General features: G+C 35.8%; 1 protein-coding gene across 1 annotated transcript; it reads right to left on the reverse strand.

Moving 5' to 3' along the window:
* Positions 1-4,437: 4,437 nt before the first annotated feature.
* On the reverse strand, positions 4,438-47,681 carry LOC131151768 (1-aminocyclopropane-1-carboxylate oxidase homolog 1-like). The gene is made up of 3 exons (XM_058103170.1): positions 46,965-47,681; positions 5,214-5,535; positions 4,438-4,887 (listed from the first exon to the last, which is right to left on the reverse strand). The coding sequence occupies exons 1-3, from the start codon at positions 47,501-47,503 to the stop codon at positions 4,633-4,635; spliced, it is 1,116 nt and encodes a 371-aa protein (XP_057959153.1). The 5' UTR covers positions 47,504-47,681; the 3' UTR covers positions 4,438-4,632.
* Between the last annotated feature and the right edge of the window lie 24,408 nt (positions 47,682-72,089).

The following is a 72,089-nucleotide window of genomic DNA, read 5'->3' on the forward strand; positions in this document are numbered from 1 at the left end:
CTGTCATGTCTCAATGACTATGAAATATGACTTACAGAATGACTCATAAAATGAGTCTTTAAGTAGCACCAAGATGTGTTATCATGAATTATTGATTATTATTGATAATTCACGCATGTAAATAGCATGCATTGATCCAAACTCAAATTAGGCCACTACTAATTTTGTTAATGGTTCCTCCATTTGTTGATGACAATTTTGAGGCAATTTTATCATTTTTTTTCCCCCTAAACTAATGCCACTCAAAAAATCAATTTACTCCTTATTTCACATGTTTTATGACTAAATCTGTAACGACCTGAAAAATAATGATATTTAAATATTAAAGAGAGAGGGAAATGGAAACAAAAAGATTTTCCATAGGGCCTCGTCGACAAACACAGGGAGTTCGTCGACGAGTGCATAAAGGTACCTCATCGACGAAGCTATGCCTCGTCGACAAGAAGATACCGAGAAGGGTATTTGGGACAGACTGAAATTCATCGATGAGGGAGGAAGTTCGTAGATGAAATTATTGAAGGACTCGTTGACGAGGTGACGTGACTCGTCGACGAATCTCGCAGTATAAATAGTGCTTAAACTTACTTTTACGCAGAATTTTAGCGCCACTCTCTTCTCTCTCTCTCTCTCTCTCTCTCTCTCTCTCTCCTATGGCCTCTCTCTCTTCTCTCTTCAATTTCGGCCTTGTCAATCGCCGAATCGACAATCTGAGACCACCATGACGTTCCTGGCGAAGTTCTCTTCAAGTCTGCGGGAGCGGATTGTTGGTGGAATGAAGTCGGAATTCATCCCAAATCTAGGATAAGGTCTTTTATTTGGAATTTGAGTTTCCAGCAGTTGTAAGAAATGTAATAGACGTAGAAATAGTAATGTTTTGTTCTGAGATTTATGATTTTCAGGGTGTTGAGTGAAGAACCCTGCGGGTGTAGGACTCATTACAGTAGGAGGGTTTTAGCATAAATTAGGTAAGAGAAATATGCTATGCTAGGAGATTTATTTATGTTATCAGAATTTATATATATATATATATATATATATATATATGCATGTATACTAAATATTATACAGAACATGAATTTTCAAAGTATGTGTGGCCTGAGTACATGATATTGATATAGAGTTTTATGTAGTTTTTCAATATTTCGAGTTATGCAGCTATAGATAGATATTTGCAGATTTTATAAAAACAAAATATGTATACATATACAGTTTATTTCAGATGATTACATAGACAGTTATATATATATATATATATATATATATATCAGTATACAAATATTTATTTAGAACAGTATATACAATGTAGAAAGAAAGTTATGTTTTCCTAAATGCCATAACACTTAGATTATACAGAAAGGATGTACAAACAGATTATATATAAAGAAAGTACAGACAGATTACACAATTATAGCATTAAAATGCTACAGATATTACAGTACTTACAGTCCAGCAATATAGTGTTATGGTTATTTTGGAAATATAATGAAAACAGTATAAATAGTATAGTATGTATATATATAGTATCAGATCCCTGTGGAAAGATTACAGAAAGATACTATACAGATATAGAATACAAAGCACGGTACCATTGCTATATACAGATAGAGTGCAACCACATATCTCAGATAGTGTGTGGGTACCATCTAACTGTGCTCGAAGAGGATGTAGCTCCCCAATACGTCGGGTAAAGGGGGCCGGTTAGACTAGGTAGCAGCCAGTCCCGCGCTTAGAAGTGGATGCAGTTTGGCTGGGCTGAGGTAGTGTAGAGTATGATGACTTACCTGGAGGGCCGACCAGGTTAAGTCCCGCCTACGGGCCGCACAACCCAGTAATGAGGGGTCAAATCATGACATACAGAGTTCCAAGGAAAGAACACAGTTATGTATATGTATACAGTTTTACAACTTTTATTGTATATAGTAGGATGCAGCACTATGAATGATAGAAAGTTTAGATGATACAAATGTTTTAAGATATTATACATGTGTTGTACAGAATTGCCGGGTTATGCAGTTTTTAAATACTATTATTATAATTTTATGACTCGGTCACCACACACTAGTAATAGCATATTTTCATTTATTGAGCATCGACTCGCCCCATTACTTTAACATTTTTCAGGTGAGCCAACTAAGCGAGCAGATCAGGCTCGCGAATAGAGATCACTTGGTCACCCTAGTTATAGGGTAAATTTTGTGTAGGGTTTTGTATTTTTGGGTAGTTAACACTGGAGAGAGAGATATATTATGTAGCAATGGTTGAAAATACTAAACTCTGGTATTGTATATACATGTATATGTGGTTATGTGATTTATGTTTTCCGCAGCATAGGGGTGCCCATTATATTCAAATATTAGAGTAATTTGTCCAAAAAAAAAAAAAAAGGAGAAATTTTGATGATGTTACAAAATCTAACAAAATTTTCTCTATGGTTCTTCAATATATATATGGAATGGAGAGTGGTTAATTACTAAGTTTGCGAATTAGATGTTGATATTAAATTGGTTTTTTATTTTTTATTTTTTGAAGGACTTGTTGGTTTTCCAAAAGATAGTTAACTTTGGATTAGATAATAATAATAATAATAATAATAATTTAACTATCAATTACTAGAGAATATATGATATAGCTAGGAATGAAGAACCGGGCTTGAGATTTTTTTTATTTAGCTATCTATTTTATTTCTTTGAAATTACTTGGGATTTATTTTGTAATTTTTATTTCTTTAGGGATTAAGAGCCATTTCTCTTCATTTGTTTCTTATTTAGATTTAGATTTAGGGTTTAAGCCTATATAATTAATAGATTTTATATCTGCGCTGTGTAGTCAGATGGTGTAAACCTAAGATAGGTTGGGTTAAGTTGAATGTGGATGGAAGCTGTAGAGGTAACCCATGTGATTGTGGTGGTGGAGGTGTGATAAAAGATGAAAAAAGATTATTTATAGCAGCTTTTTCCTCATTACTGGGTTATGGAACCAATAATATGACTAAATTGAAAACGATTATTATAGGGATTAATCTATGCAAAAATCTTGGGTTTGATCAAGTGGAAATTACCTATGACTCTGCTTTGTTGGTTCAGTAGATTAATTTTGGGAAGTGTTCGACTTGGAACATATGGAAATTGTGGGAAGAGTTTGTGTTAGCATTAAGAGACATACATTATAAAGTGGAACATGTGTACAGAGAGGCGAATCAAAGTGCAGATTTCTTTACCAAATAGGGTGAATCTTGTATATCTCGATCATATAGTTGCCAAGATGATCTTCCATAGCAAGTCAGGGGAATGATTCGATTGAAATTGTTGGGATTTCCTTCCTTGCGCTCGTGATGCTTTGTGCTGGTGTTTGTGAAGGCTGTAGTGGATGATTTATTTCCCGAGACCTTCCAAAGTTTTGTTAGTCTTCCACTTATAGTTGTCTAATTCTTATTTATTTGTTTGGTTGTTGGTTATTGGTTTATTGGTTTTTATTAAAGCAATAAACCCTTTCCATATAGAAAAATATACACTTTCCTATTTTTCAATTCTCTCATGTATATATATACACTGTAATATTCAAGAATTAGAAGTGATTATTATTTTTCTCTAATTTTAACATGGTATCAGAGAAAATGTGGTTTTTAACCTAGATTTTAACCTAGATTTTTCTTACCTTGCCATCGTTGCCGCACACACCCAACAGGACCACACTCCTACCGTCCCAACTTATCTTAGTCACGACTCATCAGCGTCTTCTCCGACGTGCGTCTTTCACGGCTCGTCTCTTCGACTGTTAGTTCATGCTCTCCAGCTGTCTCTACCGCCACTGTTGGCCTCACGGGAAACTCTCTCTCTCAACCTGGCATTCGCCGAGACCCTCCTTCTCAACTAAGCACTCTCTGTTCATAGTATGATCTCTCTCTCAGCCTATGCTCTTATATTGTGACAACCAAGCGGCTCTTCATATTGCCCAGAATCTAGTTTTCCATGAATGTATAAAACATATAGAAATCGATTGTCACATTGTTCATGAGAAGTTACGAGTTGACCTCTTTTTCACTAAGCACATTCCTACCCACAGTCAGCTTACCAATATCTTCACCAAAGCTTTGGGTCGTGATCATTTCCAAAATTTATCACGCAAGTTGGGCATTACGGATTTTCATGCTCCAACTTGAGGGGGAGTATTAAAGCAATATACCCTTTCCATATAGAAAAACATACACTTTCCCATTTTTCTCTAATTTTAACAGTTTTGAATAAATTGGTTAAGTCAGTTGGAACCACGGTATTCCTCCACCATAAGTGAGGGGTTTTCTAATAAAAATAGGAGGTGCCGGCCTCTTTTACCGAAAAAAAAAAATCTGCGCTATCAAAGTGACTGCATTAGTTCTCTTCATTTTTGCACAAACATTTCTTTTTTATTCATATTTTTACTTTCTTATGCCACAAGTAATAGAACAAGCATTCAACACTTCTCACAAACAGTAAATATATAACAAATAGTTTTCAAGCACTACTTCAGCAAAGGTGGTATATACTATCCCCAGTCATGGAGCCCGTTGGCTTACTCAGTACGGTTTGAGACTAGCAGTCTAGAACATGCAACAGATATTGCAAACCATATAATTATTCTCAAAACATGTCAAGTTTAGAGCCTGAAATGCACCAAGGCAGGGGTCCCATCAAGCCCTTTTGCACTGAAGTGGGCGCTGTACTCTCTCACTGTTGTTTCCCTGTACTTAGGAGTGTTCTCTTCTGACAACAATTCCTTGATGGGCCCATAAAGTCTTGACGAAGATGGATGAAAACCAGTGCTAAAAGCGCCAGCGACTGATACTCTTGGGCCTTTGCGGTTTGCCAATACTCTATGCTCCACACTTTTGAACCTGTCGTTGGATATGAGCTGAAAATTTTGCCCAAACAGAAAACACAATAGTCAACAACCTTAACTGTTAAAACATTTTTTTATCTTTGCCCCCTTCACTGTGGTCACATTCTTTCTTCCAAATAAAAACGGCATCCCAACATTACCATTACAAACTTCAGTTTTAAAAGTCAAGTTCAGAGTTCAGACCTTAAGTGAGGTGAAAACGTGTATGGGACAGATGAGACCAATACGCCTCTAATGGACTCAAAACAATTTGAGGTCCTTTTTTTTCCTCATAAAAGTGTCTCCTTTTATTTTATACAAAAAAGAAGAAGAAGTTATATTGTGATGCAAAGACTTGCCTGTAGAAGATCTCCAATGTTAATGACCAAGGCTCCAGGCATAGGTGGAACATCAACCCATTGATCCTTATGTAGAACTTGTAGGCCTCCTATCTGGTCTTGCAGAAGCACCGTGATGAAGTTACCGTCTGCGTGCTTGCTTGTGCCCAGTGTTAGTTCCGGTTGAGGACAAGGCGGGTAATAATGACTCAAGAAGGCAAGTCCCTCAGCACACCCCATGTCTTTCAGGTGGTTTGGACTTAGCCCAAGAGCCTCTGACAGTAAGCCGAACAATGAAAATCCCAACTTCATTGTTTGCTTGGAGTACTCCATGAGAATGTCCCTACAAGATAATCACAGAACTCTTCACTTGCCTATGTTGTACACAAGTCTTGGATTTAATTTTGTGAGAATTTAAACAAATTGTAATATAAAATTCAGCTAAATAATTTTTTTTTTTCCAAATTCATACAAATTTAAATTTAAATTTAAAAAGTTGTACCCAAAACACAACAATTGAATTTATATATATATATTTGAAACGATGATGTCCTAAATTCTTTGGACACTTGACTAATCCAACAAGATAACAGTTTGCCCATCTATCCTTCTTCACTTAAATACCAAAGTATTATCTTTAATTTGTGCACTTATTGTTTCACCTTTGAAATAAAATCATTCTACATTGTGGAAAAATTACATGTAGATCTCACATGCCTAGTTTTGCTCTCTAGCTTATTACATTTGGTCAATTGAATAAAATAAAAAGATATAAGAAGTTAAAGCCATGAAGAAATTGGATTTACTTCTTATTGGGTTAGACTTCACTTAGAAATTGGAAAATATGATGAAAAAAATAAAACTTTTCAAACTTGGTACTTATAAAAAAATGTGAAAGAAAATAAAATATATAACAAATCAATAAATTAAAATTTTTTATTTTACAAATGAGTAATATTTAATTTATAAATTTTTAGTCAAATTATAATAAATTAATGTTTTTATATTTGAGGTAGAGAGAAAATATAGTGGAAAATATATTTTTTTTTTCTTTTTTTTTTTCCAAATAAAATTGTTAATCAAAATAGATGTGAAGGGAAAAGACCAAATGGAAAAAAAAAAAAAAAAAAAGGTAATCTTCACTCAAACTATGATTATATTAACTCTCTATTTGGGAGCATAGAATCTAAATCATTAATTTAGATTTGTGCATATTTGAATAAAATTAAATACAAATTTGTATTGAATTTCAAACCACCAAATCTATACAATGTAAATTTAAATCCCAAAATTTATACTCCCAAACATTACCTTAGATTACAAGATGTATTATTAGGAATAGAAATGTATTTTTATAAAGACTTAATAGCCTACAAAAGAATATGAACTAGCACAATATAACAAATAACATATAATGGTAAAAGAAAAGAATCTATTATCTTATTCAATGTTGGATAGAACAACACAAACTTTTACATGAGTAACTTTTTCTTAAATTATTGTATTTCTTAATCACTGTTATTAAATTTTCATTAAATTTTTTTCTAAGAATTGACAACACATAAGTTAAAGGCAACTTAATTTCTTTGGACTTATTTTTCTTACACTTAATAGGTCTTTTAGGAAGAGTGAATATTTTTCTTACTAAGTTTTTCCTATACTAGGTACAAGAGAGCTAACAAATTAAAGAAGAGGTGCTCACTAGTATCTGTCCTACACTAATACATTATGCACAGTGCCAACATAAAGAGGGAATAGTTTGTAAGGTTCGTTTGGATCAAATATTTTTCTTAAAAAAAAAAAAAGAAAGCAAAATAAGAGGAAAACTTATTACTTTTATATTTTTTTTCTATTCTATCCAAAATAAAAATATTATTTTAATATGACTAAAGATTAAGAAAAACTAAATATTAATGATGACTACAATCAAAATTTTATTTATAAATTTTTATATTTTGTTGAAGTTCGTGACTCATATTAAGTGATACACAAGTACAAAGAAAGCAGACTAAGGAAAAATAGGAAGTTGGTCTGAAGAAATATTGTCTGCGGTTTGATGGTTACATCGACGGTTTCAAGCCGAAGCCAAATTAGGAAGAAAATTGTCGCCGGTTTTGCATAATTTGTCAATGACTTTGCATAGTCCATTAACAATTACATCGATGATTTCAGGTAGATGCTAATTAGGAAGAAAACCGTCGATGGTTTGATGAAACCATCGACATTTTTGTGATGAAACCATCAATGGTTTTGTGCAATGCTATTTTTGAAATTTGAACTAGGAATATCAATAGGTTGGGGATATGGAGCCAAATCATTTAGAGATTGATACAGGGATATTTGGGGATTTTTTAATCCCTTTATACGTGTAGGGTTAGCATAAATACAATGTTGTAACCCTATTTTTTGATAGATGGTGAATTTCAGTCACCACTTGCTCTTGTGGGAATAGGCATTCTGGAGAACCACGTTAAATTCTTGTGTCTTTGTTGGTTTCATTAATCTTTGTGTGTTTATGTATAGTTTATCATGATTGCTGCACTGCACGATCATTTCCACGCAGTTCATTGCACAACAATTGGTATCAAAGCTATTGGTTACAATGACTGGGTTTTCTTCTGCAAAGTTTGACATTGTCAAGTTTGATGGATCAGGAATTTCAGACTATGGTAGAGGAGGGTCAAGGATTTGTTAGTGCATCAATGAATGGTGAAGGCATTATACGGAATGCATGGACTACATCAATTGGAAGGAACTGGAAAGTCAATATATTTCCAATTGACGAACAAACTTTATTTTAAGCAGAACTTGTATGGGCTTAAGATGTTAAAGGGTTTAGATCTGAACCAGCACATCAACGTGTTTAATTAGATTATTAATGATTTGAAGCGAGTTGATGTGAAGTTTGAAGACAAATACAAGGCTTTGATGTTGTTGAATTCCCTACCTGCATCTCCTATGCATGAAAATTTGGTTTCGATTCTGATATGAGGAAAGGAAACTCTCGAATTGGAGGAGATCATAAGTGCTCTTTTAGGTTTTCATAAGAGGAAGAAAGCCATCGATAAGAATCTACATGGTGAAGGCCTTGTGGTGAAGGGTAACCAGGAACATGGGAGAAACAAGTTCTGGAGCGGATCAATTAGCAATAAATCTCGGTCCAATTCTAGGAAGAGGAAGGATATATGGTATTTTAAGTGCGGTTAAAAGGGGTACATAAAACTAGGTTATCTAGAGAAAAAGAAAAGGAATGGAGAAAAATAAAGAGGGTTCATCAAAATCTGCGAATGTAGTAGAATAAGGAGACTTGGAGTGTAGTGACAAGGATATGCTTTCTATTTCATTTGGTTCATATATATCATTTCACAGATTCTTGGATTTTGGATTCAGTGTGCTCCTATCACATGACACCCAATAAAGATTGGTTTGACACCTACAGGTTAGTAAATTCTAATTTTATTCTAATGGGTAACGATGCATCATGCAAAATTGTTGGAATAGGGAATATCAGAATTAAAATGTTTTATGGTGTTGTTAGAACTTTATGTGATGTTAGGTATGCACCAGATTTAAGGAAGAATCTGATTTCATTAGACAATTTAGATTGTAATGAGTTTAATTACACATTTGCAAGTGGAGTAATGAAGGTAAGTAAAGGTGTCTTAACCTTGATGAAGGGACAGAAATTAACAGAAAATATCTATACACTGGTAGGTAGCGCAGTTTTAGGTGGAGCTACAGCTGCAGAATCTGAGTCAAATAGTACTATTTTTTGGCATATGTAGTTAGGGCATATGGGTGCGCATGGGATGATGGAGCTTCATAAAAGAAATATTTTGAAGGGTGTCAAAACATGTAAAATGAATTTCTGCAGGTATTGTGTTCTTGGGAAACAAAATAGGGTGTAATTCAAGACAGACACACACAAGATGGAGGGAATTCTTGTCTATATTTATTCAGATGTTTGGGAGCAAGTAAGGGTAGCATCACTGGGAGGACATATGTATTTCGTGAGTTTTATTGATGATTACTCACGAAAGGTCTCAGTGTACTTCATATGGCACAAGTCATAGACATTTTCCAAGTTCAAGTTGTGGAAAGATGAAGTGGAAAACTAGACCGGGAGAAAGATCAAATGCCTCAGGTCTGATAATGGTTAGGTACACAGATTCAAGTTCACAAAGTTGTGTGAGCAGCATCGCATTAGAAGACACTCCGTAGTACGAAAGATACCACAATAGAATGGTGTGGCAGAAAGGATGAACAAAATAATAACTAAAAGAGTTCGGTGTCTCAGGTTAAATGCAAGACTTGCAAAGAACTTATGGGCAGAGGTAATGAATATGATATGTTTCTTGATTAACAGATTGTTGACTTGATAGGTCACACCCAATTTTGATCATGACAAATACTCTTGGTACGGATGGTTGTACTAAGGCTTGCATGCAGGTTCACCTTGTACGCGTCCTTGAACTGAAAGACATATCATGATGGCGTGCGGTGTTCGTGTCGATGAATGAAGAAGTTTTGTATTGTATTTGTAATTATTTTTCATTTTCTTCATTATGGGATGTGATATTATTATGGACTGTACACTCCTATGACTTGTAATAATTTGCATCATGTATGATAGGTAGGTATGCTCAAACAGACCCTAGTTGGACCTTAGGTACCTACACTTAGTGCATATAGTCCTTAACATCACTTTATTATATCTAGGGAATTAAATAAGGAAAAATTGGACCTTAAATTGAAAATATTGAGAGAGCTCAGGCGACCAAACATGTGGCGTTTAAAATGCCTTGGGTGACCGAACCTTGGAAAAAGTCAAATTGTTGACTTCTTGTTTGGTAGACCGAACCAATTTGAATGTTTCCTCCTTGGTCACCCGAACCTATGTCAGAACACTTTTCACCAACCTAGGTGCCTGAACCTTCGCGTTCAAAAAGACCTTGAGTGAACAAACTTGCTTGTTTGGTTAATCGAACTCAACTTTGGGCACTCGAACCGCGGATAGAAAGTTTCTGCCTTTTGTTCAGCCAACCGACCCTGACTTCGGGCACCCAGACCTTTAAAAATTGATTTTCTGACTGAGTCTATTCGAGCACCCGAACCTCTGACTGGGCACTCGAAACTCGCGGATTAAATTAATTTTTACTGAAAATTAACAGGGGTAAACTGGGTTAATTTTTCTAAACTTATTTTAAACTTTTCTAGTCATCCCTATTGAGTCCCTAACGCTCAAAAATTACCCATTGCCTATGTATACATGTTCATTTGCAATAATTAGAAAAGGGATTAGCAATTCAATTAAGGCCAAAATTCTCTCAAATTCAAAAATCTCTTTTTAGCATATACTACTCCCAAACACTCTAGAACTTCATTTTCGTTGATCTATTGAGGGAGAATATGAAATTCAAACTGCTAAGTCCTTTGTGCTGCTTGATAATATTAGTATTTGACTTGTGTACTCTTTGTGTTGTCTGGTTGAAATGTGCTATATATTGTTGGTTAAAACTCAAAACAGGTCACTTAGGTACAAAGTTATCTTGGGAATGGTCTATTTTCAAATGACATGTCACCAAATTTTTTTTTTTTAAATCCTCCCAATATACTTTTTGTATCTAAATGAAGTCCTTTGCCTTCATGCTACATTAGTTAGCCCTTTTTGCTGTTGCCAAAAGGGGGAGAAGAGGGAAAACTGGGCACATTGGCAAAACTGGGTACATTGTACACTGCTAAATTCAAATTTAATTACCCATTGATAAATCATTTAAATTGAGTTTTAATTGTCTTTATGCATAAAGTGAGGGGGAGCTTTTCTTGGCTGTACCCACTTTTGCATAAAGTATTTGTTATCATCAAAAGGGCGCGACTTTTGACCTGATAAGTCACACCCAATTTTGATCATGACAAATATTCTTGGTATTGATGGTTGTATTAAGGCTTGCATGTAGGTTCACCTTACACACATCCTCAAACTGAAAGACATATCATGATGGCGTGTAGTGTTTGTGCCGATGAATGAAGAAGTTTTGTATTTTATTTGTAATTCCTTTTCACTTTATTCATTCTGAGATGTAATATTATTATGGATTGTACATTCATATGGCTTGTAATAATTTGCATAATGCATGATAGGTCGGTATGCTCAAACAGACCCTAGTTGGATCTTAAATTAAAAATCTTGAGAGAGCTCGGGTGACCGAACCTGTGGCGTTTAAAGTGCCTCAGGCGACCGAACCTCGGACAAAGTCAAATTATTGACTTCTTGTTCAGCAGACCGAACCAATTTAAACATATCCTCCTTGGTCACCCAAAACATGTCAAAACACTTTTCACCAACCCGAGTGCCCGAACCTTCGCGTTCAAACAGACCTCGTGCGACCAAACTTCTTGGTTTGGTTAACTGAAATCAGCTTCGGGCACCCAAACCACGGATATAAAGTTTCTATCTTTTTTTCAGCCAATCGACCCTAACTTCGGGCACCTGAACCTTTAAAAATTAATTTTTTGACTGAGTCTATTCGGGCACCTAAACCTTTGACTGGGCACCCGAAACTTGCGGGTTAAATTAATTTTTACTGAAAATTAAAAGGGGTAAACTAGGTTAATTTCTCTAAACTTGTTTTAAACTTTTCTCATTATCCCCATCGAGTCCCTAGCTGTCAAAAATTACCCCTTGCCTATATATACATGTTCATTGCAATAATTAGAAAAAGGATTGGCAATTTGATTAAAGCCAAAATTCTCTAAAATTCAAAAATTTCTTTTAGCCTATACTACTCCCAAACACTCTAGAACTTCATTTTCCTTGATCTATTAAGTGTTGTGAGTATTTCTAAAGTGATTGTACTTAATCTTCCTAGCTAGTACTCTCATTAGCTATATTGTTTGATTGATTCTATTTGAGAGTATAACATTAAATTATTCCACAAATTTCATTTGATAAATCTTGTGTAGGAAGACTTAGAAGGTTGTGGTTCTTGCATTGTCATTGCAAGACACATAAGCCTATATTTTTGTGTGTAAAAATCATTTTCAAAGCTTACATTCAAACACTCCTTGTGCTTAGTATATTGAGAACACTTGCTGAGTTTGTTTGAATCAACGTGCTAACATATTTGAAACCTTGATCGAATATTGAGATATTCAACTATTGTGTTTCAAATCTTACTTAGGTTTGCACTCTTGATCATTGATTGATTATCTATACTTGACTGAGTGTTTAGCACACATTAGAGCATTGAGCATATTTATATGTCATACATGCTTGCATTATTGCTTGAGCTATATTAGTGTAAATATCTGCTTGTGAAGAAGCGTATTTTCGTGTACAAAAATTTAATATCATTTGTTGTATTCTAGGTGTGGGCCTGAAGAGGAAGACTAGCCATGTGGAATAGTCCTAGATTGGTTTACACCCGATTAGGAAAGTTAGGTGTGCCACCTTGGTAAGGCATGTTGTATTAGGTGTCACTCCACCAGTTTAAGTGAGCCATAGTGGAATCCTTGTATTGGTGTAGCCAAGGCGGGAATGTAGGTAATTTGGTCAAACCTCGATAACATATTGTGTGTATTGTTTACTTTTTTGCACTTTATTGCACGTGTATGTCTATTTACTGATTGCATAGACTAACCCTAGGTTGTGTACTACTGTTATAAAACCAGTTTACCTAGGCGACAATTTTTTAAATACCCAATTCATCCCCGTTTTGGGGTTGCACCAAAGCTAACAATTGGTATAAGAGCCTCGTAACTTAAACTTAAACGTCATTTAGTAAAAGATCATGATGACTCGTGTTAGTGCATCCCCTTTATGTGAGGGAAGATTGATCACACATCCACTAGTATTCTGTGGTGATAACTATGATGTATGGAAATTTAGAATGACTGTGTTTGTGAAAGCTTTAAATTTGAAATTTTGGAATGTCATTGATCAGGGTGATAGTGTGCCTGTTAAATCCATTGGTTGTACTAGTGTTCCTAAATCTAAGTATGATTTGAATGATCACGATAGGAACTTAGTGCAGGTAAATTTTGATGCCATGAATACCTTACTACATGCTTTGGATTCTAATATTTTATGTTACGTTATGACGTGTAGCAATGTTAAGGAGATCTGGGATGAACTTGAGAGGATATATGGAGTACCCATGTAAAACAAGGTGATCTCTCCGTGTGACTCAAGCTCTATTGATCTTGAAGGAGGTAACCAGTGCTTTGTTGCTTTAACTGATAATGAGGTTATCTCTATTCCTTCTGTTTTAGAAGATAAATCTGTAAATGATTCATGTGTTGATTTGAATGACGTGTCTGGTTGTGATTCATATGATAGTACTGATGATGAAAGCATGCAAACTTATGAAGAATTGCAGATTGAATATGTTAGGACTCATAAGTTACTTGTTAAATGTAATAAGAAATATTCTATTTTGGAAAACAAGTATGAAGCATGCATGAAAGAATGTGAATCTAAAGTTCTTGTTGAAAAAGAAAATGACCTGAAAATTAAAAGACTGGTAAGCAAGAATGAATCAATAGAAAAAAAATTGATTGTCTTGAAATCTAAAATTTCTAATGATAATAATAAAGACCATTTGATTGCAGAACTTGAACAAAAAGCAAACAATATGACTAAGGAATTCATTAAACTTCAAGATGTTTGCAAGGGTCTTAAAAATTTGAAAATAAAAGAGTTAGAAAAGAAACTTGTGAACCAGTCTAATATCATTTACACTTTCATTAGAGGTAAGGACAACTTTGATAAGTTGTTAGGATCATAGAAAATGGCCTTAGATAGGGAAGGTATAGGTTATAACGGAATTAGAAATAGGAAGAAGAAAAACCTATACATGGGGTACTTTGTTAGGGAGTCCAAAGATTATGCCAATACCTCTTCCGATCCATACACCCATACGTATTGTGCACTATGTAAAAAGAGGGGTCATACCAAATTTGACTGTGTGTTTAAAAGAAAGGGTGTTAAAATAAACCAAGTTTGAAGAGTGAAATTCGATCCCATCTCTTATTGTTCCTTAGGTGTTCCCTTGCATCCATAAAGTAGGTTAGGAGGACTCCATAAAACCCTAGATTTTATATTTAAATCATAGGGGTCTTTCCATGTGGGAATTGGTCAAAGGAAAAATGTAAACCAAGTTTGGGCTACTGAACCCATTTGTGCTTTGGCACTTGAGCGACCGAACTTGTAAGTCTGACCAAGGCGTTAACCATCACTCAGGCTACTGAACTTTATAGTTCAAATTCTTCCAAGTTGTCGAACTAGGTTCGGGTAACCAAATTTATTTTCGGGTAACCAAATGGGCATTTCGGGCTACCAAACTCTGCAGTTTATTTTGAGTTCAGGTTGTCGAGCCTCCATTTTGTAAAAAGGCGCTTAAACTTCAGCCAACCGAACCATTGTTCGATCAACCGAGCAGACTCCATGGGCTCTTCAATTATTGTAGTTTGGGTGACCGAACCCATGCTTAGGCGCTCGAACCGCGCTGCTATATAAGAAAATCTATGCTAACTGTCCATTTTTTTCATCCACTCTTGAGAGTTCTCTTACACTTCCTCACTTCCAGCCACTCCATTTTTCATTTCTAGCCTAGTGCCTTTTTGGAAAACTTCCTCTCACCATGTCGAGAGACCATAGACGCATTGTGGTAGGCATTCCACTTGAGCAATGGCATCGTACACCCAAGAGACGGATCAAGTATGATAAAGTTTTCCACCTCAAGGATCCCATCCTCGGTAAGATCCTAGACATTGAATTTATTCAAACTCACTTCAACAATGTGTTGGACATGTTTAGGTACTAGGGTTGGTACGAGTTCATTGCTTTCCAGCCTAAGGGTATGTATCCTCTGCTCGTCCGGCTGTTCTATGCCAACCTTGGGCAGGAAGGCCAAGGTTATTATTCTCAGGTACTTGAAACTGACATCTCCTTGTATGATGCATACCTAGCTGAGGCGTTTTGACATCCAACGTGGCGACTTTGTTTGTCCTGATTCGTGACTTTATGGTGAGCACTTTTGTGAACCTTGTTATGTTGCATCTTGTAACTGACTTAGCACACACACCTAGCTACAAATTTTTGACTTTGGAGGAAAAGGTGGTACACCACCTGATTTCGTACAATATACTACCATAGTCGGGATCCAAGGATCACATTTATTATTTGGATTGATTCGTGATATGGTGCCTATTCATGAGAAAGAAGTTAGATCTCCCTAGATTAATCCTCTGATGGATGTTTGTTAAAACTGCGGGAAAGAGGATCATACTGCCCTACGGTGGTATTCTGTCTAGACTGTTTGTTAGGGAAAGGGTTACCAAGACTACATTTGCAAATATCAAGAAAGTTATGCCCTCTAACATCCTTAACTCTACTGCCTTGAAATGGGGTACGAGCTCGCCGGCAACATGTCGTTGTCCACTGTTCCCGAGAGAGGTCTAGGAGCTCAAGAGATCCCACAGAAGTTGCCCAATTTGCTATCTAATGCTGAGATCATGGAGACCATCACCGATCTCACAGCATCATTTTAGGAGTTCAAGACCTCCATGACAGAGCAGGTGTCCTCCTCCCAGGCTAGACTTGATGCTCTCTATGGCAATTTCTCCGAGTTCCAGTCCGATGTACAGGAGAACTTTCATATCCTCGGTGAGTGCTTGAGAGAGACGAATGATGAGGATATTGGGGAGGATCAGATGGAGATGAGTGGTGATGAGGACAACGATCACAATGATGGGGAGACTTAGAGATGAGTCGTAAGGATTAGCCGCTGCACACTCTATCCGTACTTTATCCATTTTATAAGTTATCTACATACACATATATTTATACATATAGATTTGGGGTTGTAATAACTTTAAAATGCTTTTTATTTTTACTCTTTCAGTTGTGCACATTCACCACACACATACACAGATTGATATTAATACTTTGTTATGGTGATTGCCATTTTGATCATGCTTATATATACACCTCTAATGATGATTGGCTTGCATGCTTTATATACTTACTTGATTATTCTACTGAAATGCATGCTTGTGATGAAAGCCTCCTACATGGCAGATGCAGTGATTGAGAATTGCCTTCTGGTAGAATTAGGTTCTCGCATGCTCAAAACACTTGATATATTGCTTGTTTGAGAATCCTTTTGTGCAAGTTAATTTGAGAAATGTCCTATTTACAGACGATATGCTGCCGAATTTTTTTGTAGACATTTTCCCAAAAATGTTGAAATATTTTCCAAAATTCAATATATATGTGCATGAAAATTTGGTTTTGGATTGTAAATTATCTGTACTTAGCTCATTTAAAACTTAAATCTTCTAGAGCTGCTTGTGGATATATATTTGAATGCTTTGAAGTAGGCAAGTTTTTATGGGGTAAGTTATATTTTCAAACAAAATACTACCAAAATTTTTCAAAATCATCGCACATATTCTATAATTTTTCTAAGTGCTAAATATCTTAAACTTGAGTTGTGCTTCAAAATAATACTTGCATTATGCTCAAGATAATTTTAAAGAAAATGCATATTCTTAGGGGGAGCTACTTCACTTTAACTATTGCCATAATAGGATAATAAGTGGTATCATTTTTCTTATAACTAATGGTTTCTAACAATTTGTGTCAGATTTTTCTACCGTGTAGTTATAACAATATCAGCCCCACATATCTTCTCTTATTTTATAACTTGTGGGAATGCATAGTTTTGCAAGCAAGTGAAAATAAAAAATGATTATGATAGATTAAATTTTTATAATATTTTTGAAAGGATGAGTGAAAGACAAATGAAAAATTAATTTTCATCCTTGCATAATCATCAATTGAGGGAGAATAGGAAATTCAATCTGCTAAGTCCTTTATGCTGCATGATAATATTAGTCTTTGACTTGTGCACTCTTTGAGTTGATTGGTTGAAATGTGCTATATATTGTTGGATGAAACTCAAAATAGGTCACTTAGGTACAAAGTTATTTTGGGAATGGTCTATTTTCAAACTGCATGTCGCCAATTTTTTGAAAAAAAAAAAAAAATCCTCCCAATATACTTTTTATATCTAAATGAAGTCCTTTTCTTTCATGCTACATTAGTTAGCCCTTTTTGCTATTGCCAAAAGGGGAAGAAGAGGGAAAACTGGGCACATTAGCAAAACTGGGTACATTGTACATTGCTAAATTCAAATTTAATTACCCATTGATAAATCATTTAAATTGAGTTTTAATTGTCTTTATGCATAAAGTCGGGGGGAGCCTTTCTTAATTGGTTGTACCCACTTTTGCATAAAGTATTTGTCATTATCAAAAAGGGGGAGCTGTTGACCTGATAGGTCACACCCAGTTTTGATCATGAAAAATACTCTTGGTATTGAGGGTTGTACTAAGGCTTGCATGTAGGTTCACCTTGCGCATGTCCTCGAATTGAAAGACATTTCATGATGGCGTGCAGTGTTCGTGCCAATGAATGAAGAAGCTTTTTATTTTATTTGTAATTCTTTTTCCCTTTATTCATTATGGGATGTAATATTATTATGGACTGTACACTCCTATGGCTTATAATAATTTGCATCATGCATGATAGGTAAGTACGCTCACTTATCATATGTGGGGAATTAAATAAGGCAAAATTGGACCTTAAATTGAAAATCTTGAGAGAGCTCGGGCGACCAAACCTATGGCGTTTAAAGCGCCTCGGGTGACTGAACCTCGGACAAAGTCAAATTGTTGACTTCTTGTTCGGTAGACCAAACCAATTTAAACGTATCCTCCTCGGTCACCCGAACCCATGTCAAAACACTTTTCACCAACACGAGTGCCTGAACCTTCGCGTTCAAAAAGACCTCGGGCGACCAAACTTGCTAGTTCAGTTAACCGAACTCAGCTTCAGGCACTCGAACCACGGACATAAAGTTTATGTCTTTTATTTAGCCAACTGACCCTAACTTCGGGCACCCAAACCTTTAAAAATTAATTTTCTGACTGAGTCTATTCGGACACCTAAACATTTTACTAGGCACCCGAATCTCGCGGGTTAAATTAATTTTTACTGAAAATTAAAAGGAATAAACTAGGTTAAAGGTGATAATTTTTTAACTACCTAATTCACCCCCCTCGTGGGGTTGCACCAAAGCTAACACAGATCACCAAGGACAATGCTATATGGGAAAGTAGTAGAAGAGGTACGGACATGTAGTGCAGTAGACTACTCTGGTTTGAGATTATTTGGATGTCTAGCCTACGTGCATGTTTCTAGTGAGAAGAGATCGAAACTTGATGCGAAGTTTAGATAGTGTATCTTTCTAGAGTATTGGAAAGGGGTGAAAGGTTTCAAGCTATGGGATTCGAAGGCAAATAAGATGGTAATCAGTAGAGATGTGGTTTTTGATGAGAAAGACATGTTGTAGTGTGCTCAAGAATAAGAGAAATAAGTGTCAGAAAACTGTAGCAGCAATGAGCATGCGGTGCAGGTGGAGCTAGGGACTCATGGTAAAAATGATAGCGTTTAGAATGCAGGGATTCCTAACTTAAGAGACTAGCAACATCACAGTATACTTATAGACAGACCTAGATGCACTATCAAGCCACCCCCAAGTATGGATTTGATGATTTGGTTTCTTATGCACTCATTATTAGTAGTAGGGATCCTACTACTATTCAAAAGGCAGTGCACGGTCAAGAGAAAAGTAGATAGATGGGTGCTATGGTGGAGGAAATGGAGTCTTTGTATAGAACCAAACATGGGAGTTAGTGGAGCTTTTAAAGAAGAAGAGAGCAATATGATGCAAATGGGTGTATAGGAAGAAAGAAAAAAAATTAGAAAAAAGAAGGATACAAATTCAAGGCTCATCTTGTAGCAAAGGGTTACTCATAGAGAAAACGAGTTGATTGTGATGATATCTATTGACTTTTTGAGTCCGATCCTTGTTTTGATATTAAAAAACCACAGTATCCCACTTGTGTAACTGAGTGTGAAAGAGTTTATATTTCTATAAGCACAAGTGATGAATGCAAAATGGAATCCGTAAAGAGCACAGAGAAGAACACCAATCGGCATATTCCATGGAGCATTGAGGAGTAGAAGACACGAAGACTATTTATTTTCTGGGTTGTAATATTAATTAGGGTTGAACGTGTATGCATCTTACATGATTTAAATTGAAGTTATATTTGACCTTAGATTGACCATAGGACCTCCAAGTAACATGAAAAACCCTTTTTTATAAAATGTCTAACTTATACAAAGCTTTTTAAATGGTTTTAAAGTTAAAAGAAGGCAAAAACTAAATTTTTCAAAGGGGTCGGTCAACCGACTAGTCAACCGAACGTTATAAATGAACAATTTTCTCACTCAATTAGATCTCATCTCAAATTATGTTCAACATTCAAATTGTCGTATTTTCCCATAACTTTTGTTTGATACCAAGAACGTCCAAATTGGAGTTACACAGAAAAAGTTATGGCTAAAACACTGAAAGGTGTCCGTAATAGAAAAACTCCCTTCATGTTTCTTCCATCTCATGGATGGGCATTTTTCATAAACCAAAACTTCTTATCTTAAAATGTGTTCACCATGAAAGTTGTGGGATTTTCTCTTACCTTTCTATTGATATCAAGAACATCCAATTTAAAGTTATATAGAAAAGGTTATGGCCAAAACACAGAACAATATATGCGCAGAAAAGTCGAGGCCGGTTGACCAAACCGTCATTACGGTCGACCGAAGCTCATAGATTTCATTCCTCAGTCAACCGTACCTTGAGCTTGGTCGACCGACCTTCTCGGAAAAGTGTCCCAACAGCTGAAAAATGGCTAGTTTTAAAAATAAAAATATATTTTAAGGTTCTAATGACTATATAACGATCACAAAGGGTTTTTGCTTATAAATACAATCCCAAAACACTTGAAAATTGTTGGAAAATCCCTTTGTTAATTTAGTTTATCATTCTTTGATTCTCCCACACTTCTATACCCCATTTGTTCTTTAAGTTCTCATTTTTCTCCTACTCTTCTTTTATTTGAAAATCATTTTGGGAGAAAATATTCTTGGGAGTTTTATGTGAAGAGGTTTGAGCATATATCATATACATATATATTGCTTCATGGCCTTCTTATTTCATTTGTGATATATTTTCAGAAATTAAAATGTCTCCTATTCTCTTCTTTTGAAAACCATTTTTGGGGAAAATATTTTTGGGGTTATATTTGAAGAGGCTTGAGCATATAACATTCTCTATATGTATATTGCTTGAAGGCCTCTCTATTTTTCATGTTTTCAAAGATTAAATTTCTCCCATATTCTTTTATTTGGAAAAATATTTTTTTTTGGAGAAATTCCTTATGAATAATGTCTTGAAGACTTGGGTTAATATTCTTGCTCATATATTTTGCTTGAATGCCTTCTTGGGATTAATTTCACTAAGGTCAATCATTTTGAAGAAAACCCTAATATTCTCCTACTCTTATCTTGAAATACATTTGTTGGAGAATTTCTTTGGGTTATATAAGAGGGAGCCTTGAGCATATATCAATTTAATATATACTTGCTTGAGAGGTTTCTCCTTTTATTTTATGAAGGTCAATCATTTTGATAGCAAAATCCTAGTTTCTCCTACTTATCTTGAAGTATATTTTTGGAGAAACTCTTTGGGTTATTTAAGAGCTTTGAGCATATATTCATTAATATATATTGGCTTGAAAAGCTTCTTAAAGAAAGGCTAAAGCATATATCCATTTTTGCTTGGTAACCTTTTTTATTTGAATTTGAAAAGGTCAATCATTTTAGAAAAGAAAATCATTTTCCAAACTCTCAAGTTTTACTTGAAAAATATTTTGAGAGAAAACTCATACTCTACATGAGCTCAATTTCAAAATCATATGAGAGTGCATATTATATTTTAATGTTGTACATCTCTACTTAGTTTAGAAGCATTTGTTTGTATGCAAATTCTATTAAATATATTTGTATTCCAAACACGGCCTGAAGAGGGAGACTCGCCCTGTGAAGAGTCCCGAATAAACTTAGACCCAGTTAAGAAAGTCCTGGATTGGCTTAGACCCGGTTAGGAAAGTTAGGTGTGCCATCCTGGTAAGGCGTGATGGTTGAGTTCAGCCCGAAATTAAACTGGGGAGTCTCAGCGCTGTAAGTGAGACCGGTTCGGTTTAGCCCAGAAATTGAGCTGGGGTTTTCCTCGCCCCGTTAGGAGAGGATGTAAAAGGCTTTTACTCCATCCAGTTAAGTGAGCAGGTATAGTGGAATCCTTGGGGGGTATGCCTAAGACGGGGACGTAGGCTAGTTTGGCTGAACTTCGATAATAAATCTGGTGTCGCTCTCTCTATCTTATTTAAATTCATGTACTTTAATTTCAGCATGTCTATGAATGTTTATTTAATGTCAAAATTATTTGCATACACACATTTGATTTAAATAATATACTGCACACGTGTATGTTTGCTTTCATTGTTAAAATTATTTTACATATATGCATATACATTGAATGAGATATGATATGTGGTGAATTGACATAATTGTTTAAATTAGCGAAAAATGTTTTAAAAACCCAATTCACTCCCCCCCCCCCCTCTTGGGATCACACCAATTCCAATAATATCTTCTCCTCTATGGTCAGACATACTTCCATCAAGGTAGTATTAGGATTGGTAGCGCATTTTGATATGCATTTGGAGAATATGGATGTAAAAACAACACTTCTCGATGGTGATTTGGAGAAGCTGATTTACATAGTACAACTAGAAGGGTTCAGTCAGCATGGATAGATTGAAGCACTTGGTGTATAGATTGAGAAAATCACTTTAGGGACATAAGCAGTGTTATTTGTGGCTCTTATACTTTTTTTTAACAAGCAAAGAAAGAAGGAGGAAAAACATTAAAGGGGCAACATAGTAGGACTCAGCGACAAAGGGCTTATGCTCGTCGACGAGAGAACAACAGAGGTTCGTCGATGAAGGCTCTGAAGCTCATCGACGAATAATTATCGAGAGCAGGAAAATTCAGACTTCTAGCATCATTGACAAGAGCACTATTTTTATCGACGAATGTTCTTCTTGATCTCGTCGACGAAGCCCCTATGTTCATCGACGAAGGGTGCCTAGGCTACGACAGTTTTCTTTGAATTTTTAAACGTTGGGTGGTTGGACAAACGGGGGAAACCTCCAAAGAAACTCTATATATATCATTTGGGCATATTTTGAGAGCGAGAGTGATCATTATTGAAGTGTATTGTGTCTATTGTGATTTCCATAGTGAAATTTGTGTATCTTTTGCTTCCGTGGATGTAAGGTTTGCCGAACCACGTAAATCGTGTTGTTGTTCTTATTGGTTTTGTTATTTATTTCTTGTTGTTTATTCCGATGTACAATTTCATTATACGATTCATATCACAGCAAATTGGTATCAAAGTGATTGTTGTTATGGCATCTGGATTGTCTTCTGCAAGATTTGACGTTGTCAAATTTGATGGAATCAGAAACTTTGGTTTGTGGCAGGGGAGAGTAAAGGATATTCTTGTGCAATAGGTAATGACTAAGGCTCTACTTGGTGCTCAACCAGTTGGAATGGATGAAGCAACATGGAGAGAATTGGAAGCAAATGTCGTTTCTACAATACACTTGTGTTTGGTCTATGAGGTTCTCTATCATGTGATGGAGAAGGAGTCTCTAGCGGCTATGTGGCAAAAGCTTGAAAGCCGGTATATGTCTAAATCCTTGTCGAACAAATTGTTTCTTAAGCAAAGATTGTATTGACTTAAGATGGTTGACGGTTCGGATTTGAACCAACAAATCGACATTTTTAATCAAATTATGAGTGATTTGGCACGTGTTGATGTAACGTTCGAGCAAGAAGATAAAGCATTGATGCTACTAAATCCCCTTCCTACATTTCAAACTTATGAAAATTTGGTTACAAATCTTATATAGGGCAAAGATAATCCGAATTTGGAAGAAGTGACAAGTGCATTGCTTGGTTTTCATCAAAGAATGGTGATTAGCAATGAAGCTTCACATGGTGAAGGACTTGTTGTAAAAGGTAATCAAGGACATGGGACACGTAAGTCCCAAGTAAAATCTCGATTGCAGTACAGGAAGAAGAAAAAGGATCTGAAATGCTTTAAGTGCGGTGAAATCGGGCACAAAAGGTCGGAATGTCCAGAGTGGAAGAAACGGAATTCTGAAAATCAAGAAGGTTCATCAAAATCTAAATGTGTAGTGGAAGGAGATTCAGAATGTAGTGATGGAGATATGTTGTGTATTTCATCGAGTTCAGAGTGTCTCACAGAAGACTCTTGGATTCTAGATACCTGATGCTCTTATCATATGACTGCAAACAGAAAATGGTTTGACACCTACATGTTAGTCAATACTGGTTGTGTTTTGATGGGAAATAATATTTCATACAAAATACTTGGTATAGGGAGATGTAAAATTTAAAAATATATGATGGTATTGTAAGAACTATATATGATGCAAGGCATGTGGAGGATTTAGGAAAAAGTGTTATTTCATTGGGTATTTTAGACTGTAACGAGTATAGTTATGAGTATGAAAAAAGGATAAATAAAGGTGTGTGAAGGCGATTTGATAGTGATGAAATGAGAAAAGATAGAGGGAATTATCTATATATCATAGGGTGTTACGCTTGTAGGTGGAGATGCACCCGTTGAATCTGAATCAGTTACTTCGTGGTACATGCAGTTGAAGCATATGGGTGACTACACATATTCAGCTATTTGGGAACCGATAATGATAGCATCAAAGGATAGACATATGTATTTTGTGAGTTCATCACGAAGGGTCCTGGTGTTCTTTATGCAGTGGCTAAGGTGGAAAACCGGACCGGGAAAGAAATTCTTATGTTAGACATAGGGGACTGAGTACGCTAGTTTCGTTCAAGAAGTTTTGTGAGTAGGGCGGGTTATATGTAGGCCTTGCAGGGTACTTCTTAGTGAAGTCAGTGAGTATGGCGCATTTCTCGAGTAATTGATCGCCAAACGTATCGTTAGATGGAAAAGTTGCACGTGAATTGTGAGCATAATTTTATGGTAGACTACTCGGTTGTGAGTGGATATCCACTAGTGCACTATTCTAGTGATGGAGGATCTAGGCTTGGTGTTTTTTTCGGACAGTACCTTTTTCTTTGTTCACCAAGAAAGGAGGGTGCAAGCTGGGTGATCCTGTGGCAAACAAAGAGGTGATCGAGGACATGGATTTTTGTTGATAAAGTCATGGGGCAGCATACTTGGGTAAATGAAGAGAAACAGAAACGGTAGAAAACAACGGGAGCAACAATCATGTTTTTCAGGTGGAGTTAGGGACTCAAAATAGAAATGCAGGGTGTTCTAACTCAAGTTAACAATATAATAGATTAAATGGGCTTGTGATGTAGGTGGAGCAATAGACTCAAGGAAGAGATGGCATTGGTTATATTGTAGGGAGTTTCAACTCAAGAGATCCACAAAATCACGGTAAGCTTATGTGCACTATCAGACCACCACCCAGGTGTGTGAGGTGGTGAGGCTTCCATTATGGAAAAGGGTGATAAGATGCAGTAGAGTGATATGTTTGTTGTGTATGAATGACATGGTATTGGCTGGAAATGCTTTAACTAAGGCTTTAATCAGTTGGAAACTCTGTTAAAAGGTTTTGACATGAATGTGCTGGGTACGGCCAAGATGGGTCTTGGTTTATTGATTCACATGGACAAAGCTGTAGGGAGATTGGTATTATCTCATGTGGCTTTGTGGATGGAACCATATGGAGACTTTGTTTGCCATCTAAAGGGGGTTCTGTGGAGAATCGTTGTGAAATTTCTACCGCTCTGTACCCAAGGATGGGTTATGATGTCCGGGATATGTCAAAGGTTCTCCATGATTGTGTAAATAGGGTTTTTTAGTAGGCAATAGAGTGAACCGTTAGTTGTGAGATTTGTTGAAGACTATGTAGGGGGCTTTGGTAATATAAGGCTTGCAGCAGTGTTTGTTTACTGTTGTTGGAAGGCTTTGCTGGAACCCTAGGGTGAAGTCTTCCAGTGATGAATCTATAACTGCATTGGGGTTAATGGTAGAAGCTGAAGGTCCCATTGGTGAGTTTAAGTGGTATTGCTTGGACTTGGTATTTGTCTTCAAGTGTTAGAAGGAAGACATAACCTAATTTGGCGTTTTTAAGTTCAAAGTGAAGAAGTTCATGTTTTTGAGATTCTCCTAAGGGGCTTATAATCTCCAAGGTAAAGATTGTTATTTGTGACTTTTATAGTTCTGTTTTGATAAGTAAAGAAGGAAGGAGGAAAAACATGAAAGGGGTAGCACAGCAGGACTCGTCGACGAAGGGCCTATGCTTGTCAATGAGGGAACATCAAAAGTTCATCGACGAAGGCTTAGAAGCTCGTCAACGAATAATTACCGAGAGAAGGAAAATTATGACTTCAATCGTCGACAAGAGCACTGTATTCATTGACAAAGGTTCTTCTTGGTCTCGTCGACGAAGCCCCTGTGTTCGTCAACCAGGGGTGCCTGTGCTACAGCAGTTTTCTGAAATTTTGAATTTTTGAACGTTGGGTGGTTTGGCAAAAGTGGGGAAACCTCTGAAAAAACTCTATATATATCATCTGGGCATATTTTGAGAGTGAGAGTGATCATTATTGAAGTGTACTGTGTACATTGTGATTTCCATAGTGAAATTCGTGTGTCTTTTGCTTCCATGGATATAGGCTTTGTTGAACCACGTAAATCGTGTTGTTGTCTGATTGGTTGTGTTATTTGTTTCTTGTTGTTTATTCCACTATGCAATTTCATTATACGATCCATATCACAACAAATTGGTATCAGAGCGATTGTTGTTATGGCATCGGGATTGTCTTCTGCAAGATTTGACGTTGTCAAATTTGATGGAATCGGAAAGTTTGGTTTGTGATAGAGGAGAGTTAAGGATATTCTTGTGCAAAAGAGAATGATTAAGGCTCTACTTGGTGTTTAACTGGTTGGAATGGATGAGGCAACATGGAGAGAATTCAAAGCAAAGGTCGTTTCTACAATACGCTTATGTTTGGTCAACAAAGTTCTCTATCATGTGATGGAGAAGGATTCTCCAGCGGCTGTGTGGCGAAAGCTTGAAAGCAGGTATATGTCTAAATCCTTGTTGAACAAAATTTTTCTTAAGCAAAGATTGTATTGACTTAATATGGTTGAGGGTTTGGATTTAAACCAACATATCAACATTTTTAATCAAATTGTGAGTGATTTGGCACGTGTTGATGTAACGTTTAAGGAGGAAGATAATGCATTGATTCTATTAAATTCCCTTCCTACGTCTCAAAATTATGAAAATTTAGTTGCAACTCTTATATGTGGCAAAGATAATCAGAATTTGGAAGAAGTGACAAGTGCATTGTTTGGTTTTCATCAAAGAATGGTGATTAGCTACGAAGCTTCACATGGTGAAGGACTTGTTTTAAAAGGTAATCAAGAACATAGGAGACGTAAATCCCAAGGAAAATCTCAATTGCAGTCCGGGAAGAAGAGAAAAGGATGTGAAATGCTTTAAGTGCGGTGAAATCGGGCATATAAGGCCAGAATGTCTAGAGTGGAAGAAAGGGAATTCTAAAAATCAGAAAGGTTCATCAAAATCTACGTGTGTAGTGGAAGGAGATTCAGAATGCAATGATGGAGATATGCTGTGTATTTCATCGGGTTCGGAGTGTTGCACAGAAGACTCTTGGATTCTAGATACCGGATGCTTTTGCCATATGACAGCAAACAGAAAATGGTTTGACACTTACAGGTCAGTCAATACTGGTTGTGTTTTTATGGGAAATAATATTTCATGCAAAATACTTGGTATAGGAGATGTAAAATTAAAAATGTATGATGGTGCTGTAAGAACTATATATGATGTAAGACATGTGGAGGGTCTAGGAAAGAGTGTTATTTCATTGGGTTAGACTGTAATGAGTATTGTTACAAGTCTGAAAGAGGAGAAATGAAGGTCTGTGAAGGCGATTCAATAGTGATGAAAGGAGAAAAGATAGAGAGAAATATCTATATACTACAGGGTGTTATAGTTGTAGGTGGAGATACAACAGTTGAATCTGAATTAGTTACTTCGTGGTATATGCAGTTCAAGCATATGGGTGATTACATATATTCTGTTGTTTGGGAATCAATAATGATAGCATCGAAGGAGAGACATATGTATTTTGTGAGTTTATCACGAAGGGTCCTAGTGTTCTTTGTGCAGTGGCTGAGGTGGAGAACTAGACTGGTAGAGAAATCCTTATATTAGACACAAGGGACTGAGTACACTTGTTTCATTCAAGAAGTTTTGCGAGCAGGGCAGGTTATATGTAGGGCTTGTACGGTACTTCTTGGTGAAGTCAGTGAGTATGGTGCGTTTCTTGAGTAATCGATCACCAAAGATATCGCTAGATGAGAAAGTTGCAAGTGAATTGCAGGCATATTTTTGCGGTAGACTACTCGGTTGTCAGTGGATGTCCATTGGTGCACTATTCTAGTGATGGAGGATCTAGGCTTGATGTTTTTTCCGGACAGTACCTTTTCCTTTGTTTGCTATGAAAGGAAGGTGCAAGATGGGTGATCCTGTGGCAAACAAAGGGGTGATCGAGGACATGACTTTTTTTTATAAAGTCATAGGGTAGCATACTAAGGTAAAGGAAGAGAAACAAAAATGGCAGAAAATAGCGGGAGCAGTAATTATGTTTTTCAGGTGGAGTTAGGAACTCAAAGCATAAATTCGCGGAGTTCTAACTCAGGTTAACAATATCACGGATTAAATGGGCTTGTGATGTAGGTGGAACAACAAACTCAAGGAAGAGATGACATTGATCATATTGTAAGGAGTCTTATCTCTAGAGATCCGCAGAATCACAGTAAGCTCATGTGCACTATTAGACCATCACTCAGGTGTGTGAGGTGGTGAAGCTTCCATTATGGAATAGGGTGATAAAATGTAGTGAAGTGATATGTTTGTTATGTATGAATATGTTATTGGATGGAAATGCTTTAATTGAGGCTTTAATCAGTTGGAAACTCTATTGAAAGATTTTTACAAGAATATGTTGGGTACGACCAAGATGGGTCTTGGTTTGTTGAATCACATGGACAAAGTTGCAGGGAGATTGGTATTATCTCATGGTGGCTTTGTAGACGAAACTGTAGGGAGACTTTGTTTGCTATCTCAAGGGGGTTCTATGGAGAATTTTTGTGAAATGTCTACCGCTCGAAAACCAAGGATGGGCTGTGATGTCTGGGATATGTCAAAGGTCCTCCATGATTGTGTAAATGGAGTGTTTCAATAGCCAACAGAGTGGACCGTCAGTTGTGAGATTTTTTGAAGACTATATAGGGGGCTTTGGTAATATAAGGCTTGCAGCAGTGTTTGTTTACCGTTGTTGGAAGGCTTTGTTGCAAGCCTAGGGTGATGTCTTCAAGTGATGAATCTAGAGCTGCATGGGGGTTGATGGTAGAAGTTGAAGGTGCCATTGGTAAGTTTAAAAGGTATTGCTTGAAGTTGGTATTTGTCTCCAAGTGTTAGAAGGAAGACACAACCCAACCAGGCCTTTTTAAATTTAAAGTGAAGCAGTTCATATTTTTGATATTCTCCTAAGGGGTGTATAATATCCAAAGTGGAGATTGTTATTTGTGGCTTTTATATTATTGTTTTGAAAAGCAAAAAAGGAAGGAGGAAAAAAATGAAAGGGGCAACACAGCAGGACTTGTTTGACGATTTGCCTATGCTCGTTGACGAGGGAACATTAGAGGTTCATCGATGAAGGCTCTAAAGCTCATCGACGAATAATTACCAAGAGCAATAAAATTCAGAATTTTGGCATCGTCGACAAGAGCAATGTATTCATCGACGAAGGTTCTTCTTAGTCTCGTCGATGAAGCCCCTGTGTTCGTCAATGTGGGGCGCTTGGGCTACGACAGTTTTTTGAAATTTTGAAATTTTGAATGTTGGGTGGTTGGGAAAATGGGGGGAAACCTCCGAAGAAACTCTATATATGTCATCTAGGCATATTTTGAGAGTGAGAGTGATCATTATTGAAGTGTATTGTGTACATTGTGATTTCCATAGTGAAATTTGTGTGCCTTTTGCTTCTGTGGATATAGGTTTTATCGAACCACGTAAATCGTGTCATTGTTCTTATTGGTTATGTTATTTGTTTTTTGTTGTAAAAGGTAATCAAGAACATAGGAGACGTAAGTCCCAAGGAAAATCTCGGTTGCAGTCCGGAAAGAAGAAAAAGGATGTGAAATGCTTAAGTGCGATGAAATCGGGCACATAAGGCTGGAATTTTCGGAGTGGAAGAAAGGGAATTCTAAAAATCAGCAAGGTTCGTCAAAATTTGTGTGTAGTGGAAAGAGATTTAGAATGTAATGATGGAGATATGTTGTGTATTTTGTCAGGTTCGAAGTGTCTCATAGAAGACTCTTGGATCCTAGATACCGGATGCTCTTATCATATGACAGCAAACAGAAAATGGTTTGAAACCTACTAGTCAGTCAATACAGGTTGTGTTTTGATGGGAAATAATGTTTCATGCAAAATACTTGGTATAGGAGATGTAAAATTAAAAATATATGATGGTGTTGTAAGAACTATATATGATGCAAGGCATGTGGAGGGTCTAGGAAAGAGTTTTTTTTCATTGGGTATTTTAGACTGTAACGAGTATAGTTACGAGTCTAAAAAAGGATAAATGAAGGTGTGTGAAGGCGATTCGATAGTGATGAAAGGAGAAAAGATAGAGGGAAATATCTATATACTGTAGGGTGTTACGGTTGAAGGTGGAGATGCAGCCATTGAATCTGAATCACTTACTTTGTGGTATATGCAGTTGAAGCATATGGTGTCTACTTATATTTAGCTGTTTGGGAACTGATAATGAGAGCATCAAAGGAGAGATATATGCATTTTGTGAGTTTATCACGAAGGGTCTTGGTGTACTTCATGCAGTGGCTCAGGTGGAGAACCAGACCAGGAGAGAAATCCTTATGTTAGACATAGAGGACAAAGTACGCTGGTTTTGTTCAAAAAGTTTTGTAAGCAGTGCAGGTTATTTGTAGGGCTTGTAGGGTACTTCTTGGTGAAGTTCTCTAGCAATCGATCGCCAAAGGTATCGCTAGATGGGAAAGTTAAAAATGAATTACGGGCATGTTTTTGCGGTAGACTACTCGGTTGTGAGTGGATGTCCATTGGTGCACTATTCTAGTGATGGAGGATCTAGGCTTGGTGTTTTGTTCGGACAGTACCTTTTTCTTTATTCGCTAAGAAAGGAGGGTGCAAGCTGGGTGATCCTGTGGCAAACAAAGGGGTGATCCAGGACATGGCTTTTTGTTGATATAGTCATGGGGCAGTGTACTTAGGTAAAGGAAGAGAAATAGAAATGCCAAAAAATGGTGACAACAGCAATCGTTTTTTTTTTTTTTTTCTTTTCAGGTGGAGTTACGGACTCAGAGCAGAAATGCATGGAGTTCTAACTTAGGTTAATAATATCACGGATTCAATGGGCTTGTGATGCAGGTGGAGTAACAGACTCAAGGAAGAGATGACATTGGTCATATTGTAGGGAGTTTCAGCTCAGGAGATCCGCAGAATCACGGTAAGCTTATGTGCACTATGAGACCACCACTCAAGTGTGTGAGGTGGTGAGGCTTCCATTATGGAAGAGGGTGATAAGATGCAGTGGAGTGATATGTTTGTTGTGTATGAAAGACATGTTATTGGCTGGAAATGCTTTAACAGAGGCTTTAATTAGTTGGAAACTTTGTTGAAAATTTTTGACATGAATGTCTTGGGTATGGCCAAGATGGGTCTTGGTTTTTTGTTTCACATGGACAAAGTTGTGGGGAGATTGGAATTATCTAATGGTAGCTTTGTGGATGGAACTGTAGGGAGACTTTGTTTGCCATCTCAAGGGGGTTTTGTGGAGAATCGTTGTAAAATCTCTGCCGCTCGGTAACCAAGGACTGGTTGTGATGTTTGAGATATGTCAAAGGTGCTCCATGATTGTTTAAATGGGGTGTTTCAGCATGCAATAGAGTGGACCATCAGTTGTAAGATTTGTTGAAGACTATACAGGGGGCTTTGGTAATATAAGGCTTGCAGTAGTGTTTGTTTACTATTGTTGGAAGACTTCATTGGAAGCCTAAGGTGAAGTCTTCAGGTAATGAATCTACAATCGCATCGGGGTTGATGGTAGAAGATGAAGGTGCCATCGGTAAGTTTAAGCGATATTGCTTGGACTTGGTATTTGTCTCCAAGTGTTAGAAGGGAGACATAACCCAACCGGACATTTTTAATCAAAGTCAAGTAATTCATGTTTTTGAGATTCTCCTAAGGGGCGTATAATCTCCAAGGTGGAGATTGTGATTTATGACTCTTATACGTTTGTTTTGAAAAGCAAAGAAGGAAGGAGGAAAAACATGAAAGGAGCAGCACAACAGGACTCGTCGATGAAGGGCCTATGCTCGTCGAAGAGGGAACAATAGAGGTTCATCCACGAAAGCCCCGAAGCTCATCAATGAAAAATTATTGAGAGCAAGAAAATTCAGACTTCTGGCATCGTCTATGAGAGCATTGTATTCGTTGATGAAGGTTCTTCTTGGTCTCATCGACGAAGCCTTTGTGTTCGTTGATGAGGGACGCCTGGGCTACGACAGTTTTCTAAAATTTTGACTTTTTGAACATTGGGTGGTTGGGCAAACGGGGGGAAACCATCAAAGAAACTCTATATATGTCATCTGGGCATATTTTGAGAGTGAGAGTGATCATTATTGAAGTATATTATGTACATTGTGATATCCATAGTGAAATTTGTGCGCCTTTTGCTTCCGTGGATGTAGGCTTTGCCAAACCACATAAATCATGTTGTTGTTCTCATTGGTTGTGTTATTTGTTTCTTGTTGTTTATTCCGCTACGCAATTTCATTATACGATCCATATAACAAAAAATTGGTATTAGAGCGATTTTTGTTATGGCTTCGGGATCGTCTTCTACAAGATTTGACGTTGTCAAATTTAATGGGATCGGAAACTTTGGTTTGTGGTAGAGGTGAGTAAAGGATGTTCTTGTGCAGGAGTGAATGACTAAGGCTCTACTTGGTGTTCAATCAGTTGGAATGGATGAGGCAACATGGAGAGAATTCTGAGCAAAGGTCGTTTCTACAATACGCTTGTGTTTGGCCGATGAAGTTCTCTATCATGTGATGGAGGAGGATTCTCCACTGGTTGTGTGGCGAAAGCTTGAAAGCCGGTATATGTCTAAATCCTTATTGAACAAAATTTTTCTTAAGCAAAGATTGTATTGGCTTAAGATGGTTAAGGGTTTGGATTTGAACCAACATATCAACATTTTTAATCAAATTGTGAGAGATTTTGAACGTGTTGATGTAACGTTCGAGAAGGAAGATAATTTGTGAAAATTATGAAAATTTGTGAAAATTTGGTTACAACTCTTACATAGGGCAAAGATAATTTGAATTTGGAAGAAGTGACAAGTGCATTGCTTGGTTTTCATCAAATAATGGTGATTAGCAATGAAGCTGCACATGGCGAAGGACTTGTTGTTAAAGGTAATCAAGAACATGGGAGATGTAAGTCCCAAGGAAAATCTCGGTTGCAATCCGGGAAGAAGAAAAAGGATGTGAAATGCTTTAAGTGCGCTGAAATCGGGCATATAAGGCTGAAATGTCCGGAGTGGAAGAAGGAGAATTCTGAAAATCAGCAAGGTTCGTCAAATTCTATGTGTGTAGTGGAAGGTGATTTAGAATGTAATGATGGAGATATCCTGTTTATTTCATCGGGTTCAGAGTGTCTCACAGAAGACTCTTGGATTCTAGATAGCGAATGCTCTTATCATATGACAGCAAACTGAAAATGGTTTGACACCTACAGGTCAGTCAATACTGGTTGTGTTTCGATGGGAAATAATATTTCATGCAAAATACTTGGTATCGGAGATGTAAAATTAAAAATGTATGATGGTGTTGTAAAAACTATATATGATGTAAGGCATGTGGAGGGTCTAGGAAAAAGTGTTATTTCGTTGGGTATTTTAGACTGTAACGAGTATAGATACGAGTCTGAAAAAGGAGAAATGAAGGTGTAAGAAGGCGATTCAATAGTGATGAAAGGAGAAAAGATAAAGGGAAATGTCTATATACTTCAGGGTGTCACAGTTGTAGATGGAGAAGCAACCGTTGAATCTGAATTAGTTACTTCGCGGTATATGCTATTGAAGCATATAAGTGACTACATATATTTAGCTATTTGGGAACCGATAATGATAGCATCAAAGAAGAGACATATGTATATTGTGAGTTTATCACGAAGGGTCTTGGTGTACTTCATGCAGTGGCTGAGGTGGAGAACTAGACCGAAAGAGAAATCCTTATGTTAGACATAAGGGACCGAGTACGCTGGTTTCATTCAAGAATTTTTGTGAGCAGGGTAGCTTATATGCAGGGCTTGCTGGGTACTTCTTGGTAAAGTTAGTGAGTATGGACCGTTTCTCAAGTAATCGATCGCCAAAAGCATCACTAGATGGGAAAGTTGCAAGTGAATTGTGGGCATGTTTTTGCGGTAGACTACTCGGTTGTGAGTGGATGTCCACTGGTGCACTATTCTAGTGATGAAGGATCTAGGCTTAGTGTTTTTTCTGGATAATACCTTTTTCTTTATTCACTAAGAAAGAAGGGTGCAAGCTGGGTGATCCTGTGGCAAACGAAGGGGTGATCAAGGACATGGCTCTTTGTTGATAAAGTCATGGGGCAGCGTACTCAGGTAAAGGAAGAGAACATAAATGCCAGAAAACAGCACAAGTGGCAATAATGTTTTTCTGGTGGAGTTAGGGATGCAGAAAAGAAATGGGGGGAGTTCTAACTCAGGTTAACAATATCATGAATTAAATGAGCCTGTGATGTAGGTGGAGCAACAAACTCAAGGAAAAGATGACATTTGTCATATTGCAGGGAGTTTCAGCTCGAGAGATCCACAGAATCACGGTAAGCTCATGTGCATTATCAGACCACCATTCAGGTGTATGAGGTGCTGAAACTTCCATTATGGAAGAGGGTGATAAGATGCAGTGGAGTGATATATTTGTTGTGTATAAATGATATGTTATTGGTTGGAAATGCTTTAACTGAGGCTTTAATCAATTGGAAACTCTGTTGAAAGGTTTTGACATGAATGTGTTGGGTACGACAAAGATGGGTTTTGTTTTGTTTATTAACATGGACAAAGCTGCAGGGAGATTGGTATTATCTCATGGTGGTTTTGTGGATGGAACTATAGGGAGACTTTGTTTGCTGTCTCAAGGGGGTTCTGTGAAGAATCGTTGTGAAATGTCTATCGCTCGATACCCAAGGATGGGCTGTGATGTCCGGGATATGTCAAAGGTCCTCTATGATTGTGTAAATGGGGTGTTTCAGCAGACAGCAGAGTGGACCGTCAGTTGTGAGATTTGTTGAAGACTATGTAGGGGGCTTTGGTAATATAAGGCTTGTAGCAGTGTTTGTTTACTTTTGTTGGAAGGCTTTGTTGGAAGCCTAGGGTGAAGTCTTCAAGTGATGAATCTACAACTGCATCAGGGTTGATGGTAGAAGCTGAAGGTGCCATCGGTAAGTTTAAGTGGTATTGCTTGGACTTGGTATTTGTCTCCAAGTGTTAGAAGGAAGACATAACCTAAGTAGGCGTTTTTAAGGTTAAAGTGAAAGCAGTTCATGTTTTTGAGATTTTCCTAAGGGGCGTATAATCGCCAAAGTGGAGATTGTGATTTGTGGCTCTTATACTTTTATTTTGATAAGCAAAGAAGGAAGGAGGAAAAACATATAGGGCAGCATAACATGACTCGTCGACGAGGGAACAGGAGAGGTTCGTTGATGAAGGCTCTAAAGCTCATCGACGGATAATTACCTAGAGCAAGAAAATTCATACTTTTAGCATCGTCGACAAGAGCACTGTATTCATTGACAAAGGTTCTTATTGGTCTTGTCGACGAATCTTTTGTGTTCATAGATGAGGGGGTGCTTGGGCTGCGGCAGTTTTCTAAAATTTTGAATTTTTGAACATTGGTTGGTTAGGAAAACTGGGGGAAAGCTTCGAGGGAACTTTATATATGTCATTTGGGTATATTTTGAGAGTAAGAGTGATCATTATTGAAGTGTATTGTGTACATTGTGATTTCCATAGTGAAATTGGTGTGCCTTTTACATCCATGGATGCAGGCTTTGCTGAACCACGTAAATCGTGTTGTTGTTCATATTGGTTATATTATTTGTTTCCTATTATTTATTTCACTATTCAATTTCATTATACGATCCATATCACAACAAGCACTCTCCGAGGTAGTGGTACAAATGATTTGACTCCTACATGATCTGGATTGGCTACAGGATATATAAGTATGATTGTTGTGTTTATGTGAAGAGCCTTGATTATGGTTCACTTTTTTTTTTTTAATATTTAATTTATGTGGATGACATGTTGATTGTTGCGAAAAGTGTGAGTGAGGTTAACCATTTGAAAACCTTGTTGAGCAAAGAATTGGACATAAATGATTTGGGTGGGGCCAAAAAGTTTCTTATGATGGAGATTCACAGGGACAGAGCTTCCCGGAGATTGTGGTTATCTCAGCATAGCTATGTTCAGAGGGTGTTGGAGAGGTTCAATATAGATAATGCAAAACCAGTGAGTACACTGTTGACGAATCATTTTAAATTGTATGCCGCCCAGTGCCCGAATATAGATGAAGAGGTTTAAGTCATATCAAAGGTTCCATGTGATAGTATAGTGGGGCGCTTGATGTATGCTATGGTTTGTATAAGATTTTACTTGGCACAAGCTATCAGTATGGTGAGCATGTTTCTTTCAAATTCGGGACAACAACATTGAAATGTGGTCAATGGGCGGCATCATGGTTGGCAGACAACAGGTCGAGTTATCCTTCAGTTGTGGGATATGTAGATGCAGACTATGTAGAAGACTTAGTTGATAGGAGTTCCACCATAGGGTATGTATTCACTCTTATGGGAGAGGGGCTATTTGTTGGAGGTCCATAGTTTAGTCTCTAGTTACACTATCTACTATTGAATTGGAGTATATGATAGTGGCTGAGGCAGCCAAGGAAGTTTTGTGGCTTATAGAATTGGTCAAAGAGTTGGGTATTCAGTAAGGTGGAGTTCAATTGCATTGTGATAGTTAGAGTACCATTTATTTAGTAAAGAATCAGATATATCTTGCGAGAACCAAACAAATAGATGTGAGGTTTCACAGGATTAGAGAACTAGTTTCTTCTGGTGAACTACTGCTTGAGAAAGTTCACACTTCTAAGAATGCAATAGATATGTTGAAAAAACCTGTTAGCATGGACAAGTTCAAGACTGTTTTGTAGTGACCCGAATAATTATAATATTTAAATAATATTAAAGAGGGATGAAATAGAAATTGGAAGGCAAAAGAAAGGGGCAGCAGGCCTCGCATTCGTCGACGAAGTTACAATTGGGCTCGTCAATGAGGACATGATCTTATCGACGAGAAAATACCAAGATAGGGTTTTAGGTGATTCTGAATTTCGTCGATGAGGAGAGAGTTCATCAACGAGTCTTCTTCTTGGCCTCATCGACGAGATGACGTGGCTCATCGACGAATCCCAGTGTATAAATAGAGTCAACCTTCATTTTTTGGCCATTTCCGGAGCAAATACTCCTCCTTCTCTCTCCTCTACAATCTCCTCCTTTCTCTATAAGATCTCGGGCCAATATTTCACCGGTTCGACCATCTAAAGTCACCACGACACTCCTGGGAGAGTTCTCTTCAAATCTACTGAAGTGGATTGTTAGTGAGGCTGAGTTGGAAATCATCCCAAATCCAGGCTAAGACTTTCTACTCAGTATTTGGTTTCTTGACAATTGTAGGAAGTGTAGTATGCGTAGAAATATTGAACTTTAGTTCTGGGAAATATCATTTTTAGGGTGTTGAGCGAGAAACCCTGCGGGTGCAGGAGTATTTCTCTTAGTGGCTTTTCAGGAATTAGGTAAGGGGATAAACTAAGCTAATATTTTATGAAAATTATGTATATTGTTACAGCATTTGATTTCAGGAAAATAAATATATTTATATATGTTTTATATTTGGGAAATACTGCTGAAAATGATGATATGTTAAATATACAAAAAACCTATTTCGTGTGGCATGAGTAGAAATTATAATGAAATACTGTTTTCTGGGAATATGATAAAGATATGGATTTTTATAATGTGAAAAATCGGTGTACAAACCGTGATTTTTATATGATTTTTTAGCGTACGAGCTGAGTTGTGGAAATATGCATATGGGCCGAACTATGGATATGTTTGCCGACGTATAGGCCAAGCTATGGATATGTTTTGCCAGCGTACGGGCTATGCTATGAATATGATTTGTTGGCGTACGGGTCGAGCTAAAATATGATTTGCTGGTGTACGGGCTGAGCTATGGTAAAATATGAAATGCCGATATACGGGCCGATGATTTTCATGATATACGTATATATGCAAAATGATATGATTGATTTGATAATTAATGGTATGAAATATCCATGTATCACAGTTTTAGTATATGCTATATGATATCAGAACCTGGTTGGCTTGGTCTAGGCTAGCACTTGCAAGGTACCGATGCTATATGTTCATGATTCATCATGATATTTATATTAACGCTGCTGTATGGAGTGGTGTGAGATTAGATGGTCGATGTGGTTTTAAGAAGTATGAGTGCTACTAGTGTACGAACCAAGTTTGGTAGACCCATCGGACTTACAGATTGTAATTTTGACTTGGCAGTGGTTGGCCAACCATTGTCAGATCCCGTCTTTGGGTTACACAACCCAATCATGTGGGGGTAATACATGACAATGGCCAGTTAACCTACTAGGGTTGTTTTCATATTATTATTATATGAGACGATTTATGCTATGAGAATTCAGTATGTTCTGTTATGTTATGATTATACATGTTTTTCCCAGAAATATAAATATATATATATATATAGTTTTACTGGTTATGTTCATGATTATATATATATCACATAAATGCTCATGTTGCCACACACTAGTGTTAGTTTATTTCCCTTACTGACAGGTGTCTCACCCCAAATTATTTGAATATTTCAGGAGCCCCAGATAGAAGAGCGGATAAAGCTCCGCTAAGATAGATATCACTAGTCTACCCTTTTCTAAAGGGTAAGTCTTTTTGGTAGGGTCAGATGGGTGCTGTGGAAACGACCCTAGAACTGGTCTTTGGAGATTTTGGGGGTTGTATTATGGATATAGTAAACTCTAGTTTTGTATTTCATGATATTTTAGGATATATATGATTTTATGTTTTCTTGCTGCTTAGGCTTCCGCATTATGTTACTGTTATATCCCTAGTACCCATGGGTCTAGGTGGATTATGATCTGTTAAGTTTTGTGATATTGGCTTTATTATATTATGGAAAAAAAATATGTTGAAATTAAGCAGGTCATTACAGTTTGGTATCAGAGTCTAGGTTGTTAGGTTCTGTAGACTTTAGAATGCAACGGAAACAATAACAGAGTATAGGAAATGATTTAGGGTATTGATCTACAGTCTAGAGGCAAGACTTTCGTGGTGGTTTTTGTGTTTTTCTTACGATGACGATTTTAGTAAAACCATAGTAAACTATTGTCGGGTTATGTTCCTAGAATGTAGGACTAAGATTAGGAATAAGTTGGGAATCTTAAGATAAGTGATGAGGTTAGGTGGGTAAATTATAAGGATATGATTTCTAAGTTACATTTGTTATTTTTCAGGATGGATCCAAGAGGAGGTAGTGCCCATGCGAGTGGCAGTGATGGAGCAGGGCCATTAGGTGTAGGCGGGATAGACTTTGACGTGGTATTACGAAGCGTGGCTTAGCAGGTTATGACTGAGATCACTAGGAGCTCGAGGGAGTAGGGTGGTCCATCGGTTGGCCATGGGTGCACTATCGAGAAGTTTACGAAGATGAATCCTCCGACCTTTTTGGGAGGAGACGATCTTGTAGTCGTTGAGAACTGGATGTAGGAGACCGAGAAAGTTTTGGCTGTGTTGCAGTGTACTAAGGAACAGAGGGTCCTCTTAGCCACCTATAGACTGACAGGAGAGGCTGAGAGGTGGTGGGCTGCTGAGAGGCTTCTAGAGTAGCAGAGGACTACACCAATAGCCATGACTTGGGATCGATTTAGGAAATTGTTTTTTGATAGATATTTTACAGCTACTGTTAGGGAGGTTAAAGTGGAGGAGTTCTTGAGTCTGAAGCAAGGATAGTTATTAGTCCAGCAATATGTGGCGCGTTTTATTAAGCTTTCTCATTTCGCTTCGTACATTGTCCCTAATGAGGTGAAAAAGGCGAGGCGGTTTGAAAGAGGCTTAAGGCAGAGTATTTTTAAGCAGGTGGTGGTGTTGCGGATCTAGGACCTTACTAAATTAGTCGAAAGGGCAGCCTTGGCAGAGGTTGGTAAGTGTTTGGATGCAGAGGAGCAAGGATAGAGGAAGAGATCTGCATCTACAGGTCATCAATAGGGTCATAGACCAGGTCAGTGAAAGAGAGGAAACCATGACAGAGGGCGGAGGCAGAAAACTGGAGGTCGCAAGGTTCAGGTGGTGTAGAGTCCTCCAGTCTTTCAGACTTGTGGTAGGAGACACTGGGGAGAGTGTCAAGCAAGTGGTGTGGTTTGCTATCTCTACAGTAGATTGGGACATATGGTGCGAGATTGCCCTACCCCACCAGATGCAGTTCCAGCTCCTAAACCGTACCGAGGAGGTTATTAGGCGCCACGAGGGGGCTAGCAAAGGAATATGGCTCCAGCCAAGGTGTTTACTCTGATGCTGGGTGAGGCTGAGATGGCAGGTGACGTGGTGAGAGATATGGTTATTATGCTTTCTTTTAAAGTTATTGCATTGTTTGATTCATGAGCTACACACTCGTTTGTGTCCTTGGAGTGCACTAAACTATGTGGAGCAGAAACACAGTTGTTAGACACTAAACTGTTGGTATCTACACCGACTGGGTCAGTGGCGAGGTGTAGTAGGGTATTTTGAGGTTGTCCAGTTGATATCCAATGGAAGACTTTGTTTGCTAATTTGATAGTACTGGACATGCACGGGTTTGATGTCATATTCGGCATGGATTGGCTAGCAGTTAATTTTTCTAGTATAGACTGCCATACACAGGAAGTGATATTCAGACCTCCAGGAAGAACAAAATTTAGGTTTGTAGAGTCGCAAGTGCAATCCCTGCCTCAGCTAGTTTCAGCTATTCAGGCGAGGAGACTACTGATGAGTGGTTGTTAGGGGTTTGTGGCTGTTGTAAAGGAGGTGTTAGAGAATGAATTGAAACTTACTAACATGCCTATAGTAAAAGAATTTATAGATGTTTTCCTAGATGAATTACCAGGCTTGCCACCCGATTGTGAGGTAGATTTCCCTATTGATCTACTTCCAAGTACAACGCCGATTTCCAAAGTACCTTACCAAATGGCACCAGCAGAATTGGTAGAACTGAAGGATCAGTTGCAAGATTTTCTTGATAAAGGCTTCATATGACCTAGTGTATCTCCATGGGGAACTCCAGTTTTATTTGTGAAGAAGAAAGACGGGTCTATGAGGATGTGCATAGATTATAGGGAGATTAAAAAGTGACAATCAAGAACAAATATCATTTACCCCGTATAGATGATTTATTTGATCAGCTCTAGGGTACATGGGTGTATTCAAAGATTGACCTCAGATCTAGCTATCATCAAGTAAAAGTGAAAGCAGAAGACGTCTCCAAGACAGCTTTCAGGACTAGGTACGGTCATTACGAGTTTCTTGTTATGCCATTTGGTCTGATGAATGCTCCTGCTATATTTATGGATATGATAAATAGGATCTTTCATCCATACCTAGATTAGTTCATTGTTGTTTTTATTGATGATGTACTGGTTTATTCGAGGAGCTATGAGGAGCATGAGACACACTTGAGGCAGGTTATGCAAATGCTACGGGAAAAGAAGTTGTACGCTAAGTTTAGTAAATGTGACTTATGGATTGAGAAAGTCATATTTTTGGGGTATTTTATATCTGGAGATGGTATTTCTATGGATCCTAGTAAGATCGAGGCGGTAGTGAATTGGGCTATACCGAGGAACATCCAGGAGATCAGGAGTTTCTTGGGGTTAGTGGGTTAATACCGTCGTTTCGTTGAGGGATTCTCAACTTTATCAAGGCCTCTGACATAACTGACTAGGAAGAATGTCAAACTTGAATGGAATGACAGCTGTGAGCAGAGTTTTCAAGAGTTAAAGCAAAGGCTAGTCACAGCGCTGGTGTTGATCATCCTGTCAGGGGGTGAGGGTTATACTATCTATAGTGATACATCCTTGAAGGGACTTGGCTGTGTATTGATGCAACATAGTAGGGTGGTGGCGTATGCATCCAGAAAGTTGAAAGAATATAAGAACTACACTACCTATGATCTTGAGTTGGCTGCAGTTGTACACGCGTTGAAAATTTAGAGGCATTACCTATATGGTGAGCGGTGTGAGATCTTCTCCAACCATAAAAGTTTAAAGTACTTTTTCACTCAGAAGGAATTAAATATGAGGCAGAGAAGGTGGTTGGAGCTTATTAAGGATTTTGATTTTACCATCAGTTATCACATAAGAAAAGCAAATGTGGTAGCTAATGCGTTGAATAGGAAATCGCGGGAATTAGCGTTGGTGACTATAAAGATCCAGTATCCGATCATGATGGATCTAGAGAGACTTGACATCGAATTAGTTAAGAGTGGTTCTCAGGTTCACATTACCAGTTTAGTAGTGCAACCTATCCTATAGGAAAGAATTAAAGCTGTTTAGAAAGAAGACCCAGAATTAGCAGAGGTAACAGACAAAGTGCAAAATGGTCAGGGGGAGGAATTCAATGTTGCAGATGATGGAGCTCTGCGGTTCCGTTCCAGATTATGTGTTCCTGCCGATGTGGATATTAGGAGGACCATTTTAGAGGAGGCTCACAGATCTTTGTATAAGTTCATCTCAGTAGTATGAAGATGTACAGGGATCTGTGAGAGTCATACTGGTAGAGTGGTATGAAAATAGACATCGGCGAGTATGTAGCCCGGTGTCTAATGTGCCAACAGGTAAAAGCTAAGCACCAGAGGCCGGCAGGACAGTTGCAGCCGCTATTTATCCTAGAGCGGAAGTGGGATCATATATCTATGGACTTTGTGTTAGGACTACTGACGGCGTTGCACGGCCAGAATGTCATTTGGGTGATTGTTGACTGTTTGAATAAGATTGTCCATTTCTTGCCTATCAAGATCAACTACTCCCTCAACCATTTGGTAGAGGTTTACATTCAGAAGATAATTCGTTCTCATGGGGTGCCAATATCGATTGTGTCAGATCGAGACCCGTGTTTCACGTCACGTTTTTGGAAGAGCCTGCAGGAAGCTTTAGGGACTCAGTTATCATGTAGCACGACATTCCATCCTCAGTCAGATGGGCAGACTAAGAGCACGATATAGACATTAGAAGATATGCTCCGAGCGTGCGTATTGGATTTTGGGGGTAACTGGACTCAATTCATACCGCTGGTAGAGTTTGCATATAATAACAGTTATTAGACCAGTATTGGCATGGCACCGTTTGAAGCATTGTATGGTAGGAGATGTCATTTTTCTTTGTTTTGGGATGAGATGGGTGAGCGGCGAGTTGTGGGACCAGAGCTTGTTCAGCAAGCGTGTGATAAGGTTAGGCTTATCAAAGACAGAATCAGTACATCATAGAGCTGATAGAAGAGTCATGCTGATAATCGCCGTAGGAATCTAGAATTTGATGTGGGTAATCATGCATTTTTGAAAATAGCTTCGTTGAAAGGGGTTGTGCGATTTGGAAAGAATGACAAACTTAGTCCTAGGTTTGTTGGTTCATTTAAGATTCTAGATAAAGTGGGGTTGGTTGTCTATAGACTAATTTTGCCACCTGTATTATCCAGAATTCGCGACGTATTCCATGTGTCTATGTTGAGGAAGTACGTCCCTGATCCTTCTCATATTATCAGTTATGGTGAATTATAACTCAGTGATTCACTGGTATATAAGGAGGTACCAGTACAGATTCTGAATAGGAAAGTATAAAAGTTACATAACAAGGAGATTCCTCAGGTAAAAGTTTTGTGGAGGAATCATACAGTTGAAGAGGCTTCTTGTGAATCCGAGGAACAGATTAAGCAGAAGCATCCGCACTTATTCCAAGAAGTTTAATCAGGTAAAATGTAAGTAGTTAGGTAATGTTTCTTTTGCAGGAACATATAATAATTTAATTAGTAAGTGGTATTTTAGTTTTGGGAGAATTTTATTTTGTGTATGTAATCTCTCAGAACTTGAAAGGTAACCACAATATTGCTCTGCCATAAGTGAGGGTAAGCAATTAAATAAGTAAATCCTTTTTCTTTTAGGGGATAATAAGTTACATGAACAGTAAATTTCGAGAAAGAAATTTTATAAGGAGGGGAGAATGTAGTGACCCGAATAATTATAATATTTAAATAATATTAAAGAGGTAGGAAATAGAAATTGGAAGGGAAAAGAAAGGGGCAGTAGGCCTTGCGTTCATCGATGAAATTACAATTGGGCTCGTCGACAAAAAATATACCGAGAAAGAGTTTTAGGTGATTCTGAATTTCATCGACGATGAGAGAGTTCGTCGACGAGTCTTCTTCAAGGCCTCGTCGACGAGATGACATGACTCATCGACGAATCCCAGTGTATAAATAGAGCCAACCTTCATTTTTTGTTTCGGTGCAAATACTCCTCCTTCTCTCTCCTCTATGCCCCTCCTCCCTTCTCTTTAAGATCTCGGGCCAATCTTGTGCCAGTTCGACGATCTGAAGCCACCACGACACTCTTGGGAGAGTTCTCTTCAAATATGTTGGAGTGGATCGTTGGTGGGACTGAGTTGGAAAGCATCATAAATCTAGGGTAAGACTTTCTACTCAATATTTGGTTTCTTGACAGTTGTAGGAAGTGTAGTATGTGTAGAAATATTGAACTTTAGTTCTGGAAAATATCATTTTCAGGGTATTGCGAGGGAAACCTTGCGGGTGCAAGAATATTTCTCTTAGGTGCTTTTCAAGAATCAGGTAAAGGGATAAACTAAACTAGTATTTTATGAAAAGTATGTATATTATTACAGCATTTGATTTCAAGATATATATGTTTTATATTTGGGAAATACTGTTGAAAATGATGGTATGTTAAATATATGAAAACCTTATTTCGTGTGGTATGAGTAGAAATTATAATGAAATACTGTTTTCTGAGAATATGATAAAGATATGGATTTTTATAATGTGAAAAATTGGGGTACAAGCAGTGATTTTTATATGATTTGCCGGCATACGGGCTGAACTGTGGATATATTTGCCGGCATATGGACCGAGCTATGGATATGTTTGCCGGCGTACGAGCCGAGCTATGGATATGTTTTTCTGGTGTATGACCGTGCTATGAATATGATTTGCCAGTATACGTGCCGAGCTAAAGATATGATTTGTCGGCGTACGGGTCGAGCTATGGTAAAATATGAAATACCGGCGTACAGGCCGATGATTTTCATGATATATGTATATATGCAAAGTGACATGTTTGATTTGATAATTAATGGTATGAAATATCCATGTATCATAGTTTCAGTATATGCTATATGATATCAGAACCTGGTTGGCTTATTATAGGCTAGCACATGCACGGTACCAATGCTGTGTGTTCATGATTCATCATGATATTTGTGTTAACGCTGCTGTACGGAGTGATGTGAGATTGAATGGTCGATGTGGTTTTAAGAAGTGTGAGCGCCCCTGGTGTACGAACCAGGTCTGGCAGACCCATCGGATTTATAGACTGTCATGTGGGGGTAATACATGACAACAGTCAGCCAACCTACTAGGGTTGTTTTCATATTATTATTATATGAGATGATTTATGCTATGAGAATTCAGTATGTTCTGTCATGTTATGATTATACATGTTTTTTCCAGAAATATATATATACAGTTTTACTAGTTATGTTCATGATTATATATATATATATCACAACATGTTGTCATACACTAGTGTTGATTTATTTCCCTTATTGAGAGATGTCTCACCCCAAATTATTTGAATATTTTAGGAGCCCCGGATTGGACAGCGGATAAAGCTTCGCTAAGATAGATATAGCGGTCTACCCTTTTCTGAAGGGTAAGTCTTTTTGGTAGGGTCAGATGGATTCTGTGGAAAACGACCCTAGGACTGGTCTTTGGAGATTTTGGAGGTTGTATTATGGATATTGTAAACTCTGGTTTTGTATTTAATGATATTTCAGGATATATATGATTTTATGTTTTCCTGCTGCTAAGGCTTCCACATTATTTTACTATTATATGCCTAGTACCCACGGGTATAGGTGGATTATGATCTGCTGAGTTTTGTGATATTGGTTTTATTATATTATGGAAAAAAAAATGTGAAAATTAAATAGGTCGTTACATGCTTGGACTTGATCAACATCTCTACATGCTAGATGGGAGGCATCTCAACATATTATCCTAGGTGGAGCGGCGAGTTTATATTTTCTTATTCTCCTAAGGGGTATATATTCACTAAGGTGGAGATTATTGAAGTATGTGACTCATATTAAGTGAAACACATGTATAGAGAAAGCAAGCTAAGGAAATATAAGGAAGCTGGTCTGAAGAAATACCATCGATAGTTACATCAACAGTTTCAGGAAAAAGCCAAATCAGGAATAAAATTGTCGACGATTTTGCATAGTTCATTAACAGTTACATCAACGGTTTCAGGAAGAAGCTAATTAGGAAGAAAACTGTCAACATTTTGTTTTGTTCGGTGTTGTTTTTGAAATTTGAACTAGGAAGATCAATAGGTTGGGGATATCCTTCGGGGATTGATACAGGGGTATTTGGAGAATTTTATAATCCCTCTATACGTGTAAGGTTAGTATAAATATAATATTGTAACCCTAGTTTTGATAGATAGTGAATTTTAGCCACCTCTTGCTCCTCTGGACATAGACATTCTGCCCAAATATATTAAATTCTTGTGTCTTTATTACTTTCATTATTCTCTATGTGTTTTCGTATTGTTCATCATGATTGCTGCAACGCACGATCATTTCCGCACGTTCCATTGCACAACATTTTTTTTTTTTTTCTTCACATTTCTTGATAACCAAACATAAAAATATAGATTTTTTTGATATATATATATATATATATATATATATACATATTTTTTAAATATTTTTCAAGTTTCAAATAAAATCTAAATGATTTCCCAAGAAAAAAAAATAAGTAACAAGCAAAGAGGGATGATTCTTTTTATGCACCTGATACTCGCAATTGATTCCTAGTCAATCATATCATGGCACGTTGATAATGATATTTATTTATAGTGCTATTTGTATTGTGAGTTCTTCTAATGATGTAAAGGCGTTCCTCCCAAATCTCTCTAAATTAATCATCTAGGTTAGAAGAAAACCAAAACATATGCATGCTTGTCTCAACATAGATGGTTCTTTTTGACTCGATTAATTTATTGAATACTGCACTGTTTCTTTATCATTTTCATTCATATATAATTAGATTTAGACTTACTGAATTAAAAAAAAAAACTATATTCTAACGTATAGATTGAACTAAATACCTGAGAACATGAGGCAATTCTTGAGGTTGAGGGGGTTCAGGTGCCATAAAGCAATAAATGGAGTCCCTCCAATTAGCTGCTCGTGAAGAGTAGAGATCAAAATTACTATTAGAGATCACCTTTCTAGTTCTATCTCGTGTATACATCTTTTTCTTCACTTCAGGATCTTGCTCGTAAAACCTGCGCACCCCTTCCAGCATCTCCTCCAAAGTGCTCGCCGGAACCCCATGGTTAATCACCTGGAAGAAGCCCCATGTTTCCGACGCTTTCCGGACTTCATCGACGGCCTGCTTCCGCCGGATCGGATCTCCGTCGATTTCTCTCAGGTCTATGATCGGAAAAATGAATTGGGCATCCCCGTTTTCGGCCGGCTTCTTGATATCTTCTGGCGGTTGGATGAAAATCCGAGGGATCTCAACTATTCCGGCATCGACCAGGCCTTTGACACCTGTTTTTGATTCGTCAAATGCTTTTAGTTCGCTTAGTCGGTCATAATCGAAGCCGGCCGGCGTCGGAACTTCACCGGTGCTGGAGTCCATTTCTTGTCGTCCTCGTGAGGCAAATTTAATATGTGATCGACTTGCTGGAATTCAAATTTATAAAAATAAAGGAAATGCTGTACAAAGTCACCACTGTTGACTCTCTGTGTGTGTGTGGTGAGGATAATGCACAATTATTTGGGTTGTTGGAGAGTCTGTGATGCATATTTTTTCTTTTTCAAATTTTTATGTTGAATAGTTTATAAACACTAATATCACGTGTTTGGTTTGCAAATTGCATAGTCTATTCATACATAATACTAACATCGTCCATTGGAGTTTTTTTCCGTTTTATTATTAAATAAAATAAAATATTAAATAATATTTTAATTGAAAAAAAAATTTTCAAACTAATGCTCACGTAATCTCACAGCTTAGTGTTGCGAGATTTAAAGCTCGAGCGACTAGGAAGGTGACGCGTGGCACGGGGCTGAGCAAATCTCGCAACACCAAGCTGCGAGATTTAAAACTCCAACAAACGTGAAGGTGACGCGTGACACGGGGCTGAGCAAATCTCGCAGGACCAAGCTGCGAGATTTGCTGTGCAGAAATTATGTGAGTTGACGCGTGGCAAATCTCGTAAGTTGGTCATGCAAGATTTGCTTTGCCCATTCTTCTGGCCCTTTCTCCTTCAATTTTCTTCGCGTTTCAAAGCAGCCAACACCAGTGCAGTAGAGAGCAGAGGCCAGACGCTGTAGGTTACCGTTGGCGAACATTGCTGCTCGTGAACGTTGTTGGCAGGAGTTGCTTGAGGAGGAAAATTATAAAAGTGGGAGATGGAGTAAGGCTTTTGAAACCCTAAGCTCATTTTTTTTTTAATTGAAAATACATATTTTTTGATTGATTGGTTGATTTTTTAGTATGCATTATTTAGTCTAAATTACCTTCAATTCGTTGATTGAAGGTTTTTATTTCAAACTCCCAAATTTGAGGCATGTATTTTAATTTTGTTTAGTTTTCCATTTAATTTTTCTATTGCAATTTTTATTATAAGTGTATTGGTTATTTAAATATATATATTTAACAATCATGAGATGATATATTGATAATTTTAGATCCAATTCAACAATCATGAGATGATATATTGATAATTTTAGATCCAATAATTAATAGATGATTTTTTTCTTAATTTTAAAATTGAATTATATTGCATCAATAATTAATATGTTAAAATATATGATTCGTTTCTAATATGTTTTACACTAAAATTAAAAATATTTTTAATTAAAATTTTAATTGATAATTATGTTCTTGTTATTTAACTAACATTAAAATGTTTTTATTAAATGCTAATAATAAATATATTATTCTGTAATAAAAAAATAATCTTATTCTTGATGTATATATATAACATGTGATTGTCATATTTTATAAGTATGAATTACATACTGTGATTGTCATACCTTGTGTATATGTATATACATACTGTAGGAATTCCATTTCCAATGGATTTTTATTTCTTGAATAGCTTGCTTGATCTTATGTTTCATATTTTTAGTGTCTCCTTTGATCACAACCAAATTCATCACTTTTCATATATTATAGATAATAGCTGCCCGTATAACTTTTGTTTTGTAATCTTTTGTACTCTTCAAATTAGTCAACTTGCCTAAAATTTTATTCCACTTCATGTTTTGAAATCGAGGATTCAATTATTCCATTGATCCCTTAAATATCATTTAAATTTTGTTATAATTTACTTCCTAACTTAGCACTTGAAGTCATATGCTGAATATTTTCATAATATATGTTTTTAATTTTTTGAAAAACTTATTTTTATTTATTCATAATTCGAGGTCATATTGTGCATAGTGGTAGTAATAAATTATATAAAAATATGGTACCTGTGGGGGGATAAGACAATAAGAAGCATGCATTGAGATAATAATTTTTTAAACTCAATTGAGTTATTTAATCCTATGGTAGATTAAAGTGATAAAATTCTAATTGAATTATATTTTTCAAAATGAGTTTATATAAATGGCTTAAAACTTCTCAAATTGTAGTTAATAAAAATTTCTGAATAATTTAAAAATAAGTTTTATAAAAACTTACAAAACTGTCCAAAATTTAATGAAGAATACATAGAAATACGTGACAATGTAAGTTTAATTATTTTAAATTATTTTGTATTTATATGTAGTAAATATGTAAACATGTAAAAATAAATAGAAAATTCAAAAACATTCAGATGCAGATGCAAATGCACAAACTATGGCATGTCACGCACGAGCCCACTTGTTGTGTTTGATATGAGGGGTGATATTTTCTGATGTTTCAGGTAGCTATGTGCATCTGATGTTCCTTCCACTCCTTGCAAACTTTGAAGTGTGTCACTCGTACAGTTGGGGGTCCGCTACTTTGGCGTGGCTATACAGGGAGATGTGTCGCACCGCTCACCACTCGAAGATATAGATTGTTGGTCCCCTTCGTCTACTACAGGTTTGGTCCTATGAGAGATTTCCTTCCTTGGCTCCTATGCGGCGAGGTTTCCTGCAAATTCAAAGGGGTCAGGAAGGTCATCCGGTTGACCCACTTCCATTCGTATACCGATTAGTACCAACTTCATCTATCCCTCCTCATTCACTCTATAAGTACTATGAATACTAATTCGTAGTACTTACTAGTCGTTACATTCAGAAACTTACGTTTCATCTTATACAGATGGAGAGACGACTTGAGGGCACCGATGGTAGCGCTACACACATTGCCCTGGTATAGGTTTGAGTTGGACATGCACCGGGAGCATGAGGTATAAACCAATTAAAGTATAGCACATGATATTCTATTTCTTTCTTTCAGTTATGTATAGCTCGCTTAACTTTTGTTTATGTTTAAGTGTGGTTCCTATGGAGGCCCTATACGGTTGAGATTCTAGCTGACCTGCCTCCTGACTATGCAGTCGGGAGTGTCCTGTGGGTAGCCCGAGTGCTACTTATATGTTTTCATATTATCCAGTGGTATCTCCCCGACCAAGTCATGCGACAGTTCGGGTATCGACAGGGCATTCCTGAACGATTTTTGACGTTGGGGATAGATATAGTTGGGGATGACCTCCACAGCATGGATGGGCACAGTCGAGGGGTCACAGATTGGTCAACTACACACATGATATTCGTCACTGCGTGGGAGCATCGGCGAGACTACATTGTACCATGAGTGGCGGAGGATAGTCTGATGCGTCCAGATGACCCATACTTCACTTGGTATAAGTCCATCACACGCCGCTTCATTGACAGGACCACTGCTGTATATTTGAGACTTGTTAGAAGACTTTAACCCACAATTCCTTTTGTTATGTATACGTTATGATTTGCATGGGTTAACCACATATTTTCATATCCTGCAGACTGACATAGTAATTGAGGCAGATCAGATCTTGTCAGATCTTGCTATCCACCGATTGATGAGTGCTGCATTGGACCTTGTCCACGAGGATGTTCGACGGATCCCAGCACAAGGAGGTCGACCTGATGTACTAAAATGACAATGGATAGAAAATTTTTGTTATTTTAAGTTTGAATGGCATCGCAACATCTAGAAGTATTTGAAATTGCTGGAGGTCAAAATAATAACTTTGATTTCATAGAGTCGGTACCAACCTATTATTTTCCTAAGTGTATTTAGTTCACTTAATTACTACTTGTTGATTGGTTTGTAGACTAATTATAAATTCGGTTTTAATTTATCTTGACAATATAAAACAATTAATAGTGTGAGCTTTTAATGTCACTTTTGTATAAATATATATTAGATCAAGTGAAGTATGGTTTTTAAGGATTTTACCCACTCAGATAAGTCAAAATATTTTTTTCTCATTTTTATTTAACTAGGGGTCAATTTTTAAGCAAGTAAAATTAGATTCGTAAATATCTATCAATATCTTCTAAATTGTTTTTAAAATGTTTGTAAATATCAAGTTCTTTTGATTAATACTCCAATTTTATGATAATAGTTTGTAATTATGAATAAATAATTCTAAAAATTCAAATTTTATAAATTAAATAGGAATATTTTAAAAAATTAACTCCTTGAGAATTAAATAATTTATGCTCCAACGAAAAGAACGTTTTACAAAAAATACTTATCTACAAAAATATTTATCTAAAACTAATTTTATCTATTATAACTATTATTAGTATATTTATTTGTAAAGAATACTTATTTTTTTGAATTTTTTTTCCAAATAATCACTAATTCAATTGTTGAAAAAATTGACTACATTCAAAAGCTTTCCTTGGAAAATATTTTATAATTTCTTTACAATTATAAATTAAAAGACATTTTGCGTTATTAACGTTGAATTAAAATATTTTGTTTTTTTAATTGGTTATAAAGCATTTTTTATTATATATATATATATATATATATATATATATATATATATGGGGTAAATTTTGTAGGAAGAACATGCGAGAATTAATTGGATAAAGTAAATCTCGCAGCTTGGTCCTGCGAGATTTACTCTGCCGCGCGTCACCTTCTCACTCGCTGGAGCTTTAAATCTCGCAGTTTGGTGCTGCGAGATTACATGAGCATCAGTTTGAGAAATTTTTTCCCAAATAGAATATTATTTAATATTTTAGTTTATTTTAATAATAAAACGGGAAAAAACTCTCGCCCATTGTCTATTTTTTTTTTTTTTTAACTTTTTATCTTTTTTTTTTTTTTTACTTTTTTTTTATAAAATGTAAAACATGTTGAATCGTGTCTAAGTCATGCTTGTTTATTTCTTGATCTCTCTTATGGAAGATTTATAGTTAATTCTCGTAGTGATTTACGGTTTGTTTAGCTCAACAGAATAGGTATTCTTGCAATAAGATGGAATACGGTTTAAACTTTGAGAATCAAGAAAATAGTTTGTTGTTATTGGTGTATTTCCAAAAAGGGGGAGGTTAATTGGGTATTTAAAAACTCTCTAAGTTAAATTCCAATTTACAAACAGTATATTGCAACTTAGGGTCTTTTTAAGCAATCAGAAATACCACTAATGTAAATATATGAAAATATTTAAATCATGCACAATATTCACAATTAAATATACAAACATTCATGTGCAGGAAATTAAAGAGATAAGGAAAGAGAAAGCTTAGACACGATATTTTTATCGAGGTTCGGTTAAACCAGCCTACATCCCCACCTCAAGCTAACTAGCAAGAGGATTTCATTAAATGCTCACTTAACGGGTGGAGCGACACCATTTACACCCTCTCCTTACAGGGTGAGTAATACCCCGACTCAATTAACTTGACCTAAGCTCAACTAATACAACATCTACTTATAGGGTGAAGAATACCTCAGCTGCACTTATCAAGCGAAGCCAAAACCCAGCAACACTTTACAAGCAGTGCCAAAATTGTTAGGACCGGAGGAGCCTATAGGTGGGTTTGACACACATGGGTGAATACCAACTTGACCCAAAAGTTTAAGCCTATTGGGTATTGGACCCAACCATGTATATAAGCACCCATCATCCACTCAAATTTTTCAAAGTGGGACAAAACTCACAAGTGGAATTCTCAACAATCTCCCCTTCACTTGTGAGTTCCAACCGCTCCCTCTTGAACAGAAACCATCTCCTTTATGGGAGTCAGCTCAATTCCCCAACAATTGCTTAAGTTGGCCTTACCACTGGCTCCTTACATGCGTCGGATTGCATTCCACATGCCTCCGAACCAATCCTACCTCTCACGTCTTGACCCTATTCGGATCCATCTGCAACCTAAATGATACTTATTGGCCTCAGTCACACACTTGGTCTTCCAACTATTAGCACATCAGAGCAATTAACTTCACGTCTCGACTTTTTACGATGTCACTTACACAGAGTTATGAACCGTCGGCTCTAATACCACTTGTTAGGACCAAAGGAGCCTATGAGTGGGCTTGACACACATGGGTGAATACCAACTTGACCCAAAAGCTTAAGTTGGGTCTTGGGCTCAACCATGTATATAAGCACCCATCATCCACTCTAATTTTCCAATGTGAGACAAGCTCACAAGTGGAATTCTCAACAAAAACCACGCCTTGCAGGTTGGGGTCTCCTCTTCCAACGATCACACATCGGGAATACAAAAACAATAAAAGATTTTTGTACAAATAAATTGCTTCTCACAACAAGTAAGGATGTACACAACGAAGCATAAATGCACTCACGTATGATATGAAGCTCAAGTGAGTAGGGGTATTTTTCTCAAAACAATATTTTTGCAATCTTTGAATAAAGATATATATGATGAATGCTCCAAAGATTATACCCTAATAAAATATTTCTCTAAAAATATTTTTCAATGAAGGTGTAGGAGAATCTGGGGTTTTGCTTCCAAATAGTTTTTCCCCAAATAAAAATATGTATAATCTTTGATTTTTTTTAAAAAAAAATATGCAATGAATACCTCAAAGATCTTCAAATCCTCGAATGATATCAGCAAAAATAATTTTCAAAATGAAGTATAGGAGTTTTTAAAGTTTAGCTCAAAAATGAATTCTAGCAATAAAAGCAAGATGAGCTTTATAAATCTTGTAATGGAAATACAAAATATTCACAAGCTAGAATAAGGTTTTCCCCAAAAAAAAAAAAAATTTATCAAGAAAAATATATGGGAGAACCTTTAAGCTACTCTCAAAAGATTGATTTTCAAAAAAAAAAAAAAAAAAAAACAAAGGAATAAATGAGAGTATTATGCTTTGAATGAATATTGAATGGCCAAGATGAAAATGCTCTCTTTCAATAAAGATTTTTCAAAAAGAATAATGGAAAGAGAGTAAAAATTGAATAGAGAACAAAAATAATTTTGGGAGGATTTTCTCTCTAATGATCAATTAAATCTTTTGCTATGAGGGGGTATTTATAGGTTTCTAAAAAATATGACGATTTGGGACACACTCGTCATTTTGAATTTGTTTAATTAGAAAATTAATGACTTTTAGCACTGAAAATTAAGTCAAACCTGAGAGGTTCGGTCAACAAGCGAAGGTGCTGGTCGGCTGAGCTAAGCCAAAATTCAAATTTTTGTATTGGCTCGATCAGCCAAGGAAAGGGCCAATTGGCTATTTTAAGGTGATTTTCCAAGCTTGTTTACTTTTTGAGTTCGATCTCTATTTTGATGCTGACAAAAAATCAGTATCTTTTGTGTGTATTTAGTATGTGAACAAGTTTATATCTGGCACACATATAAGACAAAGGCATATGGAAGCCAGAATGGAACTTAAAGATCACTTCATCTGGCATATTCCATAAGGAAGTAAAGAGCAGAAAGAAGAAGAAGATAGATGTACTTTTATTGTAAATGCATTGTTGGTTTTGGTCTGTAATAATTGCATATTATGCATGATGTGAATGTAAGTTCAAAATGACCATAGAGTGACCGTAGGGAACCAAACCTGACTTCAGTCAACCAACGTTGCGGTTTTTAGGCTTAATTAAAAAGCCTTGGTCGACCGACCAGTTTATGTGTTATAACCCTTGGTCGACCAAATACATTCAAAGCCCGAAGTCAAAGTTTGACTTGGCTCGGTTGACCAACTGATTTTGAACTAAGGTTTTGCGGTCGACCGACCTAGTTTTAAACATATACTGTCCACGGTTGACCGAACGGACAAATTATACTTTTCATTATACTCAGTCAACCGACCATCACTACAAAAAAAAATTGATTTTTAATGACGAAACTATTAGTGACAAATTCAATTTTGTCACTAAAAGTGGGTATTAGTGACGGTTTTAGCAACCGTCACTAAAAATCAAAAAATATCGCGAAAAAAAATTTTTCGCACAGAAATTATCCCAAAAAAATATTAGGGACGGTTTCTGTAGTGTTAGTGACGTATTAAATCCGCAACTAAAAGACACTTATTAGTGACGAATAAATAACCGTCACTACTATTATTTAAAAAAATAAATAAATAATTTATTTCACAATATTAGTGACGAATCTTCAAATTCGTCACTATTAGCCTATTATTAGTGACAAATTTGGGAGCCATCACTAATACTTTTTTATTGAAAAAAATAAAAACAAAATTATTTCACAATATTAGTGACAAATTTGTAGGTTCGTCACTATTAGTTCCTTATTAGTGACGGATTTGGGAACCGTTATTAATTGTTCTTTTTAAAAAAAAAATCTATTTTACAATATTAGTTGAAAATTAGAATAGCCACCAAGAGGGGGGGGGGTGAATTGGAATATTTAGATTAAACTTATTTTTTTTAATTCTTACTTGTTTTAATTCAACACTATAAAAGTAAATTAATCAATTTACAATCTAAACCAAATCACACCACAAACTTAAAACAAAATACAATCTAATCAAAGCTCAACCAATCATTCAAGAATAATATTTCCCTTTGATAGAAGTCCTGCAACTGTTTTGCAAAACCTGTTTTAAATGAATTTTTATTATTTTATCTCTTAACCAAGATTTCCGCAAATTAATCAATGTACTCCCTTGTGGGTTTTCGCAAACGGTTAATTAAAAACATACTTCCTTAAATCAAGAGATTTCCTTGAATATGATGTATAAGCCCTACAACCTACACTTGATATACACAGTATATAATGTGGAAAGTAAAGAGAGTAAGGAGAAGAAGAACACTGAGATTTACGAGGTTCGGCTTATCCCCAACCTATGTCCTCGCCTTTGGTTAATTCCACCAAAGAATTCCACTAAGTACGCTCTTTACCAAGCAGAGCAGGCCTTTACAAAAATTCCCTCTTTTTAGGTAGAGAAACCTCTCCAAGTGAACAATCCTCACTTGGTACAACGATCCAAACAAGCCTTGAACCGTCAACAAAACAACAAGATTGCTATAATTATTTGTGTACAAAAGAAACTCTCAAAACAGAGTAGAGTTGTATAAGTTAGAGCGCAATCAATTCTTCAATCAAATAAACAATAAAGAAACTATGAAGCTCAGGTGTTTAGAGATCACCAAGAGTTCGTTTTGAATACTAAAATTCAGAGTATGAATCGTGGCTATGATATTTCAGCAGGGTTTCAGAACTTTTCTCCCAGATGGAGTGTAAGTAATGAAGAGCTTTGGGAGATTGAATGCTTTAATTTCAAGAGAGCTGAGTAACTACTTGGATAATAATTCTTGAGTTTAAAGGAGTATTTATAGGCATTCTTGGCTTAGTTTCCTTGTTCCCCAAGTGTTTTTGAGTAGTTTCCAAGTTTTTATAACGTTCATATTTTGAAAAACCAGTTTTTGAAATTTTCCCATTGGGGTTTAAAAAATAAAACCCGCAGAGTCAGTCGATTGGACAAGCGACTGGGTAGTTCAACAATTATAGGATCAGTCGGCTGGACAGGCAGCTAACACCATTCTGTCTCCCAAAAATTAATTCAAGAAATTGTCAGTCGGCTGGCAAAACACAATATATTTTGGGTCAGTCGGCTGAGTGATTTTGCCTTAGTTAAGTCAATCGACTGGACAAACAAAAAACTGGTTTTTCTTTTTTATTTTTCAAATCAGTTTTACACTCATGGTGTGATTTTTCATAAAATATTTCCAGGGATTTGAAAATAAGTTTCTTAAATCCATATTGGTCACTTAAAGAGCTTCATATTCTCTAAATTGTCATTTGATACGAAGTACTTACAACAAGCTTTTCTTAAGCATAATACTTCAAGACTTTGATAATCCTCTTGACTTCAAGCCCCCTTTTTATCTTTAAGCTTTTAAGTACCGAGGCTTCAAGTCTTTTTCTTTACTGTTTGAAAAATTTGTTGAAGCTTTCTCTTGATATTCATAGCTTGTTCTCTTGATGATTCTTTAATACATAGCTTCTTTCTTTGTGTTGAGATATGCATTCCTGAAACAAAAATCACTCAATAGACAAGTTATACTAGCTTCATTTGTTATCATCAAAACAAGATTGAAAAGCCTAGTTTGGCCAACAATCTCCCCCTTTTTTAGGAAGACAAATGAGAAGCAAAGATAAGGATAAAAATAAACTCCCCCTTACTATATGCATATGTATCTGGTATCAAAACTCATAGTTTTCATGCACATACTTATCCATAGATATACATCCATATAAGCATCAGATACATAGTTCATAATACATAGGGAAAAGTGCATAGTATTATATAACATAAGTACTCATGTACTTCCATCTTTGCTCGTCACAAAAAAACTCTCCCCCTTTGGATATCAATCAAAAAGTAAGGGAAAATAAGTAAGCAAAGCTACCGTTCAAAAACATATTACATACCGAAAAAAAAATTTCAAAGAAAATAGAACATCAGTTATCATCAGCTGCATCTTCTTCTTCTTCTTCTGATTCATTTTCTTCACCTTCTTCATGTTTTTCTTCAGTGTTTTCTTCATTATCACCATTTCCATCTTGGGAGTCCTCTTCATCACTTCCTACATTACTTGTAGGAGCAAAACTAATATCCATAGGATCTGAAGGACGAGATGAACTGGTTAGATGTTTTTCAATGTGACCTACACGTCCATTAAGTGAAGAATAATTTGCTTGAAGAGCTGAGAAGTTGGTTTGAAGAGATTTGATTCCAGTCTGCATGTTTTGGCTAAAACTAGGGAACTGCTAGTAAAATGGATTGAACCAAGCAGGAGGACCAGCAACAGGAGGAGGAGGAGGTGCTTGACCTCCTCTTCCTTTAAGAATCCAGTCATCATTGCATTTTTCATAGCCCATCAACTTAAGAGTAATAGAGTTAAAAATATCATAGTGAGTATGTTTGACAAAACGATCAGAAGATAAGGATATATGAAGCTTAGCAAAGAGCATATTTAGGGTTCCTCCATAAGGAAGAGTAACCCTTCATGCCTCTACACATGTAATCATCCATTGAAGCATAAGGCTTGGTAAATCCAGCTTCTTGCCCTTGAGCAGGCACCAGAGGACAAAACAATTAGCATAAGAAATATAGGCATGAGATCCTCCTCGAGGAAGGATGTTATATGTGATGATTTTTTACAGTATTTGCACCTGAAGATTTAGGTGTTTATATAATGGATGACCTTCAAATGAAACAGGAGCATGGTCCAATACCAACAGAAGAAATTCTTCCGGAGTGAAGTCTTATTCGTAAATCCCAGACGTCCCAAAAGTAGGACACCTAAACTCGCCATTTGGTATGTGAAAAATTTTTGCAAGTGATTTCAATGTAATAGATATAGACTTCCCCATGACTTTTGTCGAAAGTTCGTTTACTTCTTAAACAAGATTTGCATAGAAAAGTTTGATAAGGGTCAGGAAGTGGCCCTTAGCTTGAAATAGTATGAAGTTTTTCCATCCAAGAGTTTCAAATAATGAAAGGATGTGTGGAAAATCAAAGGAAAAGAAAGAAGTATCAAGAATTTTACCAAGAAGAGGTTCCGTCATGCTTTGTGGTGGAGGGTTTTGGCATGAGGAGGCATGAGCCATTATTCAATGGTTGGATCTTCAGAGTGTTGTTGCGAAGAGGTAGATGCTTTCTTGCTTCCAACAGATTTGGTCCTCAGAATTTGGATGTTTTTTTGGTGTTGGAGGATGATCTTTGGTGGTATTTTGAGGAAGAAGAGCAGAGGAGAGGAAGAGGTGAAAGGCAAAACTTAAGAAGAAACCCTAGGTCAGTTGGCTGACCATGCGAATGACTCGACTTTTTATAAGTAAAGTTAGGGTTTTCCGTTAGTCATTCAGTTGGGTTTGGAGCTAGTCAACTAACTTTCCTTTATTTCGAAGTTTAATCAATCAGTCGGCTGGGTTTGGAGCGAGTCGGCTGACTTCATCCTGTTTGTTTGAGTTCTTTATTTTTTGACTTTTTACTCAATTTCTCTATTGTGCAACAGACCTAGCTCTCTCCTAATATTTATAAATCTATCTTCTACGAGAGGTTTAATAAATGTATCCACCCATTAATCATGTGTATTTATAAATTCGAGAATTATGTCTCCTTCTTGAACATGATCTCTTAAAAAGTGATGCCTTATATTTATATGCTTGGTTCTTGAGTGTGAGATAGGATTTTTTTTTTTTTTTATATTAATCGCACTTTTATTATCACATTTTATAGGTATTGTTTTGTAATATAGATTGAAGTCTTTTAATTGTTGTTTCATGTATAGTATTTGTGCACAACAACTTTCAGCTGCTAAATATTCAGCTTCAACGGTTGATAAAGCTATGGAGTTTTGTTTCTTTGAAAACCATGACACCAATGATTGTCCTAGAAAGTGAAATGTGCCACTTGTACTCTTTCTATCAACCTTACGTCCAGCATACTCAGCATCAGAATAATTTATCATATTGAAATCAGTATCTTTTGGGTACCATAAACCTAGATCAAGTGTTCCTAGTAAGTACCTAAGTATTCTTATAACTGCTGTTAGATGTGATTCTTTAGGAGCTAATTGAAATCTTGCACACATACATACACTGAACATAATATTAGGTCTACTAGCGGTTAAATATAGTAAACTGCCAATTATTCTCCTATAGTGTTTTGTATCTATTTGCTTTCCTTTTTCATCTCTATCAAGGCTTGTTGAAGTACTCATTAGAGTTCCTATTGGTTTACTTTGTTCCATATCAAACTTTTTAAGCATATTTTAATATATTTAGTTTGATTTATAAATGTCCATTTTTAGCTTGTTTAATTTGAAGTCCTAGGAAATAATTTAATTCCCCTATCATACTAATTTCAAATTCTTTTTGCATACATGTGGCAAAGTCTTTACATAGAACTTCATTTGTAGCCCCGAATATAATATCATCCACATATATTTGGACAATTATCATGTCTTTGTTTTTGTTTTTAATGAATAAGGTGCTATCAACCTTTCCTTTTGAGAATTCATTTTTAAGTAGGATTTTACTTAGCCTTTCATACCAAGCTCTAGGAGCTTGTTTCAAACCATACAATGCTTTTGTATAACCATTTAGGAATGCACTTTTTATGTCCATTTGATATAATTTAAAATCTTTATAGGCTGCAGAGGCTAAGTGCATCCTAATTGCTTCCATTCTAGCTACGGGAGCAAAGGTTTCATCGTAATCAATTCCTTCTTCTTGATTATATCCTTGTGCTACTAGTCTAACTTTATTTCTTAAAACTACTCCATTTTCATACTTTTTATTTCTAAACACCCATTTAGTTCCTACAATTGATTTATCTTTGGGTTTAGGTATAAGTTCCCACACTTGACTCCTTTCAAATTCTTCCCGCATAGTTATAGTCCAAGAATCATCTTTTAAAACTTCTTCAATGTTTTTAGGTTCATCTTGAGACAAAAAAGCATAATGGTTGCAAATATTTTTCGATGAGACTCTAGTAGTTATACCTTTTGATGTTTCACCAATGATTTGTTCTTTTGGATGACTTTTAGCATATTTCCATTCTTTAGGAAGTTCTAGAATTTCTATTATGTTTTCATTTGAAGCTTCTTTATTGTTTTCTTCTTTTATTTCAAGGTCTTCTTCTTTTTGCGAATTGTCTTCTTTCTCATCAATCTTAGCCTTATTATCATAGTTGTTTGACTCATCAAATGTTATGTGTATTGATTCAATAATTGTTAGAGTTCTTTTATTATAAACCCTATAAGCTTTGCTATTTGTAGAATAGCCTAAGAAGATACATTCATCAGATTTTGTATCGAACTTTCCTAAATCATCTATAGTATTAAGAATAAAGCATTTGCATCCGAATACATGAAAGTAGGAAATATTAGGTTTTCTACCTTTCCAAAGTTCATATGGTGTTTTTTCTATACTTGATCTTATAGATACCCTATTTACAATGTAGCATGCTATATTTACAGCTTCTGCCCAAAAGCATTTAGGTAGATTATTTTCATTTAGCATTGTTCTTGCCATTTCTTGTAGAGTTCTATTTTTTCTTTCTACAACTCCATTTTGTTGTGGAGTTTTGGGTGCTAAAAAATTATAATTTATTCCATGTTCATTACAAAATTTATCAACTTCTTTGTTTTTAAACTCTCTACCTTGATCACTTCTAAAACTTGTTACATTATAGCCCTTCTTGTTTTGTAATTTCTTGCATAGGGAGATTAGCATGTCACACGCTTTATCTTTGTTTGCTAAGAATAATACCCAAGTAAATCTGGAATAGTCATATACTATTACAAAAGTGTATTGTTTACCTCAGAGGCTTAAGGTTCTCGTTGGACCAAATAGATCAAGGTGTAAAAGTTCTTAGGGTTTTTTAGTCGATATGTATTTTTTATTTTTAAAACTTGTTTTTACTTGCTTTCCCTTTTGGCATGCATCACACATCTTGTCTTTTATGAATTTAATGTTTGGTAGTCCCTTTACAAGATTTTTTTTTTGATAATTTGGATAGTAGGTCCATGCTTGCATGTCCTAGTTTCCTATGTCATAACCAGCTTGTTTCATTCATTGCTATTAAACAAGTTACGTTTTGATTTACTAAATTTTCAAAGTTTATGCAATAAACATTATTTATTCTATGAGCTATAAATAGGGTTTCATTGTTCTTAGGATTTTTGATAACACATTTTTCTTTCTTAAAGGTTATTTCGAATCATTTGTCACTTAATTGGCTAATACTTAAAACGTTGTGTTTTAGTCCTTCTACTAATAACACATTATCAATAGTGAGAGAAGGTTCTTTACCTGTTTTCCCGATGCCAATAATTTTACCTTTGGCATTGTCGCTGAAGGTGACATATCCTCCATTCTTTTGTCTTAGAAAGGTAAACTTGGTCTTATCGCTGGTCATGTGTCTTGAACACCCGCTGTCCAAGTACCACTTATCCATTGACGGTGTTGCCCTAAAACATACCTACAATGGAGGATTCATTGTGTTAGTCTTTGGAACCCACATTCTTTTAACTTTCTTTATTTTGTTGTCAGTTCTATTATCAACTTTCTATTGTCCTTGCACTTTAACATAATTTCTTTTTAGTGGGCAATCGAACATTACATGACCTTTAGTCGTAATCAACTAAGCTTAAGGCTTCGTACCTCTACACGTGTAATCATCCATTGAAGCATAAGGCTTGGTAAATCCAGTTTCTTGCCCTTGAGCAGGCACCAGATGACAAAACAATCACCATAAGAAATATAGGCATGAGATTCTGCTTGAGGAAGGATGTTATATGTGATGACTTTCTGTAGTATTTGCACCTGAAGATTTAGGTGTTTATATGATGGAGGACCTTCAAATGAAACAAGAGCATGGTCCAATACCAACAGAAGAAATTCTTCTGGAGTAAAGTTTTGTTCGTAAATCCAAGAGGTTCCAAAAGTAGGACACCTAAACTCATCATTTGGTATGTGAAAAATTTTTGCAAATGATTCCGGTGTAAGAGATATAGACATCCCCATGACTTTTGTTGAAAGTCCGTTTACTTCTCGAACAAGATTTGCATAGAAAAGTTTGATAAGGGTCGGGAAGTGGCCTTTAGCTTGAAATAGTATGAAGTTTTTCCATCCAAGATTTTCGAATAATGAAAGGATGTGTGGAAAATTAGAGGAAAAGAAAGAAGTATCAAGAATTTCACCAAGAAGAGCTTCCATCATGCTTAGTTGATTGTGGTAGAGGGTTTTGGCGTGAGGAGGCATGAGCCATTGTTCAATGGCTGGATCTTCAGAGTGTTGTTGCAAAGAGGTAGATGCTTTCCTGCTTCCAACGGATTTGATACTCGGCATTTGGATGATTTTTTGGTGTTGGAGGATGATCTTTGGTGGTATTTTGAGGAAGAAGAGCATAGGAGAGGAAGAGGTGAAAGGTAAGACTTGAGAAGAAACCCTAGGTCAGTTGGTTGACTAGTGAACCAAACCTAAGCCTCGGTCTACCGAACCTATGAAAGTTCAGAAATCGCCCTAGTTCGGCTAACCAGCCTTTTTCCTCAGTCGACTGAACCTCTCGGGTTGACCGTTTTTTGAGCGCCTAAACGCAATTAACTTTTGGTTCAAAAAAATTAAAAAATGACCTTCGTATCCCTCAAACGGCATGATTTTGAAATGTCTATATATACCCCTTCATTACTCATTTTTTAAGCTGAAGATTAGATTAGAAAATCCTCCTAAATATTTTTGTCATTTAAATTCTATACTCTCTTATTCTTATTGTTTAGGAAATCCTTTTAGGAGAGAATACATTTGGGCATTGATTTTTCATCTCACAATCTTTTTATCCTCCTTCCCACAGTCATTTGAAAATTTCTTTTCGAAGGAAAGGAAATTAATTGTGGGCATTCATTGTTCATCCAAGGCATAATACTCTCACTCATCATTATTTATTGAAAATCATTTTTGAGAGTATAGTTAGAGGTTTTCCTATATATTTTACTTGATAAATGTGTTTGGGGTGAACTGATTATAGTTTTTGGATCTTAGCATACATATTGCCTGATTCCATAAGCTCATTTTCTTTATTGCAAAAGTATTTTTGAGCCATGTTGGCCTTACAAGGCTTAAAACCTTGTTATCTTGTTTTGATGCTAACAAACAAGTGAAATTTGATATATTTGTGTGAATAATGATATTTCAGGGCTCATATATGAGAAAGCAAAGGTCAAAGTGCTCAAAAGGATCAAATGAAGCTTAAAAGAGTCCAAGCATGGATTTAAAGATAATATATTAAACCTTGAAGAATATGAAGACATGAATGAGTTGTTGAAAGCCAAGGAATATTAAAAGATCCAAAGAAAGACAAAGTGATAAAGCTCAAAGAATATGAAAGCTTGAAGAAAATATGGAAGTTTGAAGAAACAAAACATGAAGACTTAGGAATGAGAAAAGCTTTAGAAGTTTCATGTAAGCTCTTTTAATGTTTAAAATATCGTTTGAAATATTTTGAAGCTCTTAGGTTAACTTAGACCTAAATACTTTTTAAAATACCTGGAAAATATTTTTATAAGGTCAAAAATTATTTTAAAAGGATTAGAATCATTTTTGGAATAAAAAGCACCAAAAAGGGCATTTCCATTTGCTCTTAGTTTTTATATAGCCATATTCAGGTGTATTTTTCACTATCAAAACTTCATTATTTGAAAAAGTGACGAACATGAAAGTTTTCGGATTTTCTCTTAGATTTCTTTTGACACCAAGAACACCTAATTTGGAGTTATATATAAAAAGTTATGGCTAAAACACTGAAGCGGGGTCACTGCTGTCAGTCAGCTGAACACCATTCATGGGAGGGACTTCAAATGACTGAACAACTGACTTCAGTCGACTGAAGAATAAGTTCAGCTAATTGAAGTATTTCTAGAACAGGCAGAAAGTTGCTGCAGTGAGTTCAGTCGACTGAACTTATGACTTCAGTCCACTGAACACTGTTCAATGGGCAAAAATTTTAAAACTCTTATTTTTAAAATATAACCATTTGAGCTTTAAACTTTCTAAAATTTTGGAAAACTCTCAAAGGAAACTTTTGCAACATGGAAACAAGTTTGAAAGCCTATAAATACATGGTTTTGCAAATCAAAACACATCCAAGAATTGAAAAATCTGTTTGTAAAGCTGAAAGTATTCTTGTTCTTCAAAAGCTCTCTTGCTCACTCATTGAAAAATTCTTTTGCTGAGAATTCTGAAGTGCCAATCCTTCCTCCTTTGGATTCCTACTATTAATTCTTATCTAAGAAGGATATTGGTGAATTCTACACTTGAGCTTCATTGTATTTCATATTGATATTTTACATTCAAAGTATATAGTGCTGAAATTGTACTAACTTGCTCTTTGAGAGAGTATACTTGTATGCAAATCTTATCTTTTGTTTCTTATAGTTCTTTGACGTTCCAAGGGTCGTTTGGATCGTTGGCTAAGCAAAGGGACATTGCTTTGAGAGGCAAACTTTAGCGTATGTAAGGAGTGACCGAACGAGGGAATATCGTTTGGAGAAGGCGAGCTCTAGCCTTAAACAACGAGTGTTGTAATCAGGTATTGTTCCACCCGTCAACGGAATTGAACTAGTGAATCCTTTAGTGGTTTTTCAAAGGCGAGGACGTAGGCTGGGTATAAGCCGAATCTCGTAAAAATCTCCGTCTCATTCTCTCTTTCCCTTACTTTTAATTTTCCGCTTATTTAAAATTGCATGGATGGTTTAAATTTAAAAATCATATAAACTACATATATTTGGAAAGCAAACAAACTTAAGGTTAAATTTTGATTTGGGTTGCGGAAACCGAAAGGGAGTACGTTGGTTACACCACATCTTGTGGAAACCTTATGGGAGTATGTTACTTGGTTAACATCCCAAAGATAAATTTACCAAGAGTTTATTTGAGTTCTAAATATTTGGAAAGAGTGATTTGATTCATCTATACAGGGCTTTACATCAACAAGCATAAATTCTCATTCACTACAGGGCTGGGTTCAAATTTGGCAAATATAAACAAACAACCATCTTGAGTTGTTATATTACCAAAGTGCTGAATACTTTATATCTTGGTGTGGTTGTTTTTTGTTTAACTTGTACTTGGCAAATAAATTGATTGTTTGACTTGAAGATATTGTTTAATTAATTGGTTGTTTAATTGTGTTATTGATTGGATAAAAGAACTAAGTTCTTGATTGATAAAAGAATTAAACAAATTAGTCAAGAATTGGTTAAAAGAAATAAAGGAATTGTAAGGTATCTCAAAAGGAATTAAAAGAAATTTTTAAAAGCCAATTCACTCCCCCCCCCCCTCTTGGGAAACTATTCCTAATTTCAAGCCATAACCCTAGATTCTCCAACAATTCATTTGGAAAAGTACTTTTGGAGTGAAATTTTATTTGGGTTTAAAAATCTTTAAGCACTTATCATAAATATTTTATTCAAAGATTTTATTTAAGAAAATTCATATACTCACACTGAGCTTATTTTCATATCACATGTGAGTGTATTTTGTGTTGTAGTGTTGTACACATTTGCTTGCTTGGAAGCATATTTTGTTGTATAAAAATATTTATCTGTTGTATTGTCAACGTGTGGTCTGAAGAGGGAGAGTCGCCCTACGAAGAGTCCCGAATTTCTTAGACTCGGTTAGGAGAGCACCAAATAGACTTAAATCCAGTTAAGAAAGTCTTGTACTGGTTCCGATCTGGTTAGGAGAAGTAGGTGCACCATCCTGTAAGGTGTTGTATTCGGTGCCGCTCCACTCTTAAGCAAGCCTTAGTTGAATCCTCTTACTATTAGCTTGAGCCAAGGACGTAGACAGTATTGGCCGAACCCCGATATCATATATGGTGTCAGCTTTACTTATCTGTAATTTATTTTCCACATCTGTATGATATTTTTCATTACTTTGATTATACTGTTTATATGCATTAAAAGTTTGGAAATAGTAAGATTGATTTATTTGTTTAAATATTTTCTTAGTAGTTTATATATTCAATTGGTATATGTTCTAGATAAACCCTAGGTTGTGGTATACTGTTGTTGGATTAGTTATACCTAGGAAGAAAATTTTAAATACCCAATTCATCCCCCCTCTTGGGAATACACCAATTCCAACAAAGCCTTTGATGTTCTGTCAGTTGTCATGTTGACCGCTTGACTGAGTAAACAGTGCCAGTCTACTAAGCACAATTTTCTTTTCATTGTCGGTTGGTTGAGCTATAAAGTATAGCCAGATTAAGATCTTCAGTCGACTAGTTAAAATACCGATTGACTGGCCTTAAAGTGATTTCAAATACTTTTGACCATTGATCGACCGAGGAAGTTCAAATTCAAAAGACAGTCAGTTGACTGAGCTATATAAAAAAATATTTTTCAGGCCTTAGGTTTGGTCTGTCGATTGAGCTAAAAGTATGTCATATAGGTTTGTTGATTGAGGCCTTTTAGAAACCTAAATTAAGCCTTGATTTTGACCCTAAAGTTATTTTAAAACCTTTGTATGATTTTAACTTTTATGAAAAAGGTTTTTGATAAAAGTGTTGGTCCCCTAAGGTCATTCTATGGCCGTTTTGAGCATTAAATCACATCATGCATGATATGCATTATTATAGACCAAATTTAAAACAAATTGCATTTACAAATTAAATTATTTGTCTTTTTATTTTTCTTTACTCTTTTGTATTTATGGAATACGCCAAGTGTGTAAGCTTTAAGTTGCTACTAGCTTCCATTTCCCTTTAATCTTATGTGTGTGCTGAAAAGTAAATCTGCTCATGCACTAAATACACATATAAGGATCTTGTGTTTTTTCAGCATCAAAATAGGGATTGGACTCAAAAAGTCAACAATCTCCCCTTTTTTTATGAAGACAAACACATGAGAGTAAAATGGGTGCAGCCTCAAAGGTTTCCCCTAACAATATTCATAATTAAAAGATAGACACTGTAGTTTAAGCATATCAAAGACAACATAAATTTTAAAATAAGTCATGCATTTAGTTTTAGCATTAAGGAACAAACACTCATGCACTTTTCTCAACAAAACTCTCCCCCTTTTGGTATCAACAAAAAGGGTTAAGTAAAAGGTATGTGTTCATTTAAAAAAAAAGAAAAAAAAACTTAGCCTTGAAAAGGAATAACTCTCCTGCATTTTGAAATAACCTTTATTTTTCTTAGAAAAATCTCTCCCTTTTTGGTATAAGACTTGGGCATAAAAAATATTTTTAAAAAACTATTTTAAACATTTTGCAATTTTGCACACAAAACAGTTTAACGGGTCATTTAAGATAAAGATGACATGATATCATCAAACCATTGTAATTTAAACAACACATAAGGCCTGGAAATATATTAGAATTCAAAGCACGTGACATATATTAACAAGAGTAGGTTTGAGCATAAGAGTGGTCTAACTAGTTCGCATGTATATCTATGCATGATCAATGAACCAGTTATGCAAGTAAAAACAATAAAGCAAGAGATAAGATGTATTTTAGTTTTAAAACCACCTATCGCAAGAAAAGTTTTATTAAAAATATATTCCCCCCTTTGATGATATCAATAAGTGTTTAGGGGTTGTGCTTGTTGAAAAAGAAACTTTAACAAGGAAAGTCAAGCAAGCCTCATTTTTCTAATTTAAGCACTTCAGCAAGATTCATAATATAACTAGAATAATGTAACCATATGGATCTAAAGATAGACAATTTAAGTACTTGATCATATGACTAATCCAAAGAATATGTGGCTAGGTATTATATTTTTCATTTAAAAATGCAATAAGATCATTATAATTAAGCACATGTCACAATGAATCAAGAATAGATCTAAGTTAAACATGTTGGTGAGCATAATAAGATAGGAATTTAGTTTTAGATGATCCCCCTTTCAATTTGAATACAAGCTTAGATGTAATGAACTGCTTATACTAATCAAAGATTAAATTCTTTAACCATACCAAGTAATATAAGCAATCACTTTAAATCACTTTAAAAAAAAACATATATGCTGGATAAAGATTAATTCATTTTATCATGCAACCAATATAATCATTTTTATAGGGCACAAATGCATCAAAAATATAGATATTAAGGCATACTGAATTGCACATGATTGAGAACAATCCATATCTAAATATATAGCCATAAAAGCTAGATATGATGTTCGGGGTTTTCAGAGGAGCCTTAATATTCAAAAAGCAAAGTAGGATGCATATGAGTCCATTATGTTCTTTCTCTAGGAGTGAGCTCAGCTCCCTTATATGTTCTTATGCATGCATTACCAATTAAGGATGAAGACCAATTTTCTTTTATCATTCACTCATCCTTTCAAAAAATTCTAGCATGCATTTTTATCAAAGTCATTTTGCACACAGTTTTATTTTTGGGAAAATTATAACAAAATTTTGGCAGCATGCTGTCTGTAAATTAAACATTTTCCCATTTTACCATGTACTTGAAACCTGGTTGTTTTCATCAAATTGTTCATATTAAGGATGCAACAACCTAAATCCACTACCAACATGCAACTGACATCACTGCATCAGTCATGTAGGCGACATTCTATACAAGCATGAATTTTAGTAGTTCAATCAACAATTCATATAAAATGAAAAAAAATAATTCATCAAGGAAATTTAATCATTCAGTACATTATGTGAAAACTAAGGTGTAGTCCTAAGAAGGGGGTAAATTGGGTTTTTAAATGTTTCTTTTAAGTCTTTTATACAAATTCACAACCTTTAGTAATTTCAGAAAACACACAAGAATTGTTTAATTTTAATTCTTAATTTGATAAACCCAAATTCAATATCAACACAATTTAATGACAATCAACCAACCAAACAATCAATTAATCAACCAATCAAAATACCAATGTACAAGCTACAACACTTTTGCAATGTTCAATGTTTGCAAAAACTCAAAGTAGAGTTTGAATGAAAACCTTGTATTGATTTTGATTAAAGCCTGTTTAAAATTTTGTTTGCTTCCTTTTAACTAAGGTTTCTGCAAATGATTAATCAACGTACTCCCTTTAAGGTTTCCGCAAAAGATTAATCAACGTACTCCCCTAAATTAAAAGTCTTCTCAATCTCAGCTTTTAGCTTCCTACACTCAAATACACACCACACAATTTATGTATGCAGAAATTTAAAGAGAAAGGGTAGAGAGTGAGACTGAGATTTTTACGAGGTTTGGCTTATACCCATCCTACATCCTTGATTTAGGCAAGACCACATAAGGATACCACTATAACTTTCCTTTCCAAGCGAAACAAACTGTTCACAATCTCCTTAAGGGTAGAGCCCCCTCTCCGAGTGATACCCCATGCTCGGTACAACAATCCAACCAACCTTGAATCGTCAAAGAACTACAAGAAACAAGAACAAATTCTTGGTGTACAAAGACACTCTCAAAACAGAGCTGATTAGTGTTGGCCTAATAAGGCTTACAATTCTTATTTTGATGATAACAAATCAGATGATATATTTAATATGTTTCAAGTAAAAGTGTTCAAGAAAATAACAGAACTCAAGTGTATAAGAAAGTTCATGGATTACAAAGAGCATGAAGAATGAAGTCATATTGTGAAAATCTCAAAGGAAAGAATACAACTACAAAGATGGTGGAAGAACAAGTTTTGAAGACTAGATTATACTTTTAAGGATATTCTCAAATGTAAGCATTTCAAAGTAAATCTTAAGTATAAAGAAATTTGAAGTTCATAAAAATTCAAAAATATGTTTTTATATATATACTCTAAAGAATATTTCTTAAATCCATAAAAAGAAAGGGTTTAAGAAAAGAAAATTTTTTGAAATAATGAAGTTTTTAAACATATTTATTTCAACATATTTGGAAAATCAAAAATATTTTTTTTAAACATATATACTCTAAAAAGTATTTTTTTTAATAAATAAAAAGGGCTTAAAAAAGAAGATTTTTAAAACCATGTTTTTAAACATATTTATTTCAAAATATTTGGAAATAATTTTAGGAATCTTTGGGAGTAATGGATGATTTCAAAAAACTCTATAAATAGTTCTAATCTCAAACATTTTAAATTAGAGAGAAGAAAGTACAAAAAAAGAGAGAAAGAATTTTGATGCAATATTCAAAAGAATTTTGAAATTGAGAAATCCTCTCAAGTTTTCAGATCAAGTGCTTTTCAACAACTTTTCTGATTAAGAGATATTCAAAGACTTTTAGATCAAAGTAAGTTTTTTTTTAAAGGTTTTAGATCAACTAATCTTCAAGTATTCAAAATTTTGTTTTCAAAGGATCTAAAATTCTTTTAAGATAAACTCTCTGATCTGAAATCGATTTACATTTTGAAATTAAGTTTTCCAACGATCAAAATTTTTTATCTTCTTTGGAAAATTATTTGATAATCCATACCAAGTAATTGAGCTTGAAATTTCTTATATTTAAATTACTTTGAGGTATAAAGTGAGCTAATTGGTGTATTAATTCACTCTACTGTGAGAGTTCTCTTTTGTACAAATATTCCTTCGTTGTCTTTCTTAAACGATTCTGAGTTGTTGAATTGTTGAACCAAATAAGGGGTTGTTATTTGGAGAGGTGGGCTATAGCCTAATTAAATGAGTGCATTGTAAGTTGGTATTGTTCCACTAGGTAAAGGAATTGAGATAGTGAAATCCTTTGGTGTTTTTGCCAAAGGCGAGGACGTAGGTTGTGTTGAAGCCGAACCTCGTAAAAACTCTTGTCTCCTTCTCTCTACTTTAATTTACATACTTTATTCGCTTTTGTTATAAAATTTATGAGTGTAGGTTGTAAGATTTAAATTAAGTTCTTGATCAATAGAAAGTACGTTTTGATTAATCTTTTGCGGAAACCCAAAAGGGGAGTACGTTGATTAATTTGCGGAAATCTTAATCAAGTAAAGTGAATAATAAAAGGTTACAGGGAAAGCAACGGAAGCCTAAATGTTATTGATTGATTGATTACATTGATTGAATTATTATTTTAAATTCCAATTTTCTTAAGTGTTGTTATATATTGTATTTTGCTGGGTTATTAAAATTAGAAAACTTAAAAATCAAATAAAATTAAAAGATTTCCAATTCACCCCCCCCTCTCTTGGGAAGCTATTCTTCATTTCAATTAGTATAAGTTAGAGCACTAATATACTTCAAATCAAATATCAAATAGAGAATATGAAGCTCAAGAAAGTTTATCACTTGAGGTTCTTTCTTAAAATTTTGAAATGTAGTAGAAAATCAAGAACCGTAGGCTTTTGATCA

Source organism: Malania oleifera, chromosome 3 (assembly GCF_029873635.1).
Source record: "Malania oleifera isolate guangnan ecotype guangnan chromosome 3, ASM2987363v1, whole genome shotgun sequence".
Taxonomy (NCBI): Eukaryota; Viridiplantae; Streptophyta; class Magnoliopsida; order Santalales; family Ximeniaceae; genus Malania; species Malania oleifera.

Excerpts from the sequence above, each read along its gene's own strand:
- LOC131151768 (XM_058103170.1), bottom strand. The coding sequence starts at position 47,503 with ATGGACTCCAGCACCGGTGAAGTTCCGACGCCGGCCGGCTTCGATTAT. Across the intron at positions 5,536-46,964 it reads GAATTGCCTCATGTTCTCAG|GGACATTCTCATGGAGTACT; the intron begins GTATTTAGTTCA and ends ATTATCTTGTAG. Across the intron at positions 4,888-5,213 it reads ACATTGGAGATCTTCTACAG|CTCATATCCAACGACAGGTT; the intron begins GCAAGTCTTTGC and ends CAAAATTTTCAG.